The 62,525-nt window shown below is 46.7% G+C and overlaps 3 protein-coding genes across 4 annotated transcripts; all 3 read right to left on the bottom strand.

Moving 5' to 3' along the window:
• Positions 1–661: 661 nt before the first annotated feature.
• LOC129071588 (translational activator of cytochrome c oxidase 1) lies at positions 662–12,325 on the bottom strand. 2 transcript variants are annotated; one of them, XM_054574909.1, is made up of 6 exons: positions 11,759–12,325; positions 11,346–11,452; positions 5,608–5,735; positions 4,948–5,125; positions 4,455–4,611; positions 662–3,830 (listed from the first exon to the last, which is right to left on the bottom strand). In XM_054574909.1, exons 1-6 carry the CDS (start codon positions 12,036–12,038, stop codon positions 3,736–3,738), a joined length of 945 nt encoding a protein of 314 aa, XP_054430884.1. In that variant the 5' UTR covers positions 12,039–12,325; the 3' UTR covers positions 662–3,735. The 2 variants fall into 2 exon arrangements, with proteins under 2 accessions (XP_054430884.1, XP_054430885.1); XM_054574910.1 differs by having other exon boundaries at positions 662–4,611; positions 11,759–12,322.
• A 4,919-nt stretch (positions 12,326–17,244) lies between these two features.
• Positions 17,245–40,968, bottom strand: DCAF7 (DDB1 and CUL4 associated factor 7). The gene is made up of 7 exons (XM_054574908.1): positions 40,585–40,968; positions 30,219–30,377; positions 29,409–29,520; positions 28,900–29,018; positions 25,826–26,035; positions 24,781–24,898; positions 17,245–22,485 (listed from the first exon to the last, which is right to left on the bottom strand). The coding sequence occupies exons 1-7, from the start codon at positions 40,720–40,722 to the stop codon at positions 22,313–22,315; spliced, it is 1,029 nt and encodes a 342-aa protein (XP_054430883.1). The 5' UTR covers positions 40,723–40,968; the 3' UTR covers positions 17,245–22,312.
• Positions 40,969–44,720: 3,752 nt separating this feature from the next.
• Positions 44,721–61,605, bottom strand: KCNH6 (potassium voltage-gated channel subfamily H member 6). Its single transcript, XM_054574828.1, has 14 exons — positions 61,530–61,605; positions 60,502–60,732; positions 55,679–55,840; positions 55,373–55,578; positions 54,604–55,029; positions 53,280–53,434; positions 53,035–53,120; positions 51,821–52,020; positions 51,443–51,695; positions 48,283–48,476; positions 46,720–46,804; positions 45,968–46,136; positions 45,089–45,275; positions 44,721–45,005 (listed from the first exon to the last, which is right to left on the bottom strand). Exons 1-14 carry the CDS (start codon positions 61,603–61,605, stop codon positions 44,721–44,723), a joined length of 2,715 nt encoding a protein of 904 aa, XP_054430803.1.
• Positions 61,606–62,525: the final 920 nt, after the last annotated feature.

Genomic DNA, 62,525 nt, shown 5'->3' with positions numbered 1-62,525 from the left:
TGTTGGTTGCTCCAATCACAGCTCGCGTGTGAGGCTCCGCCCAGACTCTCACGTCAGTCGCCTAAGGTTCCGCGGACGCGCGGGCTGGCGCGGTTCCCCGCTGGCTACTTCGGGGCTGGAGTTTGGAAAGGCGGCTGGATGGCCTCCAAGGCCTTCCGCCCTCAGAGGTCTTGGAGGTCTCTGAGGCCAGTGTCCTGTCTCTACTTCCCTGTGCCCAGACCGGGTTCGTAATAAGCGGGGAGGGTTCTGGCTCTAAGCGATTCCCGGCGTGGGGCCACTTCTTCCGCGGGATCCCCTGGCCAGTCTTTCGGTCCTGACGCTACGCTTGCCCCGAGGCAGGAGCGGCCTCACCACTGCCTGCCTTGTCCTGGATCTCAAATCTCCTGGTCCACACCCTCCGAGACTAGGGTAGTCCTGAAATGTGGGTCCTCGGAGATCTGGGAGTTCCGTTGATGGCCAGGGCCGAAAACAGTAAGTGGCAAAGCCAGAAAGTTTCTTGGGGGGCGAAAAAACCCAAAACTTTTTTTCCTGGTTATAAAAGCAATACAGGCTTTTTGTATTAAAACTGGGGGCAGGGGGGAATCCCAACTCTGAAATAATATTATCTTTACCTAGATATACAAAGTTGCACAAAAATGGCCTTGTATTGTTTTATGGTGTGCTTACATTTTATTATAAATGTTTTCCCGTGCCAATGAATATTGTTCCAAAACAATTGTACTGGCTGCATGGTATTTCAAAATAGAGAGTGACCGTAGTTAATTTACCCAAACCCCATTGTTCAAACATTTTGTATGCCCAGATCTTCAGATTCCAAGTCCACCACAATAAGGGCTCTCTTTTTGTCCCAAGTGCCATGAAATGAGATGTCAGGATAATCTTCCTCAGGTGCGATTTTCAACTGTCAACTAAAAACCTTGAGTGGTGGCTTTGCTGTAGGTGTCAGGTCTCAAGAATTACCTCAGACTCCTATATTTACACCCCCACCTCAATATTTATCAGTCCTCTTGTCCTGTTTTCTCAAACTTTTAAGACTGTCATTTTCCCTCCTGATTAGATCCCTGCCCAATTTATTGTAGTTCCTTAATTATAATAATCTCTTTTTTTCTGTGAAGGAAAGAGAGTATAGGGAAAAGAAAATTAATATCAGTCATTTGCTATATGCCAGATATATCCTCTCATTCAGTCTTCCTAATAATTATGAGGTCAGTAATACTATTGGCATTTAAATGATGAAAATGAAGCTCAGAGAACTTAAGTACCGTGTACAAGTGGTAGAGTCAGGATTCATACCAGGTATATCTGATATCCAAAGCTATGTTTTTGCACTAGGCCAGTATTTCTCAACTTTTTTTTTTTTTAATCACATCAACTTAATTAAATTTAAATTCTTTCTGATTAGAGAGATTAAAGATTAAGGAATAAGGTTTTGTCAAGGAGGGTTGAGCTTTGAAATAACACACCATCGTATTATCTAAGTTTATTTTTACCTATTAAGAATCTCTTTTCACCCAGAATAAAACACAAACTATCACCCCTTTGGGGATATCACTGTGTTGAGAATGAGTATCATATATTTTTGCTGGAGGTCATAATCTGCCAATATGAAGCTCAAATCTAACCCTTGATTTTATTGGCCTGAGATAAATATTTTTAAAAAGACACATTTGTGCCAGTAGAAATGAGGTACCTACTTCATAGCCTGTTTCCAAAGACCTATTCAGCAGCTTCTCTTGGACTACCATAGCACCTAGTATTTCCTTCTTCAAAGCACTTGTCCTACTCTATTATATGTAGTTGCCTTTAAGTAAACATCAAGGCAGAAACTTATTCAAGTGAGCATGCCTAGCATCTTTCATAGCATTTAAAAAAATGTTTGTTGAATAACTAAGTGAATCTCAAATGGGGATATTAGCAAATAGAAAGTAAACTTCCACAAGTGTATACTTTTACCCATGTATTTTATCTCTTTCTATGCCGTTTCTCTGCTCACTCTTCATTTCCCCCTAAGAAGCCTTCCAGCTGGGCCATGCCTTCTCAACTCTGTTCCCCTGGTTTTACACTGAATAGATGTCCCTGGTTAAGCATCTGAGCCATATCTGAATCCAAGAATCATGAGCTGTCCCTCGTGCTAGGGCATCAGAAAGTGCTGGTCCCATTAGACAGCCCAGTCACACACCAGCTATACACTTATCTTTTTTGATTTCAAGACATGCTGTCTTCCTAGTTGGACAATAAAGTGACTAGTTTTTTGTTTTTGTTTTTAAATGTTTCCCCTGATCCTGACTGGTGTGGTTCAGTTGGTTGGGCATTCTTCTGCAAAGCAAAAGGTTGCCAGTTCAATTGCCAGTTAGGGCACATGCTTGGGTTGTGGGTTGGATCCAATATGAGAGGCAGCTAATTGATGTTTCTCTCTCACACCGATGTCTCTCTCCCTCTTTTTCTCCCTCCCTTCTTCCTCTCTGAAAATCAATCAATCAATCAATCAATAATAAAATCCCCCCAAAAATGCTTCCCCTGATAAAATACATGATTATAGAAAATAAAACTGTTATAACATCACCGTCTAGAGATAACCAGTTTTGACATTTTCGTACAATTCCTTTTAGTCTCTTTTAAAAAGACCTTTTTCAATGGTATGATGCGTATTTTAAAATTTGGACCACACAATACATATAATTTGCACCTCTGTTTTCCATTTAACATTATATTGTAAATATTTTTTGACATAAAATATTCTTTGAAAAAGAACATCTAGTGGCAGAATAACTCATACCTTTCTTAGGTGAGTATTCAGTTAAATAGTTATTTAACTAACCTATGTACCTAAGGATCTCTTTAACAGATCTAGAGGCAGAACAAGTCCAAGTTAGGTTTCATTTCTGCCTTTCCCATATTAGCTGCAGGCAAGACTCTAAGGCACCACCAGAGGTCAGTGCAGAGCCATCTAGTATGCCCTGATGTAAGAAAATAGGTTACACAAGAATCCACATTAACAAATTCTATCTATTAGCCTTGGCTGGTGTGGCTCAGTGGATGGAGTGCCAGCCTGCGAACTGAAAAGGTTGCCAGTTCAATTCCCAGTCAGGGCACACGCCTGGGTTGTGGGACAGGTCCCCAGTAGCATATGTGCAAGAGGCAGCCAATCGACCTCTCTCACATCAATGCTTCTCTCCCTCACCTCCCTCCACTTATAAGTAGCTGAACAGCAGGGATCAAAAAGCCACTCCAGGCTTGATATGCTTGATGGACTCCAGCACAGGTGGTTGGCACTCCTGGTCTCTCCAAACCCAGAAGTGACTCTTAGAAGCAAAAGGCACCAAGGGCTCTACTTTCAACCTGACCAGCCTTCACTCTTCTCTTCTCATTTCCTCTCCACTTCCCAGTACCCCATCATCTGACATCAGGGACAAAGAGGAGCTAGGGCTGGGCATTCTGGAAACCAAGCAGCTTTCAACACCAGTTTGATATGACCTTTTCTGAGAGTAGTCTAATCTGCTGACTGGTTCGCTCTGACAAATCTCAGAAAACACAGGAGCCTGGGCAAAGCAAGGCCTGGGAGTCTGTCATTGGCACTTGATTTCCTCTGGGCCAGAGCCATAAGATCCCTTGCAAAAGAAGGGCACAGAAGCCACATAAAGGATGCATGCACAGCAGCTTGCACTGCCCTGAGACAACTCCAGAGGAGAGCAGTCCTGTGTCTTCCCCCTGAGGTCCTATGTCTTAGGGTAGGATCTAACACAGCGCACCACTTGAACAGCTAGTGCTCTTGGTAAGTAGTTCCTGGTACGTTCTTGGCTGGAGTAGAGTTTCTGGTGTTTGATAAATACCTGTTGGATGGATGAATGGCAGGTTTAGGCCATTAGACCAGCATTAAAGCACAGAGTAACCTGGAAAGAGCTACATTTCTATAGTCAATCAAAAAACATAAACAACAGTCCTGGGATTGGACTAGTGGAACTAGGCCTATATTCTTGAAAGGAAGTCAAGAAGGTCCCAACAGCTGGACCCAAACCCAGGAAAACTCAAGCGCCAAAGAACAACAATGCAGCAACTGAGATCAATCACTGTTATTACTTAAGAGTTTAGTACATGGGCCCTCACAGCACCTACCATCCCTGGAAGGACCAACCTCCTGAGACCACAGTTTAACCAGCTGACTAGCCCCACTCTGCATTCAGGAGGGAGTGAGGGGACTCATCCAGGAGGGCTGTGACACACCCACAGAGCTGACAAAGAGGCCCAAGAGAAGTACAGGGATCCCTGTGTCTACAAAGCTTCAGGACTTCCGCATCTAAACCTGCTAGGCTTAGAAGACCTGTTTCAGGTTTGGAAGACACTGCCGAAGCCTGTGCTCTGGAACAAGCTGCCAGTTGCCTAGGAAGGAGCTGGAGGGCACGTACAGTCTGCTTATTCAATGTTATCATAGACCTGGATCACGTCCTCATGGTTACCAAGAGCCTGGATGAGATGCGCCGCCTGCTCCAGGTCAGGGTCAGCCAGCCGCACCATTGTGTTAGGGATGAACTCTAATGTACAGGACACAGGACACAAGCCCAGGGAGTCCAGCTTCTTCCTTACTTGATGCAGTGAAGAGGCATCACAAATAAACTAGGGACAAAGCAAAGTTAGGAGATGAGGAGCCAGAAGATAATAGGACAAAGCTGGTCAAAACATTACAAAACCTGAATGGAACTACTTTGCGTATCACTGGGTTTAAGCTCTTCGCTGGCAGAGATATCATTTTCAATTGTTTTGAATCATTCCCATAGTCCTTAGTAGAGTAACGTCCTACCCAGTATTCACTTAATAAATGTTTGTGCAGCATATGAAATCTTTTATCTTGCTTGTACCTCAGGTATAGGAGAGAAACTGAGAGAGGTATGCCTTTATGCATCTATTAGTGCCCTCTCAGGAGTCCACCAAACACTATGACCTCATACTCACTTTAAAAATGCTTCTTTCCTCTTCGTCTTCAGTTTCCTTGACATCCTCAGCTCCTGCTTCAATCGCCAGCTCCAGGGCACGCTCTAGGTTCACTTCTTTCTTCTCTCTGTCCTCTACTCCAACCACGATCACCCCTTTTCTGTCAAAGGAGTGGCGAGCTCCTTCAGCCATCATTCCTCTGATGGGAAAGGAAATAAGCCAGAACAAATGTCTTCAGACACTCAGCCTCCACACCACACTGCACAGCACTGTCTCCCACCCAGCCTCTGAAATATATACACAGAGCAGCCCTCTTTCTGAAGATGCAGCTACCACTGGGCAAGGGAATAATCCAAATATATCCTCTATTTTCTGCCCTGATTTGACTTTGCGCATCAGTCGCTATGCCACTGAGATTCCAGTCCCAGGGGTACATTTGAAGACCTAGACATTATAAGGATACAGATGGGATAATGGGACCGAAGAGCCCCCTTCTACACTTATGAAAAAGTCTTTTGGATCCTGCCTAGTGCAGAACACATTAAAGGAGAGTAAATTTCCCCATTTAGATTCTGCTAAGGTTGAAGTATGTGTAAAATTTGAACCACCACCAGAAAGGACAGTACTTTCAGAATCAGAAACTACATGTTCCATCCCTTTCCACTCTCCCCACATACCTACCCATTTTTGTTCAGGATGTGTTTGATGTCCGAATGGCACTTCGAGCCACTGTTAGATAATGCCTCAATGAGCAGAGATGAGCCACCAGGGCCTCGACCCTCATACAACAAATAAATGCCCTTGGTTTTCTGTAAGAACAAGATAAGCACGTTTTCTTGTCTCCCAATTTCCCCTCTGCATGCCAGCCCAGAGCCACAGGCCCACCACCATAAAGTTGACTCCATGGGATGGACTCTTTGGGCTGGAGCCCAAGCTCTCAAGTCTTTATTTTTGTATCAAGTCTCAAGTCTCCTCAAACAGGAGGCCTGTGGGACCAACTTTTAAGGTAATTGGAAGCACTGCCCCTTACCTTGGAAGGGAGTCTGTTTCTCTGGTCCTGGAACAATCAATTAACCATTTCCCAGCTTTGTTTCTCCCCTCCCCAGCCAAATTCCACACCCACCTCACCCCCCCAATCACTCCCACCAGGACTCATCCTCCTACACACTAACCCTTATGAAATCCACCTGTGCTCCTACCCCTGGGTTGCTGAGTACTGCTGCACAAAATTGGATACCTATGCCTTTTCATAAGAGCCACTGAAAATAGCATCACCTCAAAAATTCAAACAATCAATCGAAAACTATAATGACCAACTCATCTGGACCTCCCATGCTACCTTGCCCATGAATCTGATCTTTACCACTTTCTTCTTTTTGGAATTTAACTTAAACCCATTTCATTTATTAAGACTTGTTGAAACTCTCCCAAAACATAATTTTTAGTATATTTTGTTGATTTTGCTATTAGTTTTCCCATTTTTTCTCCCCTTTATTCCCCTCCATTCTGCACTTCTATCCCACCAGCATTTCCCCCCACCTTAGTTCATGTCCATGAGCCATACATATAAGTTCTTAGGCTCTCCATTTCCTACACTATTCTTAACCTCAAGAGGAGAAAAGGAAGAGCAAGAAATTAAACCTCAAGAGGTTAAGAATAGTGTAGGAAATGGAGAGCCTAAGAACTTATATGTTCTACCTACCATTTATGCTTCTTATTCCCTGTATCTTTCCCCCATTCTGTCTCCTCCCCCTCCCCACTGATAACCCTCCATGTGATCTCCATTCCTGTGATTCTGTTCCTGTTCAAGTTGTGTGTTTAGTCTGTTGTTGTTTTTTTACGTTCAGTTGTTGATAGTTTTAAGTTTGTTGTCATCTTACTGTTCAGTTTTGATCTTTTTCTTAGATAAGTCCCTTTAACATTTCATATAATAAGAGCTTGGTGATGATGAACTCCTTTAATTTGACCTTATCTCAGAAGCACTTTATCTTCCCTTCCATTCTAAATGACAGGTTAGCTGGATGCAGTAATCTTGGATGTAGGTCCCTGCCTTTTATGACTTTGACTACTTGCCAGCCCCTTCTTGCTTCCAAGGTTTCTTTTGAGAAATCAGCTGATAGTCTTATGGGAACTCCTTGGAGGTAGCTGTTTCCTTTTCTCTTGCTGCTTTCAAGAGTCTCTCCTTATCTTTAATCTCAGGTAATGTAATTATGATGCACTTTGGTGTGTGCTTCCTTGAGTCCAACTTCTTTGGGACTCTCTAAGCTTCCTGGAAGTCTATTTCCTTCATCATATTGGGGAAGTTTTCTTTCATTATTTTTTCAAGTAACTTTTTAATTTCTTGCTCTTCCTCTTCTCCTTCTGGCATCTCTATGATTCAGATGCTGGAACATTTAAAGTTGTTTCGGAGGTTCCTAAGACTCTCATTTTCTTTGAATTTCTGTTTCTTTATTCTGTTCTGGTTGAATGGTTATTTCTTCCTTCTGCTCCAAATCATTGATTAGAGTCCTGGTTTCCTTCCCTTCACTGCTGGTCCCCTGTATATTTTTCTTAATTTCACTTTGCATAGCCTTCACTTTTTCCTCTATTTTGCGACCATATTCTACCATTTCTGTGAGCATCCTCCTCACCAGTGTTTTGAGCTGTGCATTTAATAGGTTGGCTATCTCTTCGTTGCTTAGTTCTTTTTTTGGAGTTTTGATCTGTTCTTTCATTTGGGCCATATTTCTTTGTCTCAGCACACGCGTTACATTGTAAGCATGGAGCCTTAGGTATTAGCCAGGGTGGGGCAACTCACATGGCTGCATTGTGGCGCTGTATGTGAGGGAGGGGTCAGAGAGGGAGCAATGCCACTTGCTTGGCTCTCTTGGCTGGCTTTCAATCAATTCCCCTGCTACCCACAAACAAATGGGCCCTTCTAGCGCTGATTCTTGGGTGTGCGGGCTTGTGTATTCTAGGACTCTGTGGGTCTCTCCAATGAACCCTTCTGTGAGGCTGGTAGTTTCTTCCACCACCACAACCCCCACAGATTTTTACAGCCAGAGGCATTGAGGCTTTCTTTTCTGGTGCTGGAACCTTGGGTTGCACCATATGTCTTGCTCCCCTGTTGTTCCTCCTAGCATATCCACATGCAAACGTGGGACCACCAGCCTCCATCTCACCCACCTAGTCCTCCAGCCGCCACCTTGCTGAATGTCCTCTCCGCCCAACTGCCCATCTCCGCCCCTCCTACCAGTCTGAATGAATGTTTCTTCTTTAACTCCTTGGTTGTTGGACTTACCTACAGTTAGATTTTCTGGCAATTTTGGTTGTTTTCTTGTTTTTAAATTTTTTATTGTCCTCCTTTTGGTTCTGCGAGGAGGCAAAGTGTATCTACCTATGCCTCCATCTTGGCCAGAAGTTCTGATCTTTATCACTTTCTCTTAGCATCCAAACTGCTGCCTTCCCAGGAACTCCCAACTAATAACTTCTCCCTTCCTCTTTTACAAAAGAAATAAAGGACTACCAGGTGAGAGAAAATCCTCTGATTCCACCACCTTATCTATACCACAGCCAACATGAAGGCAGTATGTATGAGAGTGTATAGGCTCTGGAGTCTGACTGTTTTCAATTCTGTCATTTTTTGTGCGATTTGGTGAAATCGCTTAATCTTTCTGTGTCTATGTTTCCACTTAAGAGTGTTCAGAGGATTCAGTGAGATAATGCATGCAGATTTCTTATCAAAGCACTTAACCTGGAGTAAGCACTCAACTATTAGTTATTAAGACAATTATTACTTCAAGACTTCCAGTCAAGATGGCAACATAAGTAAACACAGCTCATGTCCTTGCACAACCGCATCAAAATTACAACTAAAATGTAGAACAACCATCACTCAGAACAATCAGAAATCAAGTTGAATGGAAGCCTGACCACTATGGAATTAAAGAAACTACATTCATCCAGACTAGTAGGAGGGGTGGAGATGCTGAACGGGCTGGTCCCACATTCATGTGTGGTGGATAAAAATTCGGGAGGGATATCTTGGGAGCAAGGAGTTCCAGCCCCACACCAGGCCCCTAGCCCAGTGTTCCAGGGCCAGGAAGATAAGTCCTTATAACTTTTGGCTGCAAAAACCAGCAGGGATTAAGTCAACAGAAGAAACGTCTGGAGTCTCAAGTAGTTCCTCTTAAAGAACCCACACACAAACCTACTCAGACTCACCCCTTCTCAGCTCCAGCACCAACGTAGCAGCTTGAAAGGCACCAGTGAGATACAGAGAGGAACTGAAGTGTCAGGCATCAAGGCAGGAACTGGGGGACAGCTTTCTCCCAGACAGAAAGGGGGGTAGAAGCCATTGTCCCTTTACTGAACCCTCCCCCAACAGAGCAACAGAGCTGGCACACGGGTGCCATATCTGAGACTCCATCAACCTGGTTAACACTGTTTGCCCTGCCCTGGAGATCTGCTGAGACTCTGCCCCACCCAACTTATGGACCCCCCCACCCAAGATATGAATGGCTGGTATTGGCTCATGATTCACAACCTCCTAAATCCGATCAAACAAGCAAGAGCTGGCTTCAGTAAGCCCCCAGCCCCTGTACCTCTTGCTAAGTGGTCCCAGGCTTGGCACTAGCAGCAGCCAGCCTAGATTCACAGCTTGGCTTTGCGTGGGAATCTCCAAGCCCAGCACAAATAGCAGCCATCTCAGATTGCTTTACAGCTCAGGCAGGGTGCCCCAGGCAAAACACAGGTGGAGGTTCTCCTCGGCCTGCACCGCCAGGGAAATCGCAGGGCCAATGCACCCAGTGGACAGCTACAGACAACGTCGGAGCACCACCACCCTGCCCCGGCACAGCTGATCCTCCACAGAGGACATAGGTTGGTGGTCAGTGGTCACACCCAGTCCTTGCAGCTGACTGGCCTGGGTAAATCCCTCCCATTGACCTGCCAATGACAACTAAGGCTGAACTAGAAAAGGAGGGTGTACTCAGACCACACAAAGGGCACACCTCGAGTACCCAGCTTGGGTGATAGGTGAGGCTGTGCCACTGGACTCCACAGGCACCTATTCCATTAGATTATGCTACCAAGACACAGAGTCAAAGCAGCTCTACCTAATACATAGAAATAAACACAGGGAGGCTGCCAAAACCAGGAGACAAAGAAAAATGGCCCAAATGAAAGAACAGATCAAAACCCCGGAAAAAGAGCTAAACAAAATGGAGATAAGCAATCTATCGGATGCAGAGTTCATAACACTAGTTACAAGGATGCTCAAGGAACTTAGTGAGGACCTCAGCGGCATAAAAAAGACCCAGTCAGAAATGAAGGATACACTAATTGAAATAATGAACAATTTACAGGGAAACAATGGTAGAATGGATGAAGCCAAGAATCAGATCAATGATTTGGAACATAAGGAAGCAAAAGCAACCATTCAGAATAAGAACAAAAAGAATCCAAAAAATGAGGATAGTGTAAACAGCCTTAGACAACTTTAAGAAGTCCAACATTCACCTCATAAGGGTGCCAGAAGGAGAAGAGAAAGAGCAAGAAACTGGACATCTACCTGAAAAAATAGTGAGAGAAAACTTCCCTAACTTGGTGAAGGAAATAGACATGTAAGTCTAGGAAGCGCAGTCCCAAACAAGATAGATGCAAAGAGGCCCAATCCAAAACACTTTATTACTAAAAGGCCAACGATTAAAGATAAAGACTCTTAAAAGCAAGCGAAAAGTAGTTACTGGAAGGTTGCTGGATGGGAGTGGGTAGAATGGGCAGAATGGATGAAGAGGTAAGGGGATTAAGAAATACAAATAGGTAATTACAGAATAGCCATGGAGATGTAAAGTACAGTATAGGAAATGGAGTAGTCAAAGAACTTATACAAATGACTCATGGACTATGGTGTAGGGATTGCCTGAGGGAGTGCAGAGTGCTGGGTGGAGGGGGGCAATGGGGAAAAATTGGGACAACCGTAATAGCATAATCAATAAAATACAATTTTTTAAAAAATGATTATTACCTCTGAGATCCTTTCCAATTATCCTAGAGGAAGAGGTGTCCCCTCACCTGGGCTCTATCACTACCATACGACCCCTCTCTCTTCCTATTGGTTTTTCTCTTTTGGGTATAAATATCAGAAAAATGAACACTCCTCAATCTAACAGTTGGGCCTTCCCCACATTCCTTCTGCCTCATCTCCTGACTCAGCTGAGCAGTCCTAGGCTCTGTGGTTCTGCACATTGTCTATTCATCCTATGCTTGATTGTGATCCCATAACCAATGGCCAAGAAGAGCCACCAATAGGCTGTGAATTGAAGATGTCAATCATAGTGCTACCCTTCTCTCTGATAATTTAAGGAGTGTTTGGTGGCCTTTCAGACATGGACTCTGTAGGGGTTCTGATCAATAACAAGGTCAAGTTGAGGACACACCTCCATTTTCAGCGACGCCTCAATCGTTGACTTGGGCATGTGCTTTTGCCGACACACCTCTAAGATGTGGGCCAGCTGGCTGTTGAACTCAGGGTTGGGTCCTCCTTCTGAGATAAGAAAAGAGTGAGCAAAGTCATCTCATTTCATTTTTTCCAGACCTACACCCCCTCATTACCCCAATGAGTGGCAAGTCATCACTTTGTTCTGGGTTAGTTTAGAACACTTTATCCATTGTTTGTATGGAATATGGAGGAGACATATTTTTGAAAAGTTTTTAACTCGCTCTGTCCTTAAGAAATGAAGGGCTGGGGATCGGGGTGGGCACTGGCCCACCTCCCGGAGGCAAACAAGGCAAATGAGGCCTTGCCAACAAAGAGGGCAGCGGGGACCAACGGTGAGTGACAGGTTCTCACCTCTAACCGCTAGGCGGATGCTCAAACAAAGCTTGGAGAAGATGCGACTCCTCTCAGTGTCCTTGGGACCCTTGATGTGTCGGACTTTGGACCACTTGTTGTGCCCGGCAGGGGCCGCCGTGGTGAGGTGCAGCGTCCGGCCCAGAGCTGGGCTACAGCCCGGGGGACAACGCTGGGAGCTCGGGGAGACGAACGGAAGAGCCACCCAGACTCTAGGGCCCAGCGCCCGTAAGCGTGGTGCAGCGATCCTGCTCCGGCTGACAACAGCCCAAGCCGCCATCGGCTCCGACCCTGGCCCAAGGTCAGCAAGAACTGAGAAAGGGCGGCGTCCAAAGTCGGCCCGTCCAGTTCCCCGCCGGAACAAACGGGTCCGGAGCCTGAGGTTGCCTCCACCTGTCACCCGTGACTCAAAGGCTCAGGCCCAACAGGAGCAGCCCAAATTCCAGGGAATTGGCGCCGTCCCCGCGAGAGCCGGGAGTGAGTCCTCTCAATGGTGTAACACACTTCCTTTCCCCGGTCCTCTCTGGAAACGCTTCCCCACCGCTCTCAAAATCGGTTCCGCCACTGCAGGTACTCGCTCCTCTGTAGCCCCAGCTCAAGGCCGGGGGATGTGAAGTGATTCCAGGCTCAGTCACTGCCGGTTGCCTGGGGAGCGCAGGACTTTATTTATATGAGAGATATATATGAGAAATATATCTGAGTTATGAAACTGATTCTGCTTCTGAATTGCTTGCCAGCTCTGAGCAGGTCCAGAATGATATTTCATGGTTGCAAAGAAATACGTACTTCAACAACTTCATTTTACAAGAAATCGCTGCCCGGAGTTATGATTTACCTAATCATTTAGTCTCTCTGAACTTCCTCTTCGCTATTTGTAAATAAGGATGCTGCTAGTACTTGCTTTACCAACATAGGAAGGTTAAAAACACAAAATAAGCCCTTGGAGCTTTGAAATAATAAAGTCTTATGTAAATAGCAGAGCAACCATAGTGCTGAAGCCCTCTCAATGCAAGAGATGGACTGAGATTTGGATGAGACACAGGCCATTCTGGAGGAGCATGATCATAAGAGCCTTCTGGAACCAAATTTCCTTCTCCATTTTCTTTCTGCCCTCATCAAAGAGAAAACTGAGGCCATTAGGAGAAGATAGAGAACAAACAAAGTGGCAAGTGCTGAGAAACTTTCTAGTGGCTCCCTATACCATTAAATCCAAAGGACTGGTCTGTTAGATAAAGAGCAGGACAGTGTGAAGTTTAAGCTTGTGGCCTCTGGAGTGTAACCTTGGGCAAGATCCTTTATTTTTCTAGATTTCAGCTTCCTTGCCTGTAGAATAGCCTTGAAAAGACTAAATGGGATAATGGATACAAAGTATATGGGCACAGATTTTACATTAGTTATGATTATGTAAGAACCTCTATAATCTCAGGTCTACTCATTTATTTTTTGTTCTCATGTCCTGACATTATAGTCTGGTTGGAGGGAATTACTCACTGTACTCTGAATACAAGTTATCACCTTTGCTTCTCTCTGTCTTAAGCTCTTTGCCCCAAGACCCAGTTCAGCTGTCACCTCCTGGGTTAAGAGCTTTAAATTTTAAGCTGTAACAGTTCACTTATGAATTATTTTATTACTATTTATTGTCCAAGCTACTTGGGCTCAGCACTCTCTTCTTTGTACTTTGAAGATTAGAAAACACCAGATTGCTCCTAGTACTTCTGATTCCTGTGTTTAGCACAAACCTTTTATTGGTCTGTGTTCCACCTCACTTCATCTGGCTAATTTTTGTTCTTCCTTCAAGATTTGGCTCAGGCATTATTTTGCCCCACCAGAGGAAGACATCCCCAAATTCTCCTTTTGGACTCAGATACCCTACTCTGTGTGCTCACATAACCCTTCATGCCTATCTTACCTTTTTTATATCAAAATGTTTATGCCTGTCTCTGCTACTATGTTAAATTATTTGAGAGCAGGATTGTACTATTGTGCCCAGAACAGTTCTTGTTTTTTAAATAACATCTTTAACATAGAATTCACATATACAAGTCGCCAATTTAAGTGTACATTTCTGAGTGTATTCACAGATTTGTACAGCCATCACAATTTTACATTTTAATTACTCCCAAAAGAAATCCTGTACCCATTAGCAGCCACTCCCTATTTCCCCCCAGTTTTCCAAGTCCTAGGCAATCACCAGGTTATTTCTGTCTCTATGGATTTGCCTATTTTTTTTAATTTTTTAAAAAAATTATTTTTAGAGAGAGAGAGAGGGAGGGAGAGAGAGAGGGAGAGAAACATCAATGTGTGGTTGCCTCTCATGCACCTCCAACCAGGGACCTGGCCTGCAAACCAGTTATGTGCCATGACTGGGAATCGAACCTGCGACCCTTTGGTTTGCAGGCCAGTGCTCAATCCACTGAGCCACACCAGCCAGAGTGGGTTTGCCTATTCTTGACATTTCATATGAATGAAATCATAAAATATGTGGCCCTTTATGACTGGCTTCTTTCACTTAGCATGTTTTGGGGGGGTTCATCCATGTTGTAGCATGCATCAGCACTTCATTCATTTTTATTACCAAATAATAATCCATTGTATGAATATACCACATTTTATTTATCTATTTATCAGTTGATGGACATTTGGGTTGTTTCCACCTTTTGACTATCATCATAAATAATGCTGTTATGACCATTAAGAGTTTTTGTATGGGCATATGTTTTAATTTTTCTTGGGTTTATACCTAGAAATGGAGTTGATAGGTCATATGGTAACTCTACAATGAACCTTTTGAGGAACTACAAGACTGTTTCCTAAAATGGTTGCATCATTTTACATTCCCATAAGCAATGTTTGAGATTTCCATTTTCTCCAAATCCTTGCCAACACTTTTTGATGATAGCTGTTGTCATCCTAGTGGGCATGAAGTGGTATCTCACTGTGGTTTTGATTTGTATTTCTCCAGTGACTAATGATGTTGAGCATCTTTTCATGTGCTTACTAGATATTCATATATAGTATTACTTTCTGTAATTTAAAAATGTATCATACACCTTAAACTAATACAATGAGTCAATTATATTTCAATAAAACAGGAAAAATATATAGTTTAATATGGTACTTTGAGTAGATTTCTAATTAAGGGGATGTATAATCACAAATAAGTACAGAAGTCAAAGCAAAGCAATTGCCCTGGCCCAATCAGCCTAAGTCTATCAGGGCAAACCTATAGTCCAACAGAGTCAGGCTTATTTCACTATATTAACAGTAACACCAGAGCGAGGTAGGGTGTCTCACCAAAGGAAAAGATAGTAATTATAGGATAATGGGGAAGGGTGGAGGTTAGGCAAAATTTCAATGAAATAAAGTCTGATAGGCTCAAAGGAACAGGGAGCTCTATGAAAAGAGGATCAACATCAACTCTAGTCCACAAAGACCCAGGGTTCAGTCTTCTTGGAAACTACAAAGTTAAATGCAGAATGTTGTGCTCAGAAACTCTTGCTCTGAAGCTGTACACCTGGGCTGGAAAGCAAGGCTGCTTCTCTGTCAAAATGACTTAAGATTCTCTTAAGACTGTAAGGCTTCATTCTCACTGATACAATTTCAAACACCTAACTCTCTTAACAGTTTATGATTTTAGAAAACAAAGTTTCTCAGTGAATCAAAAAAGTAGTCTCTCGGAGAAGGGGTTGTTGTGACACTTAAGTTGCAGAGTGTGCTTAGCAGAAATACTGATTCCTGTTAACTTTGCAGCCGCTTTTTTCTGTGTATGTTTGTCTGTGATGAATGGCTGGGAAGATTTTTCTCCTCAGTCTGAGCAAATATTTACTGCCTCAAGATAAATTCACAGGTGACTGAACAATCTCTAGAGGCCTGGTTGTCAGGATCACTGAAACCATTAATTAACAATGGGCCTTGGATGTGAAAGATTGGCTGAAGGCATCATTCTGTTAGATATGAGTATACGTTGTACATACTAATAGCTCTAAACAAGTGAAATGACGCTAGTTATTAGTCCAGATGCTTTGCTAATCTGATGGTGTGGCAGAGGCATTGCTATTGATTCACCGTTTATTTCCTCTTCCTCGGCACATGGGAAGACTATATTTCTTGATCTTCCTTGCAATTAGGTTGGAATCACATGACTAAATTCAGCAGATATGGGCAGAAGTGAGTAAATATTTCCAGGACTATTCTGAAAAACATGCCCACCTTGGAGGCCACAAGTTTTGGATGACATAGCTACAAAAGGAGAATAGCTGAGCAACTTCCAAAGGACTTCATGTAAACCAGAGATTTTCAATCTCTTTCATTTCATGGCACACATAAACTAATTACTAAAATTCTATGGCACACCAAAAAATGTATTTTTTCTGATCTGGTAAAAAAAATTAGGTATAATTTTGATTCATTCACACCAGATGGCTATTGTTGTGTTGGCTGTTGAAATTTTTTTATTTGACAATCTAAGGGAAAAGAGATCAGTGCCCCTGATTAGTCAGGTATTACATTTAAAAATTATTGTGGCACACCAGATGAAATTTGCAGATGTAAGCAAAAAACCAAACTTTTGTTGTGTTCAGTCTCTGAGGGTTTTTTCTTTCCCTGCAGCATAGCCCAGTCTATTGAGATTAATAAAATCAGTGTTACTCTCCCAGCTTTCCTCTTAAAAACCAAAGAGCAGGAATCATGCATTTTCCCCCAAAATACACGTTGTCAGACCACACAGCACAGTTCCAATAGAGTCAGCAGATGATTGTTTTGCCACATAAAACTCCAACTCCCAGAAGACATACTTTCCTTCACAGACCCACTGCCACCCCTGGCTCCATTCTTCTGACAGAATGGCAGACACTTCGTAAATTCTGGCTCACTGAACCATCACAATTCACTTTTCTTTCTTCCCTTAATGGCCCAACAATAAAAATTAATGGAAGGGTGGGGAGTATTCATGCAGGACTCACAAAATTTGGATAGCAGTGGGGACAGGGACTCCTTTTCCATCCTGCCACTTTGGGAAATCTGGCTTGGACATGGAAACTCTAATAATCACATTAGAGCCTGGTGTCTAAACACACAGGATTTGGGAGTTACCATTTCTTTGTCATCCTTCCTCTAGATTACTGAATCCTGATTATTCTGTCTCATAAATCTTTTCAATTGTGACCTATTCTCCTTTCCCACTGCTCCTTAGTATGGGCTTTTATTTTTTTTTCACTTTGACTATTCTAATAGGTGAACTGATTCCATCTCAAACCCCCACCCCCCACTCAGAAGATACTTTCTTCTCTGCTTCCTAAAATGCAATTCTGAGCATGACTTTCCTCTATGTAACATTTCCAGTCTCATACAGGAGTAAGCTCTTATCTTTCTGCCAAGCATAAAAGATTCTGATAAGGCTCCCGCCCACCTCCCTAGCCACATTTCCCACCAGTCCCCATATAAAACCCCACATCAACTTGTAATTATCTGAATATGACCACGCTCTTTCTTGCATTTATAGATACCTGGATGTTTTCTCTGCTTTAAATGCCTTTCACTGTTCCAAGAGAACTCCTACTTAGTTGTCTTGTGAGGATTACCCTGACGCTCTCTGGCTCCCACCTGATCCTAGGTGATCACCAACTCCTCAGGGCTACCAGTAGGCCTGAACACACCTGCTATTGCACAACACTGACAGTACTTGTTTATGTGGGTGTCTCCTCTGGTAGACTGAGAACAACTGAGGGTCACTGAACCATCATAATTTCCTGGCATGGTCCCTGGCATGGAGTAGGTGCTTTGTGTTTTAAGATGATAAGTCAGGCTACCAGATAATGATGAGCTGGGGTAGAGTCTAATCCCCCACCCACTGTCTCTGAAACATGACCATAGTGGCAGAATGGGAACAACTGAATTTATCACAAGAAGAAATTCAATCAACCTATACATGTTCAAGTTTTATTACAAAGTATGATGGACAGAAAATACGGTCTTACACAGGAGGCTGAAACAGAGTGGGAGGGTGAAACTTAGGTTTAATATACCTAATTAAGCAAGAAATAAAGTCATAGACATAACACTCCACTTTGAGGTGCCTTTGAAATAGCCTTCAATGGGGATTTACCATTGTGGTTTCACAGCACAGTGTTAAAATTTTATTATAAGCCCTGTGTACAATCAGTCCTGTGAAAATATCTTAAAAAGAAAAATGGTTACAGTACAGTTCTGTAAGGGGCAGCTTCCTCTCCACCTGACCATAGGATGCTACAGAACCTACAGTATAGAGGAAAAGTTTAAATATATAACAAGAAAGTAAGCTCAGACACGCTAGGCTAAAGGGGACAGAGACTGATTGGCTGGAGCGTAACATTTCAGAGAACAAGAAATCTCCATTTTCTACATAGATGTTTGTACAATCATGCTACAAATTCACACTAGGGGAAGGAGGGATGAAAAGTCACTGATGGGGAGGGGGTTCATAAAATACACAGGAACCGAAGCAAATGATTCATACTTGACTCAAGCAAGTCAAAGCTTTAGCTCAACAAGTTTCATAACATACTGTACACCACAATCAACCCAAGGTGAGAACATTTCTTTTAAATAGCAGATATCACAAGTTCATATTCACTCACTTGTCCCAAAGGTGGGCACTTACAAGTTTTCCAGCTGTTACACAGACTGCCAACATCTTTCTTCTTGAGTTCATACTTTCAATAGCTTATTTGTTTCTGATTTGATATACCAGTGCAAGCCTCTTTGGAAAGGCACCTGCATGTCCTATATTTAAAAAATAGCATCCAGAGGGTTGCCTGAGAGGACCTGGCCCATATATATTTGCCTTAGACCATTAGCAGCAGTGACCACTGCGGGAGAAAAGGGTGCAGGTAGGGCAGGTGGGCCAGGCTCTGCAACATGAGACTTTTCCAGTAGCTGGTTCATCCAGTACAGAAAAGGCAATTCTTAGAGAGCCTGGCCCCAAGTTCACAGTGACTGCTCAGTCCAGCTTTCCTCCCATGGAAAACCCAAATGAAGTGCCAAGCATAGCCCTCCTTCCTCCTCCTGGAATATACGGAGTAAAGGGGAGAGTCTGCTTTGAAACTTCTACTACAATGGACTCCCTTTCCCCAAGCCAGGCAGTTGAAGGAACTGCCTTATTCTCAAACTGAGGAAAGCGGAGAGGTGGTCCTGGGCTGGCCCTCCCATGTTTGGAAAACCTTGCATCTCCTACATATTCTTATAACCTAGGAATTCAAGGCCCAGGTTGCAGCAGGGAGAAAGTTCTACAGTGGAAAGGGAGAGGGAAGAGAAGAAGAAGAGAAAAGGGAGAGGTGGGGGAAAGTCAGCATGGGTGTTCTCAACCTCTGCTTCTCCAGCTCTCTATAAACCCACAGCCAGGAGCCACAGTCTGGAACAATCACGGGACTCAAGACCTGAAGATTTCTACTACCAAAATCATGCATGGCTGCATCACTGCAGGGAGGGGCTCCTTTGCCCTGAGCTGTCACCCTGTCCCCACAGTTACCCAGCATCACAGACAGCTGATGAATGGTCCCTGACACCCACCACACAGCAGAGTGTCTGAATACTTCCCCACCTCAGGCCATTACTGCCCTCTAATATTTTCTCCTTTGATCTAAAGCAACACTTACATTGATTTTCTCCCACATTCTACATCTCCTTCTAAAATTTCAGCCATAACAATCATCAAAACCTTGTAGAAATCTCAATTTTTTGTTTCTTCCCAAAACTTAACCAGTTCTCTGAGAGCCCATCCTGTTCTCATAAGAAATTCTCATCTAGTTATCAAATATCTTCCCTCTTCAAGTCCTCTTCCTCCCTGGAAGGAAACAGTTCCAACTCTCTTGAGAGTAAACACTCAAGCTTTGGAAGGACTGTTACCCATTGCTCTCTGATGTGGAAGCTGAGGCCAAATTTATTCAGCATCTTCCTTCACTTCCCCCAGGGAAGACAAGAGAAACAAAAGGTGGCTTCAGCTCAGGGGCCAAGAACAAGCCAAAGGGCCATCGGAGCCAGAGCCCAGAAGTGCTGCAGTGGCCTGTCCAATGGCATCCTGGCAGCTGCTCTGCTCACATTCCAGGAGAGCAGATCCAGAGCAGACACATGCTCTCTGGCTGTCAATTTGAGAATCTAAGCAAATTAAACAGACACTTGCTCTTGAAACTACAACAGATCTTTGCTTCCTGGAACATGTCTGGCTAAGAGGTTTTCTGAATCTCGAGACTACAGAAATCCCCTCCTCAACTATGAGGCCATTTGGCCTGTGACATAAAGGATAGGAACCAAATACCAGCATCCCAGCCACTGTGAGTGTGTGTTAGCTCAGGGAGATGGGGGTGTGAGGAGGAGGACAGCACCACAGGGCCTACGGACAGTCATAGGGCTGGGAGTCCACAGGGTAAGGGGGAAAAAATCAAAAGCTGTAGATGAATAAATAGCAACTTTACCCAAATATATTCTAATTATTGTTAACTAACTTTTTCCTTCAGGTTTTTTTCAAGTTCTAGCTGACAAATCTTCTCACTATTCAGACCAGTTTAAGTGCAGACTGGGAAAGGAATCTTAAATCGGAGCTCAATATACTTAAGCCCTGCCAAGCAGGACCAGGTCCCTCTACCATTCTAACCTCCTTTTCAGACCCTTTTCCGCAGGAGGGAACTGTCGACCTCCTAGAGCAAGCAACCATCAATTTAGACTTGCTACCCTTGAGAAAAGGACGCTGGAACCATCCAACACAACTGCAAGCAGAGGAGGGTTCTGACCAAGAACCGCTCACTTTACATCTCCAAATGACATACTGCAAGTCTGGTGGTCAACGCAGGAGAGTAAACCTCAAGCAGATGACCCGCCAGAGTCCCAAAACCAAAATAAAAAAGTAAAAAGGTAGAAAAGGAAATACCCTGACAAAAAAGACCTTTTTACTTTGGGACAAGCCCCTGTGTAGTAAAGCAAAGAGCTATGACTTTGGGGATATAAATATATCTGCTTCTGAAAAGGAAGACAACGGGAAAGCTCTCACAGGGCTCAGAATAACAAAGCAGGCAAGAGTCTAAGTGGACAAAACCATCAGCCTTAAGGTCTGCTACCCTCCGAAGGTCTCAGAAACCTCCTGCCAGGCAGAGCACAACAAACCAGGAAGACTCCTGCCCAGACTCTGAGCATGTCCCAAACTCAGCCTACAACCAGAGCCACACACAAGCCCCCTCTGTGGAACTTACTCACGTAACGGAAATAGACACTTGCAGCCAATACTGCTCAGAACCTAAACTGGAGGCAGGGAGGTTGACAGCTGTGCATAGAGCTGTTAACTGGGTGACCCTGGGGTCTCTGATTCTTTTTGTAGCTATCTATTTATTTGATGGCCTGAAATCATGATGGCCTATCAGTCCCTCCCTTACTAGAGCTGACATCTCCCCACACTCTAAAGACTTTATTCAGGGTTAGACACACAGGTCGTGGGCCTCTCAAGCAGGAGTTTCTCACCTCAGGGCACTAAATCCAAAGAGTGGCTGACATATTACCAGTCACAGTAAACTAAACAGAGATACCGAAGTTCAGCTTATGGATTATTCTTGTCTATTGTTCAAGATACAAACGAGAATCATCTGGGGCTTTTATTTGGAGTGAAAAACAGACTCTGAAACTATGTACTGGAAATATGCTCCAGGCTCAGCTTTCCTGAAACTATTCTCCTCAAGTCCCCAACCAGCCTACCTCAGCTCTAGCACGTTCTCCGTAGGTTCCTGTGGGGTTGGACAGAGGTACTTCAGGGAGTAACAGTAGGCTTCACACATTTGTTTTGGAGCCCAGTATGCCCTTGAGAAGAGCCAGGCTGAGAAAAGGGGTGAGAGCTGGCCAACTTCAGAGCACCAGGGCGGTTTGGGACTCCCGGTCAGGTCCATTCTGCTCAGGCAGTGATTCAAGAAGGCAAACTGCTCACAGGGTCAAGAGCCCAGTGCCAGCTCCAGGCACTGAGGGAAGAGAGGAAGGTGCTAATATGGAGGACTACAAACAAAGGAAGATGCCAGAGAGTAAAATTCTTTTCATAAAAAAATTAGCCTGATAGATAAAAAATATACAAAGTTGAAATTTGTTACAGACATAGATAAGAGGAGGAAAGACAACTTCAAATTGGTTATTTGTTCCCACTTAAGTGCTAACAGGGACATGGACACAGGTTGCTGCCTTGGGCAACAGACAGACAGAGACATCTGGGGCAGATGAATACAAACACAGCCAGTGCCTATAATGTTCATTAACACAATGGCTGACAAACAAATATACAGAAATTTTTAATTGAGGAGCCAAAGAAGAGGAAAGGAGAGAAAAATCTTAAAACTCAGCCCTGGGCTGAGGAGGCATCACACAAAACTGAGTCTGGCACAGACAGTGATGGGGTGACTGGCCAGGAACATCTAGAGCAGTTTCTGGTAATAGTGGGTGAAAAGCAATGAAAGACACACTGGCCACCAGAAACATGTTTCTTCTTACTTTGGGGTGGGGCAGAGGCAGGAAACACATAAGCCGCTGCCTCATGGGCATGGCGCCTCCACACTACACTCTGAGTATCTCCAGGCAGTTGTTGTAGCAGATGGCAATCCAGTCTGGCTGAGTCGATGCCCACTGCACGTTGTTGATCTCTCCCTCTGCTGTGTAGGCCAGGATAGGGTCCTCGATGGCTCGGGGCATTTGCTGGATGTCCCAGATTAGAGCCTGATGGTCATCCGCTAGGAACGGAGAAAGCCAGAAAGCAAGGTCACAACTTAGGCAAAGATAATAATCACTGCATTTGGTAGTGTTGATAGTCACAGTTTATAAAACATCTGCTCACCAAAACCCCAGTGAGGGAGATTTTATTTTAAGCCCCCATTTTACAGATGAGGAAACTGACATTCAGAAATGTTAAGGGGCTTGCCCAAACCACAGAGCTATGCAGCCAGTGAGTGGTAGAGCCAGACTCAAAGTGAGCCTCTGACTGTCCCAGGGCTGTATTTGCTGCATCAGGGCTAGGACGGGAGAATGGGACTTGGTGGGCACCTCTCATCTCAGATGAGCAGGCACCAGAAAAGGATGATGCGATGAGATAAAAATGATTCCAAAACATGTCATTTTCAGCCACCTAAAGTACTTGAGTGATTAAAGATCCTTCTCTGATGATTCAATTTAATGGAACTTCTCCCCTATTTTATGGACATTTACACTTAAAAGAGGTGTTAAACAGATAATGAGATAAAGTACTATCCACACATGTGCTATTAAAAACAATTTTCCCAATAAAAGGCCCTGGAAAGAAGGTAATCCGCTTAAATAAATATGTAAGCACACAAGAGATGACCAGAAGGAAATAATATCACAATGAGAATAGAGGTACTATTAGAATGGCAAGGTTGTCAGTTAGGTTTACTTTTTAGCTAGATCCTAAATGACCTGCAATGTGATCATGTTCCTTTTATAATCAAAATAGTAAGTTCTTAATCTAAGAGAAGAAAAAAAAGGCAACAACCTTCACTATCATAGTGTCTTACAGTTCCATCAGCCCATCCTGATGCAAAAGCCTCTCTCTGATACACAGTGGATCTGAATAAACTAAACCCGAATTGGCCTCCCGCCACGACCATGTAACACAAGCAAGATGTGAGAAGCCATTCTGCTGACAATTTCTGTCAAGAGATCTGGGGAATTATTTTAAACACTCAGCACCTCTAAAGCACTAAGTTCCTTTTCCTGAATGCTCAACTAAGCACATTCTTCAGCAGCACCTCCTTCCACTGAAAGGACTCAAGACAGGTGCAACCCACCCAACAGCAGCGAGGCAGGCAAAGGCAGCACTGGGAGCAGGCGATGGATTTCTGCTGGGGAGAACATTCCTGTTTTCCATGAACAATGGACGACAAATTTATTCTTCCCTTCACCCACCCCTACCTATCCACACCCCTAGGAAAAAAAGAGGGCAATAATGAAGAAGTCAGACCACAAGCTAAGTAAAGTACAGAAGGAGGCGGCGGGGCCCCTAACTGTTCCTCCATGAGACACACAGACATGAGCAAAGGCCCAACACAGGAAAAGCTTCATAAGCCTTTCAAATCAATACTAAAATGGCAGGAAACCTCATATCTACTACATTGCTCCTTTGGCTCCATAATGAACAAGGAAATGCGGGCAGTACCAATTAGCAAGAGGAATATTCATATGTTAGAAGGAAACCCTAGGCACTGACAAAGGTAAGGAGCAGAACGCTGTGGGGCTAGAGTGAAATCCCATCTGTGTAAAAGGGACAGATATTTGTATGAGGGGTGGGAGACTAGGTATCTGCATACATCCACACAGAAAGGTCTGGAAGGAGACATACAAATTGTTGTTATAGGGCACCTATGGAGAGTACAGCTGAGGTGGAAATGCAATAGGAAGGAGAAAAGACTTTCACTTTCCTATCTTATATACTCTGTACTGTTTTAACTTTTAATAAGAGAATTATATTATTTCTAAAATAAAAGTACACTGATAGCCAGCCTATTTTTAAGGGGTTCTCATTTTGGTCTGGCAAATGGAGAAATGAAAACTAGAAGTCACACACCACTGACCAGGCCAGGCTACACAGGGCCCTTCAATGCATCCAGAGCTCACTGTAGGTTCATTACATCTCCCAAGGGAGATGCCAATCATGGCAGTCCCAAAGATTCTGTTATGTCTATGGCAGACTGCCCACATTCCTGGATCTGAGCCCTCTCTATCAACCTAGATTGGGGGGGCGGGGGGCGGCGCGCCTTATGAGACAAAAGCCTGTAACTGATACATGATATAAATAGTATATGGAAGATGCTCTGATATCACGGAGAATACAAAAATGTTTGGGAAATTGGACTGCTTCAGTTTCACAAGTGTGGGGAAGCTCTCACCTGAGTGACTTTGTATAAATCTCTCAAACTTTCCTTGGAAAATAGTATGATTACCATTCTAAGATGAGAAAGGTCTTCTTACCTCTCCCTCCCCATGTGGCCCCCCCCCCCCCCCACCGTGATTACCTGCAGTGCAGATGTGGCAAGATGAATGTGGGGCCCAAGCTATACCATTGACACATGCTCGGTGGTTGTTTAACCTTGCGACGGGCGTGCACGGAACTCGGACATCCAGAATCACTACCTGCATAAATAACAAGTAAAAGGCTCAGGAAGTTCAGAGTGTGACAGAAAAAAACAAACAAAAGACACTACACAAGAGAAAAAAAAATTTTAAAGCATAACTTTTTCCTTTGCGGATTTAAAGATTATCAGATACATATGGTCTCTATCCCAAAAGTAGCTACTGGATTGAGGAACAAGAAAAGAAAGAAGACACAGGTAGTTTATAGTCTGTATCTAAAGCAATACAGGGTCTTCAGGCTGATAAGGAAGGGAAGATGGAGGGGCAGGGAACTTGAATTTGAAGTACCCTAAGGTGCACATGCCAAGTTTCCGTGCATGCTCAGACCTCAAAGAATCTGGAATTTAAGGAGTCTGAGGGGCTGATTTCACCAAAACAAAGTTAACCACTACATCATTTCTACCTACAATTTATTGCTTTTACCAAGTAACAGCCTACAGAGAGTTGACATTTCCATGTTTGTTTGCTAAAGCTGGAACAATCTGTCTTGACTTACGGAAAGTGGAGACTGCCTGTTTCTTTACTCAGCATCATAAGCACATACGATTTGATTTACTTTTAGATATTGCTTTTCTTGACACCAACTTCAACTTTTTGAGTATTAAAAATTCTTAACACGTTGTGCTTGTTCTAGACCAGATTTTCTCAGTCTCAGCACTCCTGACATTTTGGGTTGGACAATATTTTGTTGTGAGGCTCTGTCCTGTGCATTTCACGAGGTTTAGCAGAATCGCTGGCCTCTGCCCACTAGATGCCAGTAGCACCACCCTGCTCCCGCTGAGTTGGGATAATCCAAACTGTTTCCAGACATTTGCAAAAATCCACTGGGAGAAAACTGCTACCAGTTGAGAACCACTCTTCTAGATATATTAAGTAGTGCCAGAGTTAGGTGGCAAGGCCTATGCTGTCCTGAAGAAGGGTGCTCACCTCCATTCCATCCATGGCCATGGTGGCCAGGTAGTTAGGGTCCTGCTTGTTCCAGCAGAGGCGAAGCAGCGGGTGATGCTGTGGGTCTTCATAAATGATGGTGCTGTGTTCTAGATGGCGGAGATCAAACATCCGCACCGAGCCATCAGCGCCCACAGAGGCAAACATGTCCCTGCCACCCCCAGCCCGGCTAAATGCGATATCATAGACCTGTTGGTGAATAAGACACTTCAGTCAGATCCCAATCCATTACCACCTTTCCCCATACCAGGGAAATCTGCTATCCCTAATTCATCTAAACCCTTGTTCATGACACAGGAGGAATTAAACAAAGCCAAACGGTGTCTGCAAGCCTGGAACCCAAGAACTCTAACATCAATGACTTTCCAAAAAGTGAAGATCATTCTGCTCTAGAAATTGGCTGGCTTCTTCCCACATTTGCTTTCCAAGGCTTCTTCCAACCCCTGTGATAAAACAGAGTACATACCCTGCTGACAACCAGAACACAAGTATTCTGAGCAAGTAGCCTGCATGATTAGACGGGCTCAGCGGAAGCCAGAGCCAGTGGCTATCTTCTACCACGACACAAGATTGAGACATTTATTTCCTGGGCCTTGGTGGCTTTCATCTGCATGCAGTCAGAGGCAGATCCATGACCACATTAAGGCCAAGATCATCCATTAGAAAGGTGGAAGCAGCCCTCCGGTGGCCACTTAATAACAGCCTAGCTGGTTTTGCTGTGAAACCTGGACCTGAGACTCATTTGCAAGAAGTAACAGCAGTTTTAAATCATGGGAGGATAACTGTTCCTATATTCACAAAGGTTTAGTATCACGCTTTTGTCCTAGGACATGCTCTGTTTCTTCTACTAGTTGGTCTGCATTCGTAAGTGAATCAATTTATGTTCTGAATCACTGTTTCCTGTATTTATTACTCACTGCAAACACTGATCACCACTACTATCTATGAGAAAATGCAGGCAAAGGGCAACAGAGAGCTTTAGAGAAAGGACAGAGACAGAGAGAAAAAGCCAGAGCCAGACAAGCAGGAGAGAGACTAAAAAAGAAAAACAAAAGAAAGAAAAAACAAGACCCATCTTCTGGGGTCAAGATTAATAACACCTGATTTCTGGAGAGACAAGACTGAATCTCTTACTAAATACCATGACTCCAGCCTTCATAAGGTTCTTCCTACTAAGGGACACTGCCAAATGAGCATCTATTTCTATACAACCTCATAAATTCCTTTTTCTCTGACTATGAAGAAAGTACACTTCTTTTTCTATGGTAGGAATTAGGAATGATCCCAAAGGGAACTGGGGAGTTCACCACAAGGAGGCCTGGCAGCCCCAGGCTCTGTCCAGCACTGCCCAGCTGCATGAGGAGGCATATGTTCATCAACATGATCACAGCCTGGGGCCGGCTCTCAATAACTCCTGAGAACAGGGACACCACAGCAGCGGCAGCTTGTTGCCGCAGACAATGATCTCTCAGCTTTAACTGACTGCTCCTTCATCGGGGCTCCACCAATGTATTTCACTATAAACCAAGAGAAAATGACAACCCCACATATATGCTACCCTCCTCTACACCAATCTACCATGCATCAATGAGAGACCCCAAACAAGTCTTTACATTGACAGAGAGACAGGCTGAGAAAAACCAAAGGTGCTGGGAGATATCACTGTTTCTCTCAGAAGAGCTATCCTCAGGTTCTTTTCTTCAAGGCTGGGTGCTAGTCTAGGGCCTGTTTGCTGGTCCTGGCTGTTTCCTCTGGTAGGGAGAAGCAGAGGTATTTATCCTCCCTTCTTTCTGTTCCCCGAAGCATCTCTGGCAATAGCTGTGTCCCCTCCATGGTTCTAACTTTTGCCAGGTAAACTCAGCTGTTGAACTCTAATAACCCTGCTTCCTCCCTTGGCCCCTCTGGCCCACAGGCAGCATCACTTCCTCCTGGTCCTATTTTTGAAATTACTTCACTGTTGCCAGTGTGGCTTCTTGGCTTTACCATCACCTGTGTAAGCAATCCCCTGGATTAAATCCTCTCCATTTACATACTTAAAGTAGTTCTGGTATTCTGGACTGGACCCTGACAGAGAACAGCAGACTAAGTTGTCATGTAACTAAAATGTAGCAACCTGTTCCACTTGATGTCAAGAGGGTTTCCAGAAGTTCCTACTGGTCCTCTCTGCAGGACTAACTCTTCCTTTGCCCCTTGGTTCAGCAGCAGCCCAGTGCAGCAGTCTTTTAACAGATCTTACCCTTAGGAGCACAGAGAGCCAAAGAATAACCCCTTACTAAGAATGATAACCTGGTCATCAACTTCCCATTCTGTGGACAACCTCAAGTTTCTAACCTAAGGTCAAGGCATCCTTTTCATCCATACACATAATATTCCTCGCTGTGCAGGGTAAGGTAGAAAAAAAAAGGAAACACTACCCACAGGAAATCAGAGTACTAAGAGCATGCAGCAGCTCTGGGAGGAAAAGATTTATGACCATTTTCCAAAAATCACTCATAAGAATGCTCTAATTAAAACATAATCACAAAGAGCTCCCTGTGGTTTACAATAAACACAGGAGAAACATCACCATCAAGATAAACCAATATTCAATTCCAAGCAGTTTCAAGTATTAAGTGAACACAGTAGAATTTCATAAAATAAATTTAGAGAAAAATAGATGAATTAGGCTTAGCTGCCAGGAAATTTCCCTCTTCCTGACTCCCTCCCACTACCACTTCCCCCAGAAAGCAAATATATTTCAAGATAAGTATTACTCTAAGATTAATTTTTAATCACATCAGGTCTGTGTTTGTCTATAACAGAGTTCATTATTAAAAAACAGCAATCTATGGCATGAAAAGACAAATAACAGACTGTAGAACAAGTTGTTTCTATCATTCAAAAAATGCACCCATTTTACAACAGTGCTGTTTGCCACTGTTTTGACACATTACTATTTTCAATTTAGACATGATGTTATTAGCATTATGATTTCTGCATCATGTGCAAAACAGTGAGAGGACAGTCTGACAACACTGAGGCCACAGAAGGCAGAAGGGGGACGGCATCATTACCTCTTTATCATGGGCAATCAGTTGGGTCTTCACATGGCCAGACACAAGATTCACTCGCCCCAACACCTGCCCTGTCTCCAGCCCCCAGATGGTACAAGTGGTATCGATGCTGGAAGTACCTGGAAACAACCAGTGCATGTCAGTGGCTGATGGGAATGAGGTTCCCAGGCACGCTTCTCTCCCTGTGTCTACTCGCTTGTTCAGCACAGGAGACCACATGTCACAAACACTTCCTAGAACAGGGAGGGTACCAGGAGAGCCCAAAAGAGTCAAGTATTCAATCCTTATCCTTGGACCTTAGACTCTGACTACAGACAAACCATATACACACAGGAAGCTTGATTCCATGTGAGGAATTAATAATCACACTCCATATCTAGTCTCTTTGGCCCCATTCTAAGATGATACATGGACCTCAGGCTCCTGGTTATAAATTGGCCCAGTGTTATAGCTGAGAAAATGTATGTTTGCTTCTTCAAACTGGAATTAACACTCCCTCAGTCCCTTACCTAAAAGATAAGGATCCACCTCATTCCAGTCAAAGGAGGTCAAAGGAGCACAGAAATCTGAGTTCTTGTTATTGTTTAGCAAACATTCCAGCCTGGTCTCTGTCTCCCCAACCTAAAAGAACAATTTAAAAAAAAAAATCAGCCAGTCTCATCTTCGCCAAAAATCTTTAAAGCACAGTTTAGACAGTATCTTAGTAAATGTCAGACATGGGGGTAGTGGGGTGTGGAGAACTTTTATCATAAATAATAATAAAACCCAGAGGGACTCCCTGAATGCTACTTCTTTCCAAGCTTTCTTCTCTGCCTAGCTGCGTTTTCCAAATTTTTCTAGGTAGGTCTTCTCACCTTGCCCAACCCGGAATGAATCTGGGTACCTTGCCTGGCTGTGCACTATGCCTGCAGGTTAGGAGATGCCACTGCCGGTAAACTAAGCTAAGCTCGGCTGAGAGGGGAGGTGGAGCTCCATAATCCACATGCACACTTCACTAGAATCAGTGGCCGGGCAGTTTCTTTAATTTACTCAAAAGTATCTTGGCTGCAAACAGAATAAGAGGCCTCAAGTATCACCACTCCCACAAAAGGTTATGTCAGGTTAACTGAGCCTCGGGTTTCCAGGGCAGGCTGCAGCCAGCAGCAGGAACTTCCAGGAACCTTGGCTACGTTTGCTAGGAAACCTGCTGAGCCAAACAAAGTCATTTCCGATGCGTAAGCATTTGTTTCTCCCGGGCTGCAATGACACTCATTGCCTCCAACACCATTCTGTCGTTGACTCCATGTTGCCAGTAGCAGCTGACATGAGCACCTGCTTACCCTCCACACTCGGAGATAGTCACCACTTGTTGCCAGTAGGTCTGGATAGACACCTTTTGTGTCAGGGATCCACATTAGCTTTGTGGTGGGGTACGGATGGTCAAAGGTGTTTCGGCAAATAAATTCCGAGCTCTCTTCATCTAATCCAACAAGCTGAACCTGTAACACAACACAATTGAACCACATAAACATGTTTTTCTGGAGCAATGTCAAGTACATCAGATCCCTGGTCAGTGACAGAAGCCCTGATGCTGTACTGCAGAGTCCAGAACGATTACAGAGGGAGGGCATCCAGTCCAACCATCCCTTTGCTCAGAGAGGAAACCCAGCCTCGGAGGGATGCCTTACAGTCGACACTGCAAAGCTGGTAAGGGGCAGAGACAAAACTTGAAGACGGGTTTTCAGATCCAAACCCTGCAGTTTTGACTCACAGGACTGCATACCCTGCCCGGAGGTTACACCTTCCTCCACACCCGAGGCACCTGATAAAGTGTGTTTTTAGTTGCTCCATTGTCTTTGAAGAACTGTGGGTATTTAGACCCTGCGCAGTCCCATACAACAATGTGACCCTCACCCCGCACTGGCTAGTAACAAGTTTACACAAAAAGGTGTGCAAAATGAGCATTCAAGAACCAAAACCTCTCCACTGGAAGAGAAAAAAAAAAAAGAAAAAGAAGTGGGTACCACTGATGAACAAGTTCCCTAGTTCTAGCCACTCTTTCTTAAGAGTCAATTTTGAACAAATATTGACTTGCATTCTTTGCTGTCAAATCCAATCTTGCTCAGTGAGAAATGCCATGGTATGTATTTATGAACTTCTACCAACTGGTAGATGGAATGGGGAATTTTTGTTAAAGATCCATAATGACAAGATAAGCACTAACCATACAACAGAAAAATAGAATCTTTCATTCTGTCTCACTTTCAGTCTTAAGATACCAGTATCTTCCTTTCCAAAAAAAGAAACAGGTACAGATGCATACAACAAAATTTCACTTATTTTAAGTGTACAGTTCAATGATTTGGAATGTATACATTTGCAAATGTATACAGAGTTGGGTAACCTCCCCCCGGCAAATAACTGATGTAAAACATTTGTAATCACCCCAAAAAGTCCTCTTGGGTTCCTCTGCAGTCAGTCCCCTACCCCTAGTCCAAAGCAACCCCTGATCTATTATATATAGGTTTGCCTTTTCTGGAGTATCATGTAAATGGAGTCATTGTATTGAGTCTTTTATGACTGGCTTTCAGCATGCCGCTCTTTGAGATTCATCCATGTTGTATGTATCAGTAGTGTCTTTTTTTATTATTATTTAATTTTTTATCTTCTTTTTGTATTGCTGAATAATATTGCATTATATGGAAATATGGTATCCAGTTGATAAACCTCTGGGTTATTTCTAGTTTGGGGCCATTAATGTAAATTGATATAAACATTGATGTGTGAGGTTTTTGGTGGCGAGCAAGCTTTCACTTTTTTCTTGGGTAGATGACTAAGAATGAAAGTGCTGGGTCATACTGTATGTTTACCTTTATTAAAAAACAAACTCCCAACCTGTGTTCTAAGTGCCTTCGTCATTTTGCAGTCCCACTAGCATTACATGAGAGGTCCCCATGCTCCACATCCTTGTCAGCACTTGGTATCGCCAGCTTTTCTTGTTAAGTTATTCTAATAGGTGTGTAGTAGTATTTTTATTTGCATTTCCCTAGCAACTAATGATACTGAGCACTTTTTCATGTGCTTATCTGATATGTGTATTTATTCTCTGGTAAAGTCCATTCAAGTATTTTGTTCTTTAAAAATTTTTTATTTTTTTAGATTCACAGAAAAATCGGGCAGAAAGTAAAGTTTCCATATACCCCCTGCCCCTACACATCACAGCCTTCTTCACTATCAACATACCTGCACCAAAGTGGTTATGTTTGTTAACTGATAAACGTAAAACTGAACCCAAAGTCCAGAGTTTAGAGTTCAGTCTATGGTACATTTTATAGGTTTTGACAAATGTGTAATAGTGTGTATCCATCACTATAGTATCATATACAGTTTCACTTTTTTTTACTGGGTTGCTTGTGTTCTTATTTATTGAGTTTTCAGAGTTCTTCGTATATTCTGGATGTAAGTCCCTAGTTATGTGTGTGTGTTTTAAGATTTTATTTGTATTTGGGGGGGGGGGAGGAAGAGAGAAAGAGAGGGAGAGAGACATCAGTTGGTTGCCTCCCGCATGCCCCCAAATGAAGACCTGGCCCGCAACCCAGGCAATGCCCTGACCAAGAACTGAACCGGTGACCCTTCCGTTTGCAGGCCAGTGCTCAGTCCACTGAGTCACAATAGCCAGGGCCCTAGTTATGTGTTTTGCAAGTATTTTCTCAGACTATGGCTGTTCTGTTATTTTCTTTCAATGTTTTTTGAAGAAATTTAAAATTTTGATGATGTCACTTTATCATCTCTTTTACAGCTCATGCTTTTTTGTATCCTAGCTAAGAAACCACTGCACGACCCCAGGTCACAAATATTCTAAAAGTTTCAGGCTTGTGTAGTTTTGTAGTTTTAGGCTTTACATTTAGGTCTCTGATCCATTTCGAGTTAATTGCTTTATATGATGCAAAGTATGAATCAAGGTTCACTTTTTTACATACAAATAATCTGATTGTCTCAGTATCATTTGTTGAAAAGACTGTACTTGCTCCTTGGCCCTTCTGTTAAAAGTCAACTGACCACGTATTTTTGCATCTATTTCTGGATTCTCTGTTATGTTCCATTAATCTATATGCCTATCCATTTGCTAGTACCACACTGCCTTGATTATAGCAGCTGTCTAGCAAAGTCCTGAAATAAGAGCGTGAGTTCTCCAACTTTTTCTTTTCAAAAAGGTTTTTGCTAGTCTACATATTTACTTTTCTCTATAAATTTCAAAACCAGCTTATCAAACCAAAAAGCCTGCTGAGATTCTAATTGGGATTATATCATATCTATAAATCAGTTTGGAATAACTGCTATATTAAAAATACTGAGTCTTCCAACTCCTAAACATAGCAATTCTCCACTTGTTTAGGTTTTCTTTAATTTCTCTCAGCAAAGTTTTGAAGTTCTCAATGTAGAAGTCTTGTATTCCTTTCACTAACTCTATTTCTAAGTGTTTCTAAAACAATTTTTTTTATTGATTTTAGAGAGAGAAAAAGAAGGGGGGGAGAGAGAGAGAGAGAAACAAAGATTTGTTGTTCCATTTATTTATACATTCAGTAGCTGACTCTCATATGTGCCCCAACTAGGGATCAAATTCACAACCTTGGAGTATCAGGATGATGCTCCAACCAACTGGGCTACCCAGTTAGGGCCCTAAGTGTTTTTACTGGGAGGCACCTTTTCAGCTATTAATAGAGACGAGCCAGATTTCTCCTTTGGCTATTATTATTTGTATATAACTTCCTTGGAAAAGTCCCAAAGGGGAAAGTGGGTAAGTGGCAGAATTTAGACACCAAATCCTATACCAAACCCCTCACCATAATATTCTCTATCATTTTCTTGCCCAGAAATAAGTTTTATCTATCTTAATCACCTTTCAATTGGGCTTATTTTATTCTTTAAATGTACTTTTAGACTGTAAAAGAAATAGAAAATGTGTGACCATTATATAAAATCAAAGTACAGGTATATTAAAGGTAATAACTCCCCTATCCTATCCCCAAGATATCACATTATTAACTTGGTATGAGTTTACTTCCACACTCTTCTCTACGCTCAAACATATTTACACATAAGGCTTAGGTTTTCCCTCAACTTTAAAAAAAAAAGGGGGGGGATATTATATCCAATGCTATAAATCTTATTTTTTATTAAACAAAATAATGGGCATCCCTCAGATCAATATGTAGGTCCATCTCATTCTTTAAACAATGCAAAACATTTTATGCCTTGGATATTATGTGTTTGTGTCCTGCTGTCTTTATTTCTAGAGGCCAAAGTTCTAAGAGTATTAAAAGGTATGTTCATTTTAAATTTTAATAGATGCTGATTTACTTTCTAAATAGGCTGCAGAAATTCAAACTCCTACCAGGTATTTATAGTAGTACAATCTATAATAGCTTGTCAAATGTGACTAGCCTAATTTCTCTCTCCCCCCTTCAAGAGGACTTGATTATTTTGCCTGGATATACAAAATATTCTTTATTCACCCCTAAAATGAACAAATAAAAACTTTCTTAGGAAATGTTTTAGTGCCAATTGTTCTATGCCAATTTTTCTTTACTTCAAACCTTTATTTCCATAAAGTCTTCTTTAACTGCATATTTTAGTTTTTTGTGTTTCATTTCTTTGGTCTTCTTCAGGAATACCAATTATACCTAAATTAGATCTTCTTTATTTTCTGTATCTAGTATGTTCTAATGATTTCCATTTCATTCTCTCCATCTGTCTTCCCTATCCCTCACTGTATTTTCAGCAGTTATGCTATCCATTGTTATTTTTTTAATTCTGTGATAATTTTTGTTTTCTTTTCCACTATTTCCTGGGCTCTACCTGCTGATGTTTCATTTTCTCCTGTCATGATGCCTTATTTTACCCAATTTGTATCTCTCCTTGAAGGTCTTTATTTTCCTAAATTCTGACTTTATGGTGCCAGGACTGGCCACTAATTTTCAACTGAGGTAAAAAACATTTTGTCTAGTGTGGGCCTTTTACCTGCCACTTGTTTCCCATTTTCCTCCCCTCCTTTCTTATAGTATCTTTCTATAGCTACTGTGCTAGTTCCTTTTGAATGAGGCAAGTTCTTCCTAGATGACGTAAAGAAGGTTCCTGTGGGAGAGAGGTTGTGGCCAAGTTCCAAGTTAGCAGAAACACGTGAAGCTTTTGCATCTCCCCAGTGTACAGGGATGAGGAGCTGCCAAGCTGCTCACAATTTAATCACCTGTTCCATCTGCCTCATCTAATGCTTCTAGAGAAGATGGTACATCTACGTGTCTTCTTGTACAGCTTAGCTTATTTCTTGCCCAGTGTCAAAAGGGCTCTGAAGGACCCCCTGCTGCCAGCCTGTGCATCATCTTTTCACCGTCCCAAACAAAGGACTGTTGATTTTACCCATCAAAATTCTATTCCAGAAAACTGTGCTGTTCTGATTAAAACTGCAGCCATAGATACCCTTTCTCAGTATCTTCCTATACCCATTTAATCTTCATTATTCTGCTATCCTTCTTTACTCCTTGTCAGAACATAAGGAAAAATTATCTGGCTTTTATCATCTTATTATGAACGTGTAGGTTACCCATTTGCCTTTTTCTCCCTACTTTCCCATCTTCCTGCTAAACTTCTTGTATTTCCCACCTCCACTCTTTTTCTGCAACTCTTGCTTCACATTTTACCACAACATGTGAAACAAAGGCCCCTAAAAAGAAATAGCTGTGAAGCAAGATCATTTTTATTTATTTATAAACTGTGGATTTTACTCTGTCATATGTCTTCTAAGGAGCAGATATGCAATATAAAATATTTACTACTTGAAGGCATGACCCCACCTTCATTTTCATTTTTACCACTTTAATGAAAAACAACATAAATTACTTTTCACATTACTCATACCTTATATTTTTAAAAAATTAAAAGATGCCATATCTATCTTGTTAATATAAGCTTCCTGAGGGAGGAAATTGTGTGTTCCATTTATTACACAGAGTGCCAGAACCAGAACATGAAGATTGATACATACGAATATACGTAATTTTTTTTTAAGCCTCCAAGTTATTCAAATCAATATACCATTCCAGTCAGTGGAATATATTCCCAAAATTGTTAATATAACCAAAATAAGCTAACGCAAAATTCTGAGAGAATAAAGCAGTTTTTCTTGGTCTTTTCCATCTGTCCTCCCTTCCAGTCTATTCCTATGTGCACAGAGAGATCCTGCCTCGTCAAACTTTGAGATGAATTCTGACACAGCACCCCTTCAGCTCCTGGCACAGAGGCTGGCCAATTAGGCATCACCACCTCAAGCAGGCCCAACTACCTACAGGACACAGATTCATTCATAGTCCAAATCACAGCATCTCCAGTACGTCTGTGTGAGCCAGGTTAGGGCAAAAAGCACTTTTTATTCAGTAGGTCCTATGAAGGAATTAGTCCTCTCACTGTCTAGAAAAAAGAAAGGAGGAAGTTAAAACCATAAGTTTTATCTTTTCAATTTCCCTAACAGTCTTGCCAGAGCTGACAGAATCCTGCAAAATTTCTGTTAAGTCTAAATATGTCAAAAATACTTATGTGCACTAAAACACATTTTTTTTTTACTGCTGCCAACCTCATGTCTGCTAATGTAGGCTACAGGAAGTTAGCAACCATCATCACTGTGCCTAAAACATATATGTATGTGTTCAATACATATTTGCTGAATTAATGAGCAAATGAACAAGGACCCTGAAGGGATACCAGAAATACTGAGAAATGAAAAATAACATGCCCACATCAAAATAATTATGTACTAAATAGATAAAGTAGCTCTGCATTTAAAAAATCTCAGAGGAATCAACAAAGGCTGACAAGCATTCATCTCATGTGTATTTCAAGTACAAAGTAATCTTACCTAATTTCACTACCAGTACTTTTCAAAAAGCATCAGGTCCTCACAACCTCAAAAATGTTTCCTAGATGCTAAATATTAAAGGACAAGTGCTAAATATTAAAGTACAAGATCAACTAAGTTAAAATTGGGGCAAAATAAATCCCCATCACCCTGTCAATTCCATGCAAAACGAACCCTGAAACATGCCACGAACTGCTGCCTATTTTTCCCCATAAAAGAGGGGGAATATTACCTGCCCAAACACCACAGATATTATCAAAACTCAGGCAAAATACCAGAGTTCTTTTATCTGAGTTACTGTGTCTAAGCCAGGTGGAACAAGAGAAGATGGGCTTCAATTAGCACATTACAGTTAAGTGCAGTCTTCCAGACCACAAAATGGGTTTAGTTGAAAGGAATCAAGGGAATTATCCACCCTTCCCCCAGGTCTTTAAAAGGCAAATGAATGAACATAATGACCTCTTAAGGTACCTTTCTCCCCCAAGGTCCTGATACCTCTTTGGAAAATTCAGAAGTCAAATTTACCTAATACCCATATAATTCTCTTTGATTGTATTTCAATAACAGGTACAATAATGATGATGATTAAATAATAGCTAACATTTCTAAATCACTTACTATGTGCCAGGCAGAGTTCCATCACATATATTAGCTCATTTAATCTTATTTCTTACCATTTTACAGAGAAGAAACTGAGAACTTGTCCAGGGCCATACAAAACTGCAAAGTGGCCAATTCAGGCTACCTCAAGGAGGCTGGCTACCTGGGAATAGAGCCATTTTCATTGGATGAAAGGACAGAACCAATATTTGGGCACTTAGAGATACAAAAAGGTTGGGTTCCTGCCTGTGGTCAGCAGATGCCAAGGTAATTCCACGGTTAAGTTCTTAGAGTGCCACCTGGACCACTGTGTCCGAACCCCCTGAGTGTCTGCTAACTTTAGGGGTGGAGCCCAGAAATGTGAAAGTCCCTCAGGGGATGTCACACCCTCACTAAAACTTAGAGAACCACTGCTTTGCTACTCGTGCTGCTGTATCCCCCAGCAAAAACCACAGAGAACAGAAAATGCAATGACCAGTAATAGGACAGAATCCTGCTTTTTACTCTGTAATGATTTCTAAATTTATTTAGATGTTGGAACCCCTAAAAGTTAAGTCTTTCTTGAAATTCTAACAAATTTAATTCTATCAAACTAGGAATAATTGTATTGTAGAAAAACATGATTACATTAATACAAACTTTAAAAATTATGTTTTCTTATAGTCAATGTCTCCACAGTAAAAAAGACCATTTCTGGGCTTTTCATCAACAATAATTTGCTATGTCCATTTATTTTGTCTTGCTGGCAATCGCTGCTGAGGGAAAGCAGAAACTAAAAGTCTGAAAATTCCAACCAATAATTTTTAAATTCCTGCAAAATTATGAAGTCTGGCACCTCCATGTCAAGTTTTCTCCAAAACTGAGCCTGAGAATAGGCCCAGATCTTCTGTAGCAGTATTTCTTAACTTGGGGTCCATGAACTCGAATTAAAAAGTTATAGCCATATTTTCACTAACCTCTAGCTGAAATTGAGCATTTCCTTCAATTACAAATGGTGGTGGTCACAGTGGCATTATTCTGTGACTTTGTCACAAATACAAATCACTGATTTTTTTTCATATCACATTACAGTTGTTAAACATCTTGAAATGCTGTTTAACCTTCATCCCTACTTCAAAAGTATAGCAATTACAGTGGATGATGCAATTTAATGAGTTATATAATGAGTAATATAAAAGTATACATATTACTGTATCACTTTTTAAAAAATGTTTTTGATAATTGATGCCCAATATAACGGGTTTCCTTCATAATCCTGTGTACTTCATGCATTTGAAAACACATTTGTGAAAAAACGTCCACGGACTTCAGGCTGCCAAAGGTATCCATGGAGCATGCAGACAAACACTCACAAGTTAAAAACCCTGACTTAGGTGGGGGCACAAAAATAGCTTTAAGACACTGATCATCTGCATCACAGAAGTGAGTTAAGATATAGTTAACTGCTTATTCTGTTACTACTAGGATTATCACTTTGCATTATACAACAAAGGCCACACTGCCTGTGTGCTTGGCACAGAGGAGCTCTCATACAGCTGCTAAATGAAAGGACAAATTTTGGGGTGAAGTTCCTGCAACTGAGGTTTGACACCAATTACTCCACTGATTCTACCAGCCTGACTGTGGCTCAGTTTGTCCTCTCCTAGAAATGTAACTAACTACTGCTTACTGAAGTTAATCCTGGAAGGGCTTGCAAGGGGGAAAAAAACCCCATCTATTTGTGTGAGACTCAAGCCCTTTAAAAGACATTTTTTTAAAAAAAAATGTATCCTTAAAGAATAGTTCTAATGCTCTTAATTTTACTAACATGGTTTCAACGTCAGGACCATAAATTCCATTCCCATGTCTGCTGTCCACTATGGCTGTAAGAAAGAAGAATTAGAGAAAAAATAAAGATAAGTCTTGCTCAGGACTTTCTGGTTTCTGTGCGTAATGGGTGTACTTGAAGCTCGGTGTGTACTCTGTACTATTTGTTTGTAAACTGAGTATATGTAATGTCTGGGCAATGAGAGTCCACTTTTATCAGTTTCTCAAAGGGGATTCCAGAGAAGTTAGGACCTAACTCTAGAGAAAGAGCTATGCTCCTGAAGAACTGTAAACAAACTTACAGTGTTCAGATGTTTTCTGTGGGGCCTTCACCTTTTCCTACAACAAACTGTGGGTCAGAAATAGTAAGACTGACTGCCGTGTGCTAGTCAATGGACCAAACAGGACCCAATCCTAGCCTGCCTGGCTTTTTCCCCCTGCACCATCCCTGTCCAGGGGTGCTTTGAAAACACTAGTCGAGGCTTTCAATTGCTTTGATCTCTAACAATCACAACATTTACTCAAATACAATAAAAAGATTAACAGGTAAAGGAAAGAAAATTCTTCCCACTGACTTACTCAACAACTTTCAAAAATAAATTGATGCTGCACTGACAGCTTAAAAGCTTCCCCCTACTACCCGTGCTTCTACGAAGGCGTCTCAAATTGACGGATACTTACCACTCGAGGCTACACATCTATATTAGCATAAAAGAAGCCGAGGAAAGATAAGGCAAGTGTCATCCTTATCTAATCGGAAAACAGTGGCCGGATCAAGGCTAACGGCCAAGATTCCAAAAAGAGATAGCTCTTTAAAGGACAGATATGAGGCAGCAATGGCAATCCTGGCAGAGGGGCTGGGGTAACCGTGAATAGTACCTGGGGCTGGGAGTCGGGGGAGGAGAAGTCTGCGCAATACACAGCCCTAAAAGAAGTCCAGCATGGCCAGGAGTGAGTGCCCACCTGAATCGCCAGCATTATCCTTCACAGTCATCATTCCCTCGTTCCTTCTCCTTCTCCTCCTCCTCCGCCCCCCAACTGGAGCAATGCGGCAGGAGTGGAGAGACAGGACTGATAAATGGCGTAGCACTGGGGTGTAAATTCGGGTTTGAGATCTGTTTCCGCCACGGAATACCTGTTTGACTTCGGCAAGTCGCAACATCATGCCCCAGTTTCCCCATCAGTAAAATGGGGGTACGGGGTAACTACACTCCTGACTACACAGGAATGCTGCCAAGATTAAATGAAAGTGCGAAACCCTCTGCTCAGGACTAGACTCGGAGAAACCGCTCCGTGGCTCTAAGGCAAGTCCGCAGGAGGGTCCTGGGGTCTGGGGTCTGGGGTCTGGCCCGCTCCCCGTCAACTGGGTTCCGAGCCCCTGCCCGGCCCACCTTGTTGTTGTACTCCTCCACGAAGCTGCCCAGCGCCAGGCGAAAGCGCTTGTCAGGCCGCACGCTCCAGTTCATGGCGTAGACGGTCCAGGGCGCTTCATACTTGTAGATCTCCTTCCGTTTGCCGTGCAGGGACATGGTGGCTGCCGTGGGGCCGCAGTGCGGGCCGGGTCGGCAGCGGGCTGAGGCGGGCGGGGCGCGCGGTCGGACGGGGAGCCGGGCCAGGGACCCAGGGGTCCGAAGGGAGGCGGGGCCGGGGTGGGCAGGGACGACCTAGCCCGGAAGCGGGGCCTCGGCAACAGACAACCACGGCCGCCGGCCCGACCCCCAGTTTCAAACCTGCTTGGGCTCAGACAACAACCACCTTCCGTTTGAGACGCTGCCCCGCCCTCTCCAAACGGAAGCCACGCGTTCTCCACAGTGGCGCCGGTCGTTGGCTGCGTGGCACGTCACTTAGGACAGTTCCGTCTCTTCATTGGCTTTTGCGCCTATGGCTTTTGAAACCTCCTCTCTATTGGCGCAAATGTTTGTCATCCCAATTACTTGTGCAGCTTAAGTCCAAGGGGCAGGCTCTTTCTCTGTTCCAAAGATCATTGGCTGACAAAGATGTCAGTCAGGGAGATAGCGCACTGCGGGTGAAAGGGGGCGTGGGTGGTTTAGAGGCTAGAGTGCCGGAGCTGCAGGGTTTCCAAGTTCTAGGCCAAGTCTGAGAGAGAAATCTCTTGTGTGACCTCCTTTTGTTAGGTAGGAGAGATAGTAAACCAAGGCAGACAGGAGAAGAGAGACATGTCACACCCCCTAACTCAGCTGTCCTGAGCCTGGTCTGATAATCCTGCCAGGTGCCCCGGAGAGGGGAAGCCCTTGAAAGTCTGTGTATCATTTCCACTATCTCAGAAAGAAAGCCTTGAAACTGTGTATTCATCCCAAAGTGTGGAACAGGGAAGAGGAAGGGGTTCACAGTGCCCAAAGAAAGAAGCCCATAAAACAACTTTGGTTTATTGCCTACCTCTGGTCACTCTGTTTTACAGGGAGGCCCTAATGCTTAAAGGGCTCTTAAATAATTTTGGGTAACTGCCTCAACTTTAATTAAGTGCCTCCTGTCACATATCTGTTTTATAACAAAATGAACAAATGTAGTCTGGAGCAAGGGAAGGATTCGGGCTGACAGACCCCCACACATACCTAAATTTGGACAGTCACTTTGGTGAAGGAAAGCTGGCCCCACCTTTACCTGTCAATCAACATGTAACTTCTTCCCTGCCAGCCCACCAACATGTAAGTCCTCAGAACAAAGGACTCATGCTCTTGCCACCACTGCTGTTGCCGCCCTTGTCCTTGCTTTTGTCACCTACTGTCTTGCCTTTCTCCTCTTCTCCTTGGGCATCCGTCAGTCCTGGCTGCCTACTAACAGACTTGCTAATCTGTAATTCTTTACTGCGTCAGCAAGAATGGGGATTTCTCCTGTAACACTTTGAATTCTATTCTGCAGCTGCTATTCTGAGCAGCTTCTCCCTGCTGTCCACTAAAAATTAAAATCCCACCTTACACGAGGGCCTGGTGCATTTTGCAGCCTGGCAGTCTGTCCCGCGAGCCAAATAGGAATCCCTTTCTCTCCCCACTCATGCTAACACCCCCTTTAAGCCAGGAGGGTTATTTTCCCTGCACCCCAAGGACATGCCTTGGCAGACCGACCTGCTGATGTGCCCACGGACAAGCCACAGGCCTTCTCGCACTTTCCTGTCTATCTAGAAATGTTAAGAATTCTAGATTGGTTTTCAGTTAGGCAGCTATCTGGCCAGTATGGCTCTAAGTTTTTTTAGATCCCCTACCATCCTTTTCCCGCCTCACCGGGGATCCCAAAGCAAAAGCTAATCAAACCCTAAATTTATGTGTCCTGAGTTTGAAATGGAGAAGAGTTCAAATCTTTATGATTTAAATGGTTTCCAATTCTTTGCTTTCCATAAAATTAGAGGATTGTATTGACTTGTTAGATATCATTAAATATAGCTTTCAGTGATAAATGTGATTGTTATCAGACAACCTGAAGAATTCAAAGAATTGAATGGCACTGCCATATATAGCAAAACTCTTACAGTCCTATCTATTTATGTGAACAACCTTCCTCTGCGCTTAAGTTTTTTTTAAAGGGAAGAAAAATAGGTACAAAATTGTTGCTGAATCTTGTCTTATTCTAATAAAAAAAAAGATATTCATCCATAACTGAACTAATTGAGAGAAAAATACCCTCTTTTAAGAGATACATTTCCAATAAAATCTTAGTTTATAAAAATTTTAATATATTTTTATGTTGTTTTGAAAAACTTTGTACTATTAAGTGTAGCCCTTGCAGGCGTGTCCAAACTTTTGGCATCTCTGGGCCACACTGGAAGAGAAGAGTTGCCTTGGGCCACACAGTAAATACACAAACATTAAAGAAAAATGATGAGCAAAAAATTAAGTAAATTTATGATTTTGTGTTGGGTCACATGGGGCCTGCAGGCCACAGGTTGGACACCTCTGCAAGCCTTAGTAAGGTAACAAAAAATTAATTTAAAATTTTTAATTTATATATTTGTGTTGCAAATAGATGTGACAAAGTTATGAATAATATAGACTTTAAAGCATGAAAGTAAATTCTATGTAGCATAAACTGGGAGGAATAGAATGGAACTATGAGAGAAAAGGAATGATGTTAAAGAAGTGCTTGTTCTAGTGTTTTTAAAATGAATGATGTTGGCTCTCAAATCACTATGCTATTTGGATCAAAATGGATTACTATAAGTGAAACTTTATAAAGTATCAATATTTACGTCACAGTGAAAATTACACCCTTTACACCTATTTAAACTTATTAATGAAATACCTTAGATGTCAATTTAAAAATGTGTGAGGAGGCAAATTTACCAAATTCTTTTAGGGAATGTTGGAACAAAAAGGACTAAAGACCAGTGACTGGGTACTTTTTGGACAACAGTTCGTTTCAGTGGAGTAGTTAACTGTGCATAGTCTCAAGCCGGACCATTTAGGTTGACATTATATCCTTCTTTTCCTATATTGTGGGTAAGACATTTTTTTAATCAAAGTACAATTTACACATAGAAGTGCACATATTTTCACAACACATTCATGTAACCAGCACGTAGGTCAGGAAACAGGACAGCGCCAGCCCCCTATGTCCTCCTAGTATTTGTATAAGTTGTTTTGTCTCTGTCTCTGCTTTTGATCACATTTCTCTAAAATGGGAAAAATAACATTGCCCCCTTAGGGTTTTCGAGAGGATTACGTTAGCTAATATCTGAGAGAAGTCAGCACAGTGCCCTGCACAGGGTGACTGCTATGAAAGTGTTGGCTGTTGCCATGATTCCCAGTGACCACCAAGCCAGTACCTCTGCTCCCCTTCACCCCAGCCTGGTAAGAGTCCCATGGTCCAAGGGCTCCTGGGTCCAGCAGAGCTACCTTCAATCGCCAACACATAGTTCTTTGTGAGAAGGGTTTGGAGAAGACAACTGCGTTGGGGTCATGGCACAGTCAAGGACATAATCACCCTCAGGTAAATGACACACCCAGCCCAAGGTGAAATGTGCAGACTTTATTAGCTGTGATACACTCCACTGTTCTCTAGGGTCCCAAAGTCAACACAGAACCATCAGTGGCTGAGCAGCTGAGAGCTGGAGCTCTGTGCCCTGATGTGTCCACTAGAGAAGACATGTTCATCTCCAGCCAAGTCACAGGTTCTCACAGGTCTGACCAACCTTGGGGACTGGGCCAGGAGGCAGTAGATAGTTCTGAGCCAGAAAATGTTTGCACCCAGCCCAGAGCAAGGCTCCCTCCCACACAGAAGATCAGAGGCTTTTCTTTTCCTCACTGACACCTCCATCCTGCAAACTACCTCTACGCCCAAGGCTCTTGCCCACACTTCACCAGGCTTGCTATCTAAACAGAGGCCTGGAGAAGGCTGGGAAAAGTCCTGAGCCTCCTCGTCCCTGCCATCTTGGGTCACCTGGGTTAGCAGTTTGCAGCTACTCTAGAAAAAATGATTTTCATTGGTCCATTTTGGCGGCTCTCTGCTTCTCCCAAATCCTTAACTCCCACCACACCCACCTTCAACCCCCTCATGGTATCTTTTGTGTTGGGGTTCAGTGGCCGTAACTCCCTGCATATCCAGGATCCGAGCCATGTCTCTGGAACTCCAGCGGCTTGGGGACAGAGCCGAGGTATTCTGGAAGGGAGGGGAAGCGGGCACCACAGATGAGACCCTGTACCTCCAGGGGATGCAGAGTTGAGGCTAGCGATGACAGGAGTCCCTCAGGCTGCTCCAGTTCTGAAGACGGTGTCAGTGTTTTGTCCGCGGCCATGGCCAGGTGAGGCATCCTGGAGGAGGAGTGCTTGCGCTTTTTGTCTAAGTTACCACAGCTTGGGGCCTGAGAGGGGCAAGAAAGAGGGAATGGGGGAAGGCATGCAGCTGCCTCCAGGTAAGCCGCTGGGGATCCCCTCACTTGCTCACCTGTGCAGGGGGCAGACCATCCTGGGACAGACTACTTCCTGGACTCTGAGTTGTTGAGGCCGCAGGAAACAAGTCCAGGTCATTGGAGACTGGGGCTCCCAGAATGTAGCCAGTGTGGCCCTGGGGCAGGGGCTGCTGAAGGAGTTGCAGGATGAGGCTGAGGTCTGAGGACATGCGGGACTCCAACCTGCGAGACAGGACAGAACCCCACCATCAGGGTCAGGGTCAGGGTTGGCAAAAGCAATTCAGGCCCTGAGGACAGCTCTAAATTTTGTAGCCTACATGCTGTTCCTGCTGGTTGGAATGGCAGCCTGGGGCCTGCCTGAAGCTACTTCCCTGCTACAATCCATATCCTCTGCCCGAATTCCCCTTAGCACCTCCCTGACTTCAAAAATAAGTGACCAGGCACCATACACACATCATCTGGTCCTCACCAAGAAGCTTTGATATGGGTATTCTGATTGTCCCCATTTCATGAAAGAGCAACGGAGGCACAGAGTGGGTATGTAACTTGCCCACATTCTTGTTGGTAAGATGCAGTGTCGGACTTTGAACCCAGGATTGTACTGCCCCTAAGCCCTAACTCTGTCACCACGGTGCTGTCATCCACAGACCACACCCCTTCTCCAAGTTCCCATGAAATTTGTTTCTGCAGAAAGTTATACCTTTCCCTCATGAAAGCTTCCTGGGCATGTTCCAGGGTTTGCTAGGGCAAACTATCAGCCAGCCATGTGGCCTGCTGTTAAACTTGGCCGGCCATTCCGAAACTTACAGGACATCCTGTGATGTTCCTGAACTACCAGGAGGGGGCACCCGTGCCTAGCCTGCTGCTGCGCTTGCTCCCTGCAGCCACCAGAACCTGGCCGGCTGGGCACTCACCTGTTCATCTGGGCCTGGAGCTGCTCTAGTCTGGCGCTTAGGTCCAGAGGCCAGCAGTCTGGGTCTCCCTGAGGATCTGGAGGGCTGTCCCTTGGCCTTGAGGACACCTGCTGCAGCAGCTCAGGCCAGAGGCCAGATGCATCTGAGAGGCTCAGGGAAGGAGCTGCACCTGCAGGAGAGAAAGGAAAGCCTGAACTTGGTCTACCTGGTTCCACACACCTGAGCCTATGCCCCTCCCCCTACCTGCAATGAAAACACAGGGCAGGAGGAGTGGCTCCTGGGTGTCTGGAGTATGAGGTCCTGCCTCCATAGAGGCCTCCATAGAGGTCTGGCCTCCAAGACCAAGAATGCTGTAGCTCTGAGAGGGGGTTGGGGCCCCAGATTTGCGGGGCTGGCTGGGTGGGGACATCCAGCCCTGGCCTCGCTGGCCAGGAAGCTGAAGCCCAGTGGATTCCCTGTTGCCTTGATGTGGAACTCCAGGGCCAGTATTCCCCCACCACCCCTCTGTGGCAGCACTAGGCACCTGCTAGTCCTCACTCTGTCTCTAAGTACACAGGCGGAGGAAGGGGAAAAGGGCCCCCAGGACCAAGTTGCTATCTAAAGCCTAGGGAGGGAGCCCCTCTCCACTCCTCCAGGGCCAAGGGAAGGCCTCTCTCAGAGGAAACAGGATATAAGCACTGAGAAGGCTCAGGAGGCTGGCAGGGGCTTTGGGCTGGGGCAGAGCAGACACTGGCGGAGACTGGCTTGCTCACCTGACTGGCTGTCACTGAGGAAGAAGCCTTGGTGGTCCTGACTGCCTGGAGCCTGTCGGGGTGATGACTGGAGACCCCCATCTGCCTTATGGGGAACAAGAGCATCAAGTAACAGGGACCAAAGCTGGGACAAGTCCCCTTTGTTGTCCATTGTCCCCGTATTCCCTTGTGACAGACAACTAGGTGAGAAAGTGGTGCCCATAATGCTCCAGACGGCTTCCTGCAGGCTCTCTCCTGCGTGGGTGGGCAGGAGATTAACAGGGGCTTGGAGACATGCAGACCCTCACAGAGTCTTGGGAAAGGCTGCTTTGAGCATCAAGATTTGGGAGAGAGGGAGGCAAAGCACCTCAGTACGGTCTACCGGGGAGTCTTCTCTGAGGAGACTGGGTCTGGAACCCCCAGTCCATTCAGGAGGTGCCCTCAGCAGCACCCTTGGTGGCTCACCCTTCTGGTAACCCCAGTTAGGAGCCCCCCAGGGGGCTGCAGATGCCCACAAAGACCACATCGCTCTTGCCCCGGTGTCTGCCCACATGGGGAGGGGGGATACTGGTGGGGAGGCGGGTAACAGCAAAGGGCACAGGGTGCAGAGGACTGTCTTTAGTACCTGTCTTAGTGCTATACCTTCCATCCTGGATGTGGGGCCTAGGCCAGCATAGCTCCTCCTTCCAAGGCTGGGGGTTATGTTGGGGGAAAGGAGGGCTCAGAGCCAGGGTCTCAGCCACTGTTGCCCCTGCCAAGCATGCCTGCCACCTCCTTCCCGCTGGCTGATTCTAGACCTCCTCCTCCATGCAGCCTCTTCTGGGCTTCCAGTCTGTACTTCCCGTCCCGCTCCTTGGCAACCCTGAGCTCCACAGAAATCTAGTCTCCCTGCACAACCTCGTGACTTCTCTGGTTATTTAACTGTGTGGCTCCTGACTTGTTTAATCTTCTCCACTGAGTGATAAGATTGGGAGGAGAGATAGCTCTTTCATTTCGTGACACCGCTGGGACTTGGCACTGTGAGCCCCCGGATGGCAGACACCCTCCCTTTCAGCTTGATACAATGGGTGGGAAAAGCCTGGGCTAGGTACTGTGCCAGGTACTGCGCTGGCCACAGGGCATATACATGAATAAGATCCTGCTCTGCCCACAAGAAGTCCCTAACATCCTTGTGAAATAAGCAAAAGCAAACTTGATTCCACAGTTTGGCTCTGCCATTGACTGTATGGCTTTCTGTAGGCCAATTATCCTCTCTGGCCCTCAGTTTCCTCATCTGGGAAATGAGGATAACAATACTATTTGCATGGAGAGGATTAAATGAGATAATGTAAAGGACGCTCAGCAATTAGCACATAGGTGGTGCTCAATAACGGGTAGCTATCCTCATATTTAGCCTTATGTGAGCCATAGTAAACAGAGAAGAAATTATGGTAAAGAACGCAGCATGGGGTTGAAAGAAAAGGATGTGGTCAGGTGGGTCCCCCAGGCCAGGTAGGCCACACCCCCAGCAGGCTGCCTGGGCATTATCCGTTACCAGCTGGCCAAGGGCCTCCAGCCACCCCGGCCCACCCAGCCCAGACTCACGTCCCGCAGGTTGAAGGTGACTTCCAGCTTACTCCAGAAGCTGTCTGCGAAGGCAGGGTACATGTCCAGCACCTCCAGCAGGTCGGTCCGCTGGATCTTGTGCAGGTCGCAGTAGGTCAGGGCCCTCACGTCCGCACTGGACTTGCCGGGCTGGGCGTGGAGGCTAACAGGTTCCCCAAAGATGTCATTCTTTCCTGCCAGCCAGAGGGACAGGGCTCTCTCCAGGGTCTGGCTCCAAGCTCTCCTCTAAGGAGCTTCCCTGAGGGCCCCTTGGTCATGACCTCTCTCCCACCTCCGATTTTGCCAGGCTGGAGTCTGCTGCTCAGGATCTAGCTCTGGGGACAAAGCTGCAGGTACTGGCTGGGGAAGAGAAGTGTGTACTTACCTTGTCCTCTGAGCTCTGGAGAGACCCCCTTCCAGCTTGTGGGTGCTTCTGCTGTCTCCAGGCCCCTCAGGGCCACCCTCTATCAGAATCCCCCTCCTACTTCCACATGCTTTGGCACTGCTCCTCACCCCGCCCTGGGGGACAGTGAGCACCAAAGGTTCCATGCTCAATCTCTTCCCCTCTCCTCAGCCTGTCCCAGTGACGTTAGAGTGCAGGGAGCCCAGGGCCAGGAGCACCTAGCTCCCTCCAGCAGGGCCTGAGGCTTCTGTCTGTGTTCCCACTCCCCACCGTGGGGCCAGGTAACCAGATGGCCCTGGCAGAGGAGGTCTGTGGAAGTCACTTACCCTCTTTGGGCCCCAGTGTCCTCATCTCTAAAATGGATATAACCATATCTGCCTTGCCTACTCTCTGGGCTGTCCATAGGAGCAGACGTGACACTTGAGAAAGTACCTTGAGTAGCAAGAGGCACCAGAGTTTTTGATGCAAGGCACTGGTATCAACAGGTGTCACAAGATGGACATGGGCTGATACTTGGGGCACGTGTCGAGGGTATTGGGCCCTCCTGGTGCCAGGAACTATGCTGGCCACGTGCGTATATATAAATAAGATGCTGCCCCACCCACAAGAAGTCCCTAACATCCTTGTGAAATAGGCACAAAAGCAAAAGCAACTAGTTTACAGAATGATCTTTGAACCTTAAAACAGGGAAGAACTGAGAGCTATGGGGTCACAGAGGAGGGAGGGGCTCATTGGACTAGGGGTACTTGGGGGCAGGGAGGAGGGGAGCTTACAGAAGAAGTAAAGTGGGGGCTGGGTTGTGAGAATTGAGGAGGACTGGGCCCCACGCAGAAAGGCAATCTGGGCAGGAAAAAACAGTGTGTGGTCAGTTCTACAGTCAGGGCTGGAGGGCAGAGGGCCCAGGCCCGGGGTACATTGATTGCTTTGACATCCACTGCCTACAGCAAGTTCAGCCCCCGCAGCCCTGCTCTACCAAACAAGGGTCACTAGTGGTTTTCTCAGACAATGATGGATGGAGGCCAGGACATGTCTCCCAAGAGAACAAGCTCAAAGGTCACTCACAGAGGAGGGGATTGAGGCCTAAAGAGGGAAAGGGACTTTCCAGGGTCACATATGAAACCCAGGAGCTTAAAACCCGGGCAACATTATAAAGTGATGGTTTTCCAGCAGATGAAGGATTATGATTGAATGTCCATTTCCACTCAGGACAAAATGAGAAGATTTCATGTCTCTAACTGAAACTTAAATTGGACTGGCTTCTTAATTATTAATAATAATAATTACCTCTCCCATTTGGATGGCACTTCTAAAGTAGGATGGCAGTGAGGTAAGGTCTCTGATAGGAGCCTGTGCTTAGGCTCAGCCTTGAAAGATGACCAGCATCTGCCAGGCAGGAGTGCAAGGCAGGTGCTCCAAGCAGAGCTGCAGCATGTACAAAGGTATGGATGTGCAATAGAGACAGGTCTAGAGAATAATAAATAGTTTTATGGCTAGAACCTGAAGTACAGGAGGAGGGTGGCAGGACTTAGTGTAGCCAGATTGGGGAGAACTGTGCACACAGGGGTTCACTCTTATCCTGTGGGCCATGGGGAACCATGGAAGGACTTTTAGCAGAAGAGGAGTATGCAGAGCTGGCAGAAAGTGGAAGATGGAGTATGGGAGTAGGCCAGATGCAGGCACATGGGAAAGGAGCGCCTGACACCTGCCCAGGAAGGACACGATGAGGGCTGGGCCCAGGTAGGGACAAAGAGCCATGTGTGGGACAGAGAGAGAAAAACAGGTGGGGCTCTATGGCTGCCGGGATGATGGCAGGCAGGCAGGTCCCTAGCTCAGGCAATGGATTGTTCACCGTAAGGGTGATGCCAGCGGGGCTGCTTTTGAGGGCAGATGATTTTAGGCTGAGACACGCTGCTTGGTCTGCCTCAGGACTAGAAAGGTGGCCATGCCAGGAAGGAGAGGACCATTCCTGTCTGAGGAGAGACTGGGAATAAGACAGAGTTCTGGGGGTGCTTGTGGCACAGATTGGAGGCTGAGACCCCGGAAGCGAGGAGCTGGCCTAGGTGAGAGTGTAGGGTGAGGAGAAGAGACCAGAGCCCCACACTTAGTGAACACCAGCTAAGGGCGGACTAGAGGGAAAGGAGTGGTCACAGGAGCCAAAGGCAGACCTGTCCTGAGGGGTTGGGGAGCCCTGCCATGCAGACCAAAGAGGGGCAAGGTTGGCATCCTGGTCAGGGGCTTGGGGTGGGGGAGAGGCAAGGAAGATGAGAGGGACCCCTGTGAGTCTCCGAGAAGTGAAGCGACCTGCCCAAGGTCACACTCACACAGCTGGTAAGTGGCAGAGGTGCATGTGCCCCACACCTGTCCCCTTGCCCAGTGCTCATATCCTTCCCCAGTCGAGCTGTCCCTGCAGTTGTGCTGAATGACACTGAAGACCCCCCTCACCCAAGGCAAACCCTCATCCCCTCACTCTGTTCTCCCCAAGAGCGAAAGACAGTAAGAGTTTGCCTGGACTTTTGAGTCAGGCCCGTGGCCCTGAAACTCCTGCTTGGCAACTTACCAGCATGATCTCTCTGAGCCTCAACTTCCCTATCAGGGAAATGGACCTATGGCAGAGGTTTGTTTGAAGGATTCAGTGAGCTGGGGATAAAGCTCTCTGTGGCACATGCTCAGCACATGCAGGTTATAAGAGGTGCCACCATCCTCATTAGTAATGGAGTGGTCTAGTCCCTCCACCCCGACTCTCCCCGTTTGACCCACCGAGGATGGCCACCACCACGTCGTCACGCAGAATCTCGATGGAGCCGCGGGAGATGAAGTAGAGCGTGGAGAGCACGTCGCCGAGGTGTACCAGGGTGTCCCCGGGCGGCGCGTGCGTCGTCTTGAACTTGACAGCCAGCGCACGCAGGCAGCCCTTGCTGGCGCCACGGAAGGCAGGGCAGTGCTGCAGCAGCGCGCGATGCAGGTGCAGGCAGATGTCGGCCTGCAGGCACTCGGGGAAGCCCTTCAGCACCTGCGAGGGGAAGTGGGCGGGGGTGGGGCTGGGGGAGCAGGCAGGGAGGGCTCTGGGGCGCCCTGGGCCCACGAGACCCTGCAGCATTAGCCAGAGCCATCCAGGGTAGAGCAGCAGAAGCTCACCGCGTTCATGTCGATGCCGTTGGTATAGGACCAGGCGTGTTGGAAGTACTCTTCCAGGCGCTGCCGCAGCGGGTTGGGGATCTGGTGGAAGCGGATGAACTCCTTGACACGCAGCATCTGCGTGTGGTAGCGCGCGGTGCCTGAGTACAAGCGCTGGATGATGGCGGACACGTTGCCAAAGATGCTGGCATACATGAGGGCTGGGGCGAGGTAGCGGGGGTGCGGGGAGTGAGCGCCTCTGCCTGCCCCAGGCCGCACCAGCCCCAGGGCCTGCTCCAAGCCTCCCTCTTCCTGGCAGTTCTCTGTCCAGGGCAAAGTCAGAAGTGCCCAGGGCAGCACCAGGGCACCTGGAGGACAGAGGCCCCTGGGCTTTCTGCCCTCCTCCCTCTGCCCTGCGCCTCTTGGCACCTTCCTGGGCCCAGGGGCCAAACTCCTGAGAAGGAAGAACTAAGGCAATAGAATTTTTTAGTTCAGACTTGTTTTCTCTTTCAGTGTAAAAATATAATAAAGAAAAAACCTTTGGTCTCTTGTCTTCACCCATTTTTTTTTTTCTTGTTTTTGTTTTTCTGGGCTTTCGCATCTCTAAATACTCTGAACATGACAACTTAATCTACGTGTAAAATTTCACACTACCTCTTGTGTTCCTAGACCAGGTGTCTCAGGAGGCAGGCAGTGCCGTGCGGGGCAGAGGGCACACAGCCCTGGGAACTGCCCCTGGACTGGAACTGGGTCTGTGTATATCCCCTGGAAAGTTAGGACCTTTGCTTTCTTGGTCCATAAACTGGGCCCATAATACAGCCCTCATGGGGGTAGTGATGGGAATGAAATGTGGGCCTTTGATAAGCACTTAACAGAGTGCCTGGCAGGTCTGGCTTTGTACGCGTGTGACCTATGCTAAGAAGGGCCCTGCGTTTGGTTTATGCTCTGCTCTCACCATCTTTGAGATTCTTAATATCTTTTAAACATGAGGCTCTACATTTCTATTTTGCACCGGGCCCTGCAAATGATGTAGCTCATCCCTGTTCCTGGCACATAACAAGGGCTGGATGGGTGTTAAATTCTGTGCATAGTTGGTGTATACAGGCAATACTTCATTGTTATGTATGCTTCGGATCTGCCTATCACACACATTGTTCCTATGTTCTGTTATATCTCATTACAAAACTAAAAATCGAATTCTATGGGTAAGGCTGGGGATGTGAGGTGGCACTCACAGCCGATGAGCATGACGCAGATGGAGAAGACCTTCTCTGAGTTGGTGTTGGGGGAGACGTTGCCGAAGCCTACGCTGGTGAGGCTGCTGAAGGTGAAGTAGAGGGCAGTGACATACTTGTCCTGCACTGACGGGCCCGAGGCCGGGTCGCTGCCATTGTAGCGCTTGCCAAGCTGCTCGCCCAGGCTGTCCAGCCAGCCGATCTTGGGCTCCAGGTAGGGCCGCTCCACGTTGCCAATGGCATACCAAATGCAGGCCAGCCAGTGCGCGATGAGTGCAAAGGTGCACATGAGCAAGAAGAGCACGGCTGCCCCGTACTCAGAGTAGCGGTCCAGCTTCCTGGCCACACGCACCAGCCGCAGCAGCCTTGCCGTTTTCAGCAGCCCAATCAGGGTTGTGGTCTGGAGGGTCAGGGAGGGGTCCATGGAGCAGGGGGTCAGCCATTGAAAGGCCGCATGCAGGACAATATTTATTTACTCATGCATATGGTCACACAGTCATTCAACAAACACTCGTGAAGAATCTACTCTGGGCCAGGCTCTTGGCAGCGGGGGCACACCATGGAACCGTACAAAGCTCTCAGCCTAAAGCTCAAAATCAGTGTTATGGTTACTGGGACAGAAATCTAGGGATAGATCAGAGGAAGGAAAGGTCAAGTCTGCAGGAGCAGAACAGGGAGTCTACATAGAGGAGGTGACACTCGAGCTGAGTCTTGAGATGAGGCTGGGCCTCCAGCCAGATAGGAGAGAGAGGGAAAGGGCATTCCAGGCTCAGGGAGCAGCAGGAGCAAAGGCCTGTAGGTGGGAAAAGTCCATGTGGGAAACCAAGTATGGTGCAACAGCCTGCCGCTCAGTGTGGAAGCTGGCGGAACAGAGAGAAACGAGCCTGGGAGATGGGCAGGGGCTGCTCCTGTGGGCCTGAGGGTCCACAAAGAGTTTGGCTTTTATCCCAAGACACTGGAAAGGCACTTCCAGTTCTGAGGACAGGGTGAGATAAGTAACAGGCTTATGCAAGTGATCTGAAACTCTCCCCAGCTTCTATGTGGAGGGAGTAGGGCTGGCAGGTGTGGGGCTGGGGTAGACATGGGTGAGAAGGTCACTCAGTGTCCAGGCAGAGACAGTGGGGGTGGAAAGGAGGGAAGAGGACTTGGGGATATATTTGCTGGGAGTGAGTGGGCATGGGAGCAGGGAGCCATGACGGACAGCCCCTGCTGGGCAAGGTAGGGGGTGACTGGGGCACCCCCTAGAAGGTAGAAGGTAGAGCTGTTCAGAGTGGAAAGCTGATTCCAAAGAGGTGGTGCAAAAGGAGATAATGGGACTAGAAGCTTTAAGGAAAGCATGAAAATGCCCTCACAATAGCTATGGGAAGTGGACCTGGCACAGTGGAGGGCTCGGGGTGAGAAGGTATGATGCCGCATTCAGGAACAGCTTGCACAAGGGGCTGGAACTATAGGAATGTTCATCCCAGAAGGAGCCGATTTCTGGAGCACAAGGAGACCACCCAGTCCTGGGGCACAGCCTTGACTGGCCCTTCTCCAGCTGCAAGAGCTGACCCAATGGGGTTCGCTCACCTCATCAGAGCCAGTGCGGAAGATGAGCAGATCGAAGGGGATGGCTGCCACCATGTCAATGAGGAACCAGCCCTTGAAGTAGTGGACAGCGATGCGGCGAGGGTGGCTGACCACTTCGTCGTTGGTGTTGACGTAGGTGGTGCGGAAGTTGATAACGATGTCCACCACAAACATGATGTCTACGATGAGGTCCACCACGGTAAGTGGACTGCAGGTGTAGCTGCAGTCCCCACGCTGAGACTCGTCCTGGTCGCTAAGCAGGAAGGCAGCTGAGTAGGGCGTGAAGACGGCCGTGTAGATGACCAGCAGCAGGATGAGCCAGTCCCAGACAGCCTTGAAGGGGCTGTAGTGCAGGAGGGTCCCACGGTGGATGCGCGGCGCCTGCAGCTTGTACTCTGGCAGCACGTCTGCCCCCAGGGACAGAACCTAGGGTGGGGGCCATAGAGTGGTCAGTGGGGCAGCCACTGCCGGCGAGATGGGTCAAGGAGAGGTGGAGGTGTAAGGGCGATGCCTAGGAAAGCCCTGTGGACCCTGGATCAGTGTAGGCCTTTCCTGGGGCCAACTCTCAGAACCTTCCAAGGAAAGAGTCGGATTTGGGGTGTGAAGCTAATCTGGGGCCTCAACAGGTCCTGAGTACCAGGGAGCCTTGGCTGTTTCTACATGTCCTGGGTGGGGATTGATCATTGCGTTCAGCTGAGCCCTCTCCACTCTGCCCCTCCCACCCTCAAGGCCCAGCACAGCCATGTGTGCCCTGCCCTGCAGACCAAACCTGGGTGACTTTCTCGGTGACATTCTGGGTCCGCTCCACCACCTTGTGGGGCGCGATGATCTCAATTTCCGTGGTGGAGCCTGAGCGGTGCTTCTCCAGGTTGAACTCCACAAAGTTGAGTGTGAACTGCGGAATTTGGCTGATGGTCCTGTACTTGACCCTGCTCGTGCCTGGCCCCTGTGTACCCGGCCTGCCGTGAGAGCCCTCTGAAAGCAGGGCTGGGGTCAGAGCAGCCAGGGCCAGGGACCAGCTGCTCTGCCTGGCGCCCCACTCGACCCTCCCCCCATCACCTGTGTCCCACCTCACCAGAGCCCAGGAAGCTCGGAGACAGCAGGCGCTGGGACAGGCTGCGGCTCCCGCTCTTGGCCAGCAGTTGGGCCAGATCCTCGAAGTTGAGGATGAACATGATAACGGCCCCATCCTCATTCTTCACGGGCACCACGTCCACCAGGCAGCGAAAGCTGGAGGCTGCAAACACCATGTCTGGGTGGTGGGCGGTCACTGAACGGGTCCTCTCCTACAGGAGCCTGACCAGGGGAAGCTGGGGAGGGGACTGGGTAAAGGTCAAATTAAGGGCAGCCGCAGGGTGAGGAGGCCTGACCAGAGGGTTGGTGATGCTACGGAGCAGAGGTAAGGAGAGCAGCTAAGCTGCTCATTAAGAGATAATGTAGCGTCAGGTCCAAGTCCATGCTCAGCCCACAGCTCAGGGCTTCTGAGGCCTGCTTCTGCTGTAATTAAAGCAGAGCAGATGGGGGTGGATTAAGTGCAGAGGTAGGTCAGGCATTCTACCCCTTGAAGCTCTGCCTGGCCCTGAGTTCAGCTCCCATGTTCCCATCCCACAAATCTGACGCTGGACAGACCTCATCACTGAGAACATACTAAGTGCTGGGCACAGAGCCAGTTGCCGTTTTAGGCCCTAGTCTTCATGGTGGGACCCAGGGCGTCTTTGTCAGGCAGGCAGAAGCTCCCATTCTGCAGATGAGAGCTGACTTGCTGGGGCTGGGAGGGGACGTAGAGCAGGGATTCCAGAATTCTCAGTACAACAGGTTGGGGAGGGGAAAGGATGTGTTTGGGATGGGAATGCCAGAGTGAAGGCCAGGCCGCCGCTCCATGCCTGCAAGGGGAGCAGGGTTTCAAGGCAGAAGTGCTGGGACAGGGGAGCGGGCAAGGCAGTGGCCTGCGGTCTGGAGAGGAAGGGAGATGGCAGTGTGGGGACAGGACAGGCCCCTCCTGCCACTCTCTCCACCGTTTTGGGCAGCCCATATCCAGCTATTTGCCCTGCTGTTCCTCTCATTCAGCTACAGGGTCCTGCTCTCCTGCCACCATAGGTGGATGGAACAAAACAAGCTAAAATTGCCTTTGGGCCTGGTGGGTGGGTAAGCCCCCTCTCTATGGTACCTGGTAGTCCCGTGTCCCTCAACTCAAACCACTGGTGGGTGTGAGGCCCAAAGCAGGATCCTAAGGGGCCTCAGGTAAATGTGCAAACCAGAAGACAGAGCTGCCCAGGTTTGGGTCTGTCTCATTTGCCAGCAGTCAGCACCTGTCCCAGGTGCTGTTTGTTGATTAGGTGAATGAATACGTATGTAAATGTGAGAGAGTGGGAGGTATACTGGCAGGAATATTGCTCCTTTGGGGTCCACTAGAGTCACTCTTCTCCCAGCTTCCCATTTAGTGCTCACTTCCCTTGGTGTCTTTTCACAGCCATCCGTACTGGGGTGCAGCTGAGCTGTCTCTATCCTCCCTCCCACGTTCCTCCCTGGGAGCAGGAATCTCCTGGATCAGATTCCCGGACTCCCAGGCACCAGACAGCCATCTGCCAGCTGCTGCATGGAGCCCCAAGGGAGACATCCACACCGAGGAGAGGTCACCCATCTGCCTCTGTGGCCCACTCCTGGGCTCACAGGGCTGCAGGGCTGCCTCCTGGCCCAGAGCCTGGCTCTCTCATCAGCCTGGGGCATGGCAAGGCCTGTGTGCTCAGACCCAGCCAGGAGGCCTCCTTGGCCAGCGGCCGAAGACACTGCCCCCAAGGTCAGACTATATCCTCACGCTCCCTGGCACTGCAGAGATCTGGCCTGACAGGGGGCAGAGAGAGGGCAGCACTGGGCAGAGAAGCAGGGCCTCCAGGCTCTCCGTGCTGCTGGGGGCAGCCAAGGCCCAGTCTTTGAGTGGCTGTACCCACCCACTGATGCTGTCTTTGGAAAATCGAAGCCGGGAATGGACTGAAGACCAGCCATCCTAGCAGTGAGGCCTGGAGGGGGACAATATGTGGCCCCCCATGCCTGACCTTTATGCTTGCTGCCCGTGGGACATGCAGAGACAGGAGGCTATGAGGATTCAGATGAGTTCAGAGCATTCTTTCCACCCATGCCTCAGCTATTCTTGCTCATGAATAGCTGTGTCCGGGTGACCAGAAGTTGGTGTGTTGCCCTAGGTTGTGCCCAGGGGTGGTGGTGTCCGTGTGCCCTTGCCTTGTTCCTAAAGGAAGCGCCACAGTCTCTGTCTCACACTCTTTTTCAGAGGCTCCTCCTACCACCCACCTCTCTGACCAAGAGCAGAAGCTTTGACAGCCACACACACATACCACCCTTCTGCCCAACTCTGCCTCTTGGATGTGCCCCTTCCTTCACATTCACTTTGCTCCTGTGCTCTCCTCTGCTGCCTGGCCCTCGCGCATCCGCTGCACAGCCTCCCTGCCATCTATTACCTCCATCTCTTCATGCACCCCACCTCCAGGGTTGCTGTCAGCCTTCAGGAAGGAGCTGGAGCTACAAAATGCTGCCACTAAGGCAGTGGCTATTCCATACCCACTCCCCCCTTGGTGTTTCTGGCACTCATGAGTTCCCTGTCCTCCTCCTCTGGGGCTGAGGCCTGGAGGAGCCCCAGGCTTCCTCTAGTCTGGCTTAAGGATTCAGGGATCTGGCAAAGCTGGGCAGGGCTGGTGTCCAGCGGAGGTAAGGTTGGGGTGGGGGAGCTCCAAAGGCTTCCCATCTAATAAACCGGCTAGAATTCTGTCCAGTTCCCTACCTCCCTGGAATCAGGGGGAATGGGCCGAGGAGGTATTAACCCAAGGCAGGAGGCAATTAACATTAGGATGCCCCTCCACAGGATTGTAAGAGGTATGTTAATATGATTAAAAAAAGAAAAATGTCATGTGGTCAGAATGGACCATGAGGTGAACACAATTTATCTGAGAACCACATCCTTCCCTTAGGGTAATGTAAGCCGGGAAGCTCCATTTTCTGGGCTCCCTTTTCAGGCCAATTTCAGGCAGGTCCAGGTGGTAAAAGCCTTGGGCTATAAGACAAGGAAGGGCTTGTGGTAGAGGTGGAGGTAGACTGGCATCTGGGGGCAACAGGTAGGTACGTGGGTAATTTTCCGTTTTCCCCTAAGGTCAGCCTCCAAGACTAGGCTGTCAGGGTCCGGTCTGGTAGCTGAAGGACCCCAGGAGGACTCTGAAAACCTGAGTCTTGGTCTCAGAGGGCCAAGGCCTGGCCTTGACCTCTGCCCCCTGCCCAGTCAAATGCAGGGTACTAAGGAGACCCTAAGAATCCAGATCTGACATCTTCAGGAGTCTGGAATCAGCCCTCACCTCACTGAGCTCAGGTAGAGCTCTGGGGTCAAGGAGAGGGACAAAGAAGGACCAGTAGTTCCCTCTCATTTTCTGCTGCCCCATCCTGTTCCTCCAGGAGCCTTCTCATTCCCCTGACTGTCACCTCTTCCCTGCAATGATATGAGGAGGCGAAGTCACAGACTTTTAAAGTGCTCTGACTTTGTAACCCTGTGAGTGCCACTACCCTAAACCAGATTCTTCCTCGTGCCCTCATCTCTACCTCTGCATTCACCTGAGTGTCAGCAGCAGGAGACAGCTGCAGGGGCAGCCAGGACCTGCCCAAGAAGCATCCGGAAGCCTTTAAACACACATATGCATGCATGCATTGACACACATTTATGTTCACGCTTACACCCATGCTCCACACACACACCCGGCCCTGGGAACTCAAGCTTCAGTGCCACTCAGTCCAACCCAGAGGTGTCTGACCCCCGCCTGCCTTTGGACGGACCCTCAAGCCTGCTTTCCCTGGGGAGGCATGTTCTGGGGCTTCCTTTCCCAAAAGTCCTGCCTCTGAGCACAGGAACAGTTGAGGTCCTTTCTCCCTTCTTAGGATTACTCAGAACAGAGACATTTCTACGAAAGAATCCAGAGACTTGGGATCTGGCCCCAGGTTGGACCTCCGCAGTAGGAAGCTGGACAAGTCCTTCTTTTTCTTAAGCCTCGGTTTTCTCATCCATAAAATGAAAGGATTCATCTAGGTCAGTGGTTCCTGAACTTGACAGACTATCCAAACCACCAGGGGGATTTTTCCAAATATACCTGTTTGGGCCTCACCTCACACCTCTGAGTCAGCCTCTCTTAGGAAAGGCGTGTTTTGGAAAACAAACCCCAGGTAATTTTAAAGGGACTTTCAGGATCCTAGTTCCCACCCATCTCCCCCGACGCCTGGTCCAATGGAGTATCAGAGGCCCTGGGGTAAGGGTGTCAAAGGCCTGCAGAAGTCTTCATCATCTGCCTCTGCCCTATGCTTCTGTTATGCTTGCAGGAAGCTTGGGCTGGCATGACATCCCAAACCGGATGAACCTCGAGGTCACAGCAAACTCCAGACCCCCTCCTCCCAAGGAGCCAGGGCTGGGTGAGCCAGACCCATCCCACTCTCCCATCCAGCAGCCCCCATGCTTTGCTCGGCCACAGAGGCCTTGACTCATCCCCCTAATCCCCAGAGCAGACAGAGATGAGGAAAGGCTAATTTCCGTCCCAGTTGCCTGACAGCTGGGGCCGACAATGACAGAGTGGACAGTCAGGAGACTGGGGACGTGGGGGAGGGATGGTGGAGCAGGAGGCCCTGCCTGGGGTTAGAACAAGTCCATGGCTCAGCCTGGCATCCAGTTTCTGAAAAGGACCTCTCCAGGCATCACGTCCAATGCCCATCACTTCCCCATGCAGACGAGGAAACTGAGGCCCAGAGAGGAGACAAGATTTATCCAGGTCCTTGGCCCTGAGGTCAGTGCCCTCCCCATGGTCACCTGGCCATACAAGAAAGGGGTCAAAAACCTGTGGCCTGAGGGTGCCTCACCATCCTTGCGGTAGTAGAGGATGTCCACCTTGCACTCCTCAGCCCCCAGCAGAGCTTGCGCCAGGCGGGACATGGCGCTGCGTGGGGTGTTGGGGCCTGTGAGGAAGTCGCAGGTGCATGGTCGCTGCATCACCTCCACCCGGGAGTAGCCGAAGAGTTCACAGAAGCCATCGTTGCAGTAAATGATGGCGCAGTTCTCCATCTGAGCATTGGCGATCAGGAACTTTCGACCTGGGGTGGAAGAGGGGAGGGGGAAAAGATTGGGTGGCAGGGAGCAAACGATTCTAGGGACTCTTGGCAGCAGTGAGGGGATATCTAGATGCGGGAGCAGAACAGTGACCACAATGAGGGAGGGGGAGGTCAGGTTGAGGCGAACGGGAAAACCAAGGAGGCCAGAGCCGTGGTAGAAGGCATGGGACCCCTGAGAGTAATAGGGGGTGGTCAGGAGAGGGGAGCAGGACAGTGTCCAGAGAAGTGGGGGAAGGGAAGTCAGTCTTGGGGGTTGTGGGAAGGCCAGGGTAATAATGGGGTCCGTGAAGTGGCAGGGAGGCCTAAGGTTTCCTTCCTGGAGACAGTAGAGAGGGTCAGGAGGCGGGAGCAGGGATGTGGCCTGGGAGTCAGGCCTAGGGAGAGCGGCTAGAAAGACCAGGGTGGTCGGGGTGAGGGGGTAAGAAGGAGAAAGTGAAGGAAACCTCTGGCGGGAGAGGGTGCATGTGTGCATGTGTGTGTGTGAAGAGGGGAAGCTGGGCAGTGACAGAAGGGGAGGTGGGGGGCGGTGCAAGAAAACAAATCAGTGGGGAAGGGAGGGGCTGTGTTCTGACATTTGTGCTCCAGAACAGAAGAGGTCAGGCATTTGAGGTAAGCGGGGCCTGCTGGAGAAGATGTTCGGGGACATTAAAGCGAAGAATTTTGCATTCAGCATCCGGTAACCTCCACCCTGCTCCTTTCGAAGTTAGCAAAGGGTCCGACTATTGCTGCCACGGAACCAGGACTCCAGATCATAACCCCGCCCCAACGCACACACTCACTCTGGCCCTCGAACTTGCGGATGATGGTGTCCAGGTAAGTGTTTTGGGGAGCGACGTGGCCCCTGCGGACCGGCATCTTCCGGCCACGGCCTCTGTCCGGAGCCACCAGCGCCCCGGCTCCCTGGGTCTCCGCCTGTCCTCGGGTTCAGCGGCGTCCGGTTCTGGGGGGGCCGGCCCCGGGGAGGGCCGCGGGGCTCCGTGCCCTGCCCGCCCGCCTGTGTCTACCGTCTGCTTCCCTCCCGGGCTCGCCGGGGCCGGCCGCTCGCCGCGCCTCCTCCCCTACACGCCACCCGGGAGCTGTCCGCGCCGCGGTGCTGAAAGAAGCCGCGCGGAGGCGGCGGGGCGGGGTCCGCGGGGCGGGGGCAACTTCTCCAGTACTCGACGGGGCAGGGGCGGGGCCATGACTCCTAGGGGGCGGAGCTGGGCGGGAGTCTCATTCCAGGAATGGAGCAGGGCTTCTCTGCAGAGCTTCTGCTCTTGTTCCAGTGGCCAGTGGCTACCCCCTCACCCCCGCCCCAGGACCCTCTCACGACACCGAAGAGCACTCTGGACGTTGCCGGGGCGAGTCTCTCAGGCAGGGGAAAGGATGGCGGGGCAGAACGGGTTTTTAGAGGCCTCAGGTGGTCTTTTGTTGAAGATAATCGCTGGACCTGACCCTGGCAATGGTGAGGTTAGATCTCTTGCCCATTTTTGCCACGTGCCCTCCAGCTGAACCCCAGTGCCCATGCAGAGCTCCTAATGGCAAGCCCATCCAAGTTCTGGTCCTGGGAGAATGGAGTAGGAGTACACATGAAAGATACAAGAAATATGCACTCAGGTGATTTCTTGAGAGGCCTGAGAGCTCTTAGCATACAGGCATTGCTTGAGAGGAGACCAGATATAAAACCACCTATTAACAAGTGACCACTGATAAAGGTTTCTGAGTACTGATTGAAAATACATTAGGAGAAGAAGATGGGATGAGGTTTATTGAAAGAGTCTTCTTAGAAAGGAGAG

Source organism: Pteronotus mesoamericanus, unplaced genomic scaffold (genome assembly GCF_021234165.1).
Source record: "Pteronotus mesoamericanus isolate MK-2021 breed Mesoamerican mustached bat unplaced genomic scaffold, CSHL_Meso_final contig_269, whole genome shotgun sequence".
Classification (NCBI taxonomy): Eukaryota; Metazoa; Chordata; class Mammalia; order Chiroptera; family Mormoopidae; genus Pteronotus; species Pteronotus mesoamericanus.
This window is presented reverse-complemented; position numbering and strand designations above follow the sequence as displayed.

Excerpts from the sequence above, each read along its gene's own strand:
- KCNH6 (XM_054574828.1), bottom strand. The coding sequence starts at position 61,605 with ATGCCGGTCCGCAGGGGCCACGTCGCTCCCCAAAACACTTACCTGGAC. Across the intron at positions 46,137-46,719 it reads CCTCAGTGACAGCCAGTCAG|GTGCAGCTCCTTCCCTGAGC; the intron begins GTGAGCAAGCCA and ends TCTCTCCTGCAG. Across the intron at positions 45,276-45,967 it reads CTCCAGGCCCAGATGAACAG|GTTGGAGTCCCGCATGTCCT; the intron begins GTGAGTGCCCAG and ends CCTGTCTCGCAG.
- DCAF7 (XM_054574908.1), bottom strand. The coding sequence starts at position 40,722 with ATGTCCCTGCACGGCAAACGGAAGGAGATCTACAAGTATGAAGCGCCC. Across the intron at positions 30,378-40,584 it reads TGGAGGAGTACAACAACAAG|GTTCAGCTTGTTGGATTAGA; the intron begins GTGGGCCGGGCA and ends GTTGTGTTACAG. Across the intron at positions 26,036-28,899 it reads TGATTGCCCATGATAAAGAG|GTCTATGATATCGCATTTAG; the intron begins GTAATGATGCCG and ends ATTCACCAACAG.
- LOC129071588 (XM_054574909.1), bottom strand. The coding sequence starts at position 12,038 with ATGGCGGCTTGGGCTGTTGTCAGCCGGAGCAGGATCGCTGCACCACGC. Across the intron at positions 11,453-11,758 it reads CATCCGCCTAGCGGTTAGAG|AAGGAGGACCCAACCCTGAG; the intron begins GTGAGAACCTGT and ends TTCTTATCTCAG. Across the intron at positions 5,736-11,345 it reads AGGCGTCGCTGAAAATGGAG|AAAACCAAGGGCATTTATTT; the intron begins GTGTGTCCTCAA and ends TTGTTCTTACAG.